Genomic DNA, 67,306 nt, shown 5'->3' with positions numbered 1-67,306 from the left:
ATGCGAGGCTGACATGTCCTGTCTGCGTTCTGTCTGTTCTCGCATCTGCTCGGGACGGAGATAAAAGGCAAACCTGTCCTGAGAGAAAGGTTTTACGATTCAACCGATAAAGTTGTTCGTTAAAAAATTCCCCTCAACAAGGCCAGACTGTATGGAGCAGTATGCCAGGCCAGTCCAGATGTGGCCAGATTACAGCTGCAGCACTGACTGCTTTTAATACTAATCCCCAAGCCTTGCTTGCTTTTAGTTCTCTCTATCTCTGCTCAAATGTAATCCCTTTCACAAAAAAAGATGGTATTTTTGGCCCAAATGCCTGCAGTGTATGTGTATTTTTAACCATGCCTTATTTTCTGCGTATTCTACTATTATTTATGTTATTTATTTCATATAAATCAGCTTATGTAATGACAAACTGGTCAGAATTCATGTTCTTAAAATAGATTACCACAGCAATTACATTTTTCAATCTTTCTCTGATCAATACTGGTCTTAGTATTCCATGCCTAAATGAATGTGCATGTCAAAGAAAGTACGGGTTGTACTGAACATCTGTGTAAGATTGGGAACTCATAATTTTAAACTTTTCTGATTGTATATATCTGAGGATATTGAATAATGATTGTGCACCATGTCTGCATGTTAATTTGACTTTACACTGTCCAAATCCTAAAGTACAATCGCAAAATTGCAATTTATGGCGAGAAAATGAGCAAGAAGATTACAAATTTCAAATAGGCTCTACGCTCACAGAAAACTCAAAATTGGGCCATTACTTGCAAGATGACTTTCCATTTGTCAAAGCTTAATACTTTATATATATATCTGTTAATATGTGAGAAGGTAATACAGATATTAGTTGGGAGCTTACATCATAATCAACCGAACAGAATTTTTGTCCTTGAAATGGATGTGAACTGACAAAATGGCCGCAAAACCTGCCTGCTCAGAATTACCCTTTGCTGGCAAAAGGCCAAGCAGGGACAGAGGTGTCAGAATAAAATCTATTTCGGACGTGGTATTGCAGCCGAGGGTTTCTCTGAGCATGCACAGTCTCTGGCCAGTCATGGGTGCAGGAGAGCTGAGTGATGTGTGAAGCTGATGTCACAAGACTGGTTGCATCACACCTAAAAACGGCAAGCTAGGACACTGGCATTTTGAAGACGTTAATTTAAACAGAGCTGGAGGCTCGGGGCAGGGCCGGTAAAACAGGGCTGAATGGGAGGATTCAGTACAAAAGTTCATGTGTGTGTTTGCCAGAAAGCACTTGAGTTTACGGCCTGTGTTTGTCTCTGAGGGGCGGGGACGCAGGGAGCTTCAGTGGAGGCAGGGTCAGATCCCGACGACCCATGCGTTTGCCTCGCCCTGACCCGCCTCTGTGAAGTGACAGCCAGGCAGAGGGACAGCAGGATCCACCTGCAGGTTTTCAGGGTCTCCGGTGGATGACAAGCTCACCACCTTTGTCTCCACAGACACTACAACCCCAAAGCCCAGGGGAGTAGTCTCACAAGTCGGGGAAAAGGTCCCCTGATATCTCTGGTTTCATGAGTAAGGAAGAGGAGCCAGAAGGCTTATATCTCACCAATCAAACAAGTACTTAGTGCCATTATGCTCTTAGGGACAAAGTAATGACACTGGAACTTCAGATATGGAGTGAGGCAGTGGGCACTGCTGCACTTTATTGCTCCTGCTATGTTCTATTGTCCGTGTGTGTGTGTGTGTGTTATATAAACAGTACGGTCAAGGTGCATGGTGCAAACTCAAGACCTGCAAGATTAAGTTTGATTGAGTGTGCATGCGTTTGTGAGCATGAGTGTGAATGTTTGTGTGCACATGTGTGTATGTGGTTGTATGTGTGACTGCATATGTTTTTGTGTATGTGTTTTTGTGTATATTTGTTTGTATGTGTGACTGTGTGTGTGTGTGTGTGTGTGTATGTGTTTGCGTATGTGCTCGTGTGGTTGTGTGACTGTGTGTGTTTGTGTGCGTGTGAGTGTGTGTGTGTGTGTTTGTGTGTGTGTGTTTGTGTGCGTGTGAGTGTGTGTGTACGTGTGTTTGTGTGTATGTGTTTGTGTGTGTGTGAGTGTGTGTGTATGTGTGTTTGTGTGCGTGTGAGTGTGTGTGTACGTGTGTTTGTGTGTATGTGTTTGTGTGTATGTGTGTTTGTGTGTGTGTGTTCGTGTGCGTGTGAGTGTGTGTGTATGTGTGTTTGTGTGTATGTGTTTGTGTATGTGCTCGTGTGGTTGTGTGACTGTGTGTGTTTGTGTGCGTGTGAGTGTGTGTGTGTGTGTGTACGTGTGTTTGTGTGTATGTGTTTTTGTGTATGTGTTTGTGTATGTGTTTGTGTGTATGTGTTTGTGTATATGTGTTTGTGTGTGTGTTTGTGTGTATGTGTTTGTGTGTGTACGTGTGTTTGTGTGTATGTGTGTATGTGTTTGTGTGTGTACGTGTGTTTGTGTGTGTGTGTGTGTGTGAGTGTGTGTGTATGTGTGTTTGTGTGTGTGTGTTTGTGTGTGTACGTGTGTGTGTGTGTGTATGTGTGTGTATGTGTTTGTGTGCGTGTGAGTGTGTGTATGTGTTTGTGTGTACGTGTGTTTGTGTGTGTGTGTGTGTGTGTGTGTGTAGGCTTGCGTCTCTATTCATGGAAGCATGCCCCACTTCACTGCAGCCCTGATAGGACTTGCATTTGTTGGGGAATGTGTGTGTGGATGTCTGTTCAATGCACAAATGTCAAACGCAGCAGGACGGCAGTCTGGGTTTTGTTGCAGCTAATCTCTGACGATTTAACTGGCCTAATTATTCAATTAGCCGAATACATTTAAGACCGATCTTGACCCTGATAACAAGCACTGGAGACATTCCATATGTTAAAGGCTCGTTTTATATAGCTATGTAAATGGGTTCACAAAAGAGAGAAATTCAAACCCAGGCAAAGCATTGTCATTAATCTCATAATCCACAGGACACTTTCTTTGGGCTTTGAATGTATTTTTACCCTTAAAACAGATATGGATACACACATTTCATGGAAAGGTCATCAGTGCCTTTGAAAAATCTATAATCTGCTTCAAATATATAAATATGTCCTATGGAATATATAAGGAGCAAGAAAGCCGAAGTGATCAAAAAATCTATTGACACAAGCAAAGTTTTGATATTCTGATTTTGTAGCACTGGGGTATCTGCATAGGGTGGATGTTATTGTCAGCTGGCTTGTTTTTTAGGATGAGCTTGATACAGCGTCCAATGTATGGCATGCCTGTCTCTGTTTGTATGAAGTAGTATAGGAGTGTGTTATCAGGGAGCCTCCGGCCATGTGTTTGTGTGTGTGTGCGCGCACACAATCGTGTGTATAAATATAACCCCCATCTGCTGGGTGCTGTACAGATGCAGCCACAGAAATAGCGGATTAGGGCTAAAGACGCTGTGTGGGGGCAGGGAGCGCAGGGCCAGAGGGAGCCTGAGGAGCTGGGTTCAATCAGCTGAAAACACACCATGGAAAGGGGATATATGCGGGAGCAAAACCGGAGCGAACGCCGGGAGAAAAGGATAGAGAGAATTACGGAATGTGATGGAATGGTGGTGTGAGGAAAAAATAAGAGCGATAGAGAGCCCAATAAAGACAGCGGGCACGATGGACAGAAATAGATGGGAAAAGACAAGCAGAGGGAGTGACGTTAGCGCCCTGAAATAAAGCATGTGGCGCTACATAAATATCCGACTCGTTCACCGTTTTTTAATTGGAGCTGGATGAGACCACCGTGGAGGTACTGGAGTGTGTTTTGACGGGCCAACATAGCACGGCGGAATGTTGCATTGAAGACCTAAGACCCAAAATATCTAGCTTAATCCTTAATTTATTAAGTATACAGTATTCTGAAATATTGTCATGTGTCGAATGAGTAAGTGAAATATAGGAATATAAATTAGAGAAGAAAGTTTTGTGAAGATTTAGCATCATGCTTCATGACTGGGAAACATGGGGGGCGGCCCCTGGTTTACAAGTGCTTACAACATTTTGCTGACTGAATAAATCACAACTTACATTTTGTTTTGGGTTTAATACCAATCTCCAATAGGTCTGTATGCTCATTTCAAGCCTTTAATATCTACCTCATCGTTGTATTGTGCCATTTTAACACCTTCTGGAAATGTGTTGTTTACAAAATATGTTGTCTGCAAATATGTCATGAATGGCCCTATGGAACAGAGAGGGAATCCACATGCCAAATCTTCATTCAATTTACTAGAGCTTTTGAAAAATACTGCTTTGAAAATGTCATAATTTCTTTTTTTCATAATAAAATTGTCCTTCTCAGATATATTGAGATGAATATGCAACAATGCATCATTATTTACAGTAAACGTTTGTCAATTCATCTCAATTCAAACACTGAAAATGGCAATTAACTTGAATAAATGCTAAACAAATGCCTTTTCAACAAGGCCATACATGTAGCATGAAAGCGCAACGAAAAAGTATACGTTTCTTACACAGACTATATCGTTATTTAACAGCTTAAATGACGATTTTTTTTAATCCTAAAAGGCACGTTCAGTAATTAGTATCCGACAATGGCAGCTGTGTGAGTATAACAGCTGTGTCGGTGCATCTGACAGTGACTGAACAGCGACATCAAATGGTAGGCAGAGAAAGTGCTGATGTGATAATCAGACGCCACATCGCCTTGACCTCTGTCCTATTTTCTAAGTAGGGACAGCATAACCACTTGACCCAATTTATACAATATCTTAACGCTTGGCCATTAAACTCAGTGTGTGTGTGTTTTGTTACGTTCGACAAGCTATTCCAGGTAAATTCACATCTGGAATAAACCGCCGTTCAAATTGCAGGAGCCTAGCCCAGAGGCTCCCATTCATCTCACTAATAACTCGGTGCTGACTTCTTTAATTTTCGTTTGGGATTATGTTATACGTTATCTTTCACGAATAAAGCACCGACCGCGAGCATGATGGTGATTTATGGAACCTATGCGATTTACTTCTAGTTTTAAAGGAGAAAGCAAAAAACTGCATGGTTGGGTTGCCTACTGTTCAAAAAAATCCTTAAAGAGAAGTTAATCTCGTGACCCAAATACAGCAAGCGTTTAGAAATTACTTTCCAGGAAATTCCTTATCTCCTGTAGAAAAAGCCATGTCTCGTCGTCGAGAGCGGAAATACAATAATAACAATTAGAGTTAAATTTCTTCGACTGACCAGGTTCGTCCCTTTCCATTCCCCTACTCTTAACCAGGAAAGGCATTGATGATATTGTCTATTTTAACGACATGTCTGTTTTTGAGCGGGTGAAGTCATCGTCTGCCTCTGCTGGTACTGCACCAGACGGCGGAGAGTGTCTGGGGATATCCATCGCAGCGATTGTTCGTGTCTGATCACAGACCGCTTAGTCACGGCTAATGACACAGCAAATGATAAATGTGCCGCAGGAGTAATTAACACGCAATTATGTCATCTCTTGTATCTGCATGTACTCTAAACTAAACGCCATTTCAAATGTTTCGGTGTTGCTACACAAAATTATTATTTCGCTGTTGTGAATAGAACGGCTCGCAACTCACAACCTTTCCCCGTGTATATAATCATTTAAATAAATTCCAGTGAGAGACTGTATCAGATGTCAATATGTTATCAGAATCATACCATTTTGCAATTATTAAAACATTTGTAAAACCCAATGCAAAATATCAGCTCAATCCATGGCAATTCCAGGAATTAATTTCAAACATTGTCGTTAGTCTACCGCTGATATAGGCCTAATTCATCTGAAAAATGAAACTTTTCAGAAACATTCGTTTGGGCAACGACCTTGCTAAACCAGTTACTGAATTTCACAAGTATCGCTCTATCTAAAGAAATTCTCGAAAAACACCCAAGAGAAATCAAACCCCATCATACATCTGATATGAAGTTGACAACATCTGATATGGGGTTCTCTCTCATCCCTATTCTTCTCCTGTGTCTTGAGCGTTGGCCTGAGAGATTATCGAGGAGTAGATAAAGCAGCCAAAAGCGACAGAGCGAGAGTCCAGGCACTGAACGATAGACTGACGAGGTGAGAGAGAGCAGGAGACGTGAGGAGACATGCATCGCTTGCAGGTGTTCTAGAAAGAGGCGGAGGGGCGGGTGTCTGCCTTCATATATTGTTATTATACTTTATGGCTACACTGCTTTTAATGTGGCTGATCTTAAATACAACAGATAAAAGACTATTTATTCTATGACGACTTTGTGCATTGTTTGCTGTCTCTCCATGAGTGTGAGACACTATTCTATTCGCCGTGTACTCTATACAAACAGCGGCAGCCGAGTCAGTGGTGACTAATGAAAATAACACGCAAGACATATTACAATGTGTGCTTGAAGAAAGCACTGCATTTAGCCTTGAGTTGAGCAAGAGACAAAACAGAATCCGAAAGAAACGCAAGGAGGACGGCTTGAATCTGAGTCGTGCGGTTTGTGTCCCTATTTTTGCTGATCCGCAAATGTTACACCTGTAATGGATGGCTCAGTATCAGTAGCTTTTTGACACAAAAAAAATACACACACCACTTTTGTTAAAAGTATGATTCTTAAGCTTATTATTGTTGTCATTAATAGTATTTAGTTATCATTATTATTATAACCTTTGTCATTGTTGGTTCATTTTACAGTTAATTTTTCAAGTTCATCTTTTTTATTCATTCCAGTCGAAGGTAAACATGATTGTAATTGTTGTTTCCAACACTAATAAATGCTTTAGTTGTTTTCCCATTCAATACATTCACTCTCTCTGGTACATACGCACATGCACAAACAAGCCTTTGGAAACACACACAAGCACACCCAAACAATACTCACACATACACAGCCACACCTCATGCACTCTGACACACACACACGCAAAAACAAATGCAGACACGAATATATGGCCAAACAGATGAGCTGAGCATCCAAACACACACACACACACACACACACAAACAAACACACGCAAAACAAAATCACAATGCGCACTCACACACAAGCACAAACCACACACACACACCCACACACACACACACACACACACACAGGACCTTGATAAATGTATATAAACATACACATATCAACTCTAACACACGGTCTCTCTTACACTCGTGTCTAAGTTTTTAAGTGCAACATTTGAAGAGTGATTCTTTTTTTTTTTTCTCCTGATCAACTCTTCTACAGTTCCTCACCCAGCCCCCCCCCCCCCCCCCCCCCGCCCTTCACACACCCATCCCCCCACCCAAAATACAGAACCATAAAATAATACAAAAACAACAACTAAATTCATATTCAAGTTTGTAAAAATGCTTAGATCATTTTCCTTCTGGAGCGTTCAAGTCTTCATAACTCCTTTCTTTGTCTCAATGTAAAAGTTGTACAACAGCCAAGACAAACTTCAATACACAGCTACGGTGGTTCCATATAGAAGGGTCAGTTATAACATGGAGAAATATATACCATTTTACTCAAACCACTACCATCATACACTAAATGCTATAGGAAAGCACTGTTAATGCGTAGATTTATCCATATTGTATACCATTACATCTTACGGGAAGGTCATATTACCTTGGTCAATAAGGTGCTAGTTGCTATGTGACAGTATTTGAAGAACCATGGTAAAATGTTAGTACTTTTACACCTTTTTTTTAACTCCCCAATTGAAAACATTTCTTTGTTCTCCAGACCAAAAAGCACGTTTTTGCATTCACTACTTATAACAATGCTTTATTTCACTATTGTATATGTGTATATATTTACATACACTTTTTGCAGTCATGTAAAAGTATGAAATTGAGTTTTTTCATCATACGCAAATATGCCTCTTCTCTTGTTTGCACTGTGAACTGGACCTGATGGCACACGTACACATATGACACACTTTCTAAACTTCATGAGAAAAAGAAACCAGCAAACAAAACAAAAATGGTTTGGCATAAGAGTCCCAGGCATCCTTAATCCCTGTCCCAGTTTAATCCAACAGAGAAGAATGAACCTTGGAGTACAATCCAAAATGTATATAAATATATACACACAGTAATATTTATATTTAAATACATCCTCAAAGTCTCTGAGCTTCTTTCTGGTGGATTCCAGAGGAGGCTCCGCTAAACAATAGTCTGGCCTGGCTGTTGAATTTCAGGGCAGGGTTTGGGGTTTGATGTGATGCTCCTATGTACAATTGTATCCCTTTGAAAAATGAAGGCAACGTTCAACCACCAATATCAGTATTGCTAAACTACTTGTGATCAATGTCATCTTCTCAACGATAGCGGAGCACAAATTTGGTACAGCAAAAGCAGGGATATCGCCAGCTGATGGGGGAGCACTCTCACTGGCTAGAGACAGCATCCATTCACCTAAACCTAAACCGGCTAGTCACCCCTGGTGGTACTTGAAAATATTTTGGGCCAAGGAAATACGTGATTCCTCAAATGTACTGAGTACAGCACCTTTATAAACAAACAGAAATGACCACAGAAGAGTACAGGAATGAAACGCAGTCCCGTAACGCACAAAAGCCTTTTGACTCGCACATGTACTAAAGCTGACAGGTTGCTATGGCAAACTGTGCTAGGCGACGTAAACCATGGCCACTCAGCGCTAACTGTATGAGTTGAACAGAGCGCACACCATGGCACAGAATGCACGGTACAGTAAACCACATTGAACTCAGCGGAACCTAAGCCAAGCACGCTCTGCGTAAAGACTTCTCGGCAACACCGCCCGTCCTGGCCCGTCTCACCGTCCCGTTCCCTCCGTCGTTCTGTGCCACGCCACCCACACGCACACACACACACAAACACACGCACACACCATTCTCTCCCAGCTCCGCCTCAGTGACAGCACTATTGAGTCATTTGCATTTTCACCCATGTTGCTTCCTGGTGTCAGTCTGACTTGCATCGTAAGTCCTGTGAACACGCCAGCGCAGTCAGAACTGGCAGGGCCCTCTACAGACAGCAACGACGCCATGGAGATTTTCACATTCACAATCAGCTCACATCAGATCCGGTCCAGAGAAAACAGAAGGCAATGATCCAGTCTTTTAGGCAGCACGGGGTGATGATGTCACTGAGGGAGGCAGCCAATCAGGTTCCAGGAGGAGCCTCGCGTGTGTCTAGTCCTATCTTTGCAGGCAGCTCCAGGGTTGATTGTGAGTGGCTATCAGGTCATGGCTGCGATACCGCCCCGCTCACATCTCAGCATATTATCCACCTTCCCCAACATACATGTCAGGCCTGGTATACACGAATCAACGGCAATAACATGTTGACACGTGAATACCCCTTTTGTATGTACAGCTACACATGCATGTCACATGTTGCACATGCATCTCAACATGCGCGTCGTACACAAATCTTGGCACTGGCGTAAGCAGCGACGCACACGTTTGGGCCGTCCCTGCAGCCTGTCCCAGCCCAGCACGGCTTGTCCTCCGCACCCTGCCCCAGCCCAGCACGGCTTGTCCTCCGCACCTCTCCAGAGCGTCCTGTTCTGAGCCGCTTCAGCGCATGTCCACAGTCAGACGCGAAAGGCTGCTACTCGCAGTGTTCCACCCTCCTGCCCCGTCCCGTCACTGGTCCCTGTCTCTGATCCTCTCCTCTGATTTGTCCTGCACGTGTCCTACGCCCCCCGCCCCCTGCTCCCCCCCCCCACCCCGCCCCCGCCTCTCTCTGCACCCGTGCCCCTGGTTCACCCCGTGCTCTGCCGGGGCTGGCTGGTGCCGCGCGGCCGTGGAGACGGGTGCTAGGAGACGGAGAGGGCGACGAGGAAGAGCGTTGCCACGGTGAGCAGCAGGCGGTCGCGGGAGGGGCTGCTGCCACTGATGCTCTTCTCCAGCTTTGGGATTTCAGGGTTAAACTCGTCTGAGAGGGAGAGAGGGAGAGGGAGAGGGGGGAGTGAGAGAGAGAGAGAGGGAGAGGGAGAGAGAGGGAGTGAGAGAGAGAGAGCGAGGGAGAGCGGGAGAGAGAGAGGGAGAGGGGGGAGAGAGAGAGGGAGAGGGAGAGAGAGGGGGGGGAGTGAGAGAGGGAGAGAGAGAGAGGGAGAGGGGGGAGAGAGAGATTGAGAGGGAGAGAGTAGGGCAGGGGGGAGAGAGAGGGAGAGAGAGGGAGGGGGAGAATCACATTAATATTACCGAATAAGAGGAACACGAGTTCATAAACTCCAATAACACAACAGCTGATTAACTGGAAGCTGTGCCACACAGTGAGTAGGATGGGGCGAGCAGTGTGTAAATACATGGTGCTCCAGCTCTGCACTGAGACAAGAGGTGAAGCTGATCTCGACAGACTCTGTGGCACGTTCACACAGCACTGACGCAAAACAGTGCAAACAGTGTCTCCACTGAGAGGCAGTTAACCCGTCAGGCACACACCTGGACACACACGCACACACATTTTTTTGACAGGAGGACAGCCCGGTGTCTGCTCAAGCCATCTCAGGAATTTTGTTTTGTCTCTGTGTCAAGACAAAAAATCCAACAGAACCAGTTTGATGGTGAGACTGAAGTCTACCGTGCCACGGCGGACAGCAGCGATGTCCTTCGCGTGTTTACTCTGGAGAACGAGCGGGACGAGGGCCCCGGCGTTCACACGTCAATCGTCAATCACCTGTCACGCGTGCTTCCCTGAGTGCAGAATGCTTTAAGATAATTATGACCCGGCGTTGTCATGTAATTGGTGTTGGGTTTCTGCATCACTTTACCTGTTATCCCAGGCTAGCCTGGAGTGTCCTAGCCCAGAGATGTCAGGTATTTAAAAACAAGACTGTCTTTTCCAAGCATAACACGCACTTGCATAGTATTCCAGTGGCTTTTGTTAAGTAATGATATTGTGTCATGACAATCTGACAGGTCTCCTCACACCCGTGACAAAAACAACAAAAGGGTTCACACATAATGTGAATTGCCGGTTGTGTTGTGTTTGCGATAGCATTGGGATTACAGTCAAAAGGGTAAGGCTATAGCCAGCGTGTCTTCAAGGTCATGTCGGCCCCGCTTGGGGGACAAACAGAAGATTTTCCCAGAACACGTCGAGACGAAACTGAATGCGGGTCTGTAATTGTACCGCACTAAAAACTGAACCGCACATTAAAACTCCTGCATCGCTGCTAATTGAGACACTGCACAGCCGTTTGTGGGGGGGGGGGGGGGGGGGGGGAAGAAAGAAAGTGCAGGAAGACCCGTGGGCCTGTAATTGTACCACGGTAAAAACTGCAGCATCACTGCTGAGTGAGCCGCTGCAGTCCGTTTGCGGCTGGAGAAAAGAGTCTGTAATCGTAGCGCGCTAACGCTCGGTCTGAGCGTAGCTGTGGGAAACCTGAACAGTCTTAATGGTGCCGTGGAGCAGCCGGGGCCCGGACAGTGATTTATCGGGCGCTGAGAGCGTTTAATGAAAGTGTTGTGTGCAGTCGCCGGCTTTAACAATGCAGCGCGCCGCGGATCTCGGCGGAATACCAGGCCCGGGCGGAGAGGGACGCTTCTGTTTTAACCGACTTTGTAATCATGTGGCACACGCGCGCTGAGCCGCTTCGCGCAGCGGTCGCCGGGGCCGTGAGTGAGAACGGGCCCCGGCGGGCCCCGGCGGGGCCCCGGCCTGAATACACCGGGGTCTTTCAGCCCGCTCGGTTTCCGTCCATTACCCGCTCCTGAAAAGGGCTGATGGCAGCCGTAAGTGACTCGCAGTAAAGCGGCTCTGTCACCTTTTATCCGCCGTCGCACGGCGAGCACATCGTCAACGAGGTACGAATTTCAGCTTCCATTAGAGCTTTTAGCTTCATCACCGCCAACGACCCACCTGTCTATTAGAGGGCCGCGAGGCGTCCAAGAAAGAGACAGATCGCCGCAGCCTAAGAGTGTGTGTGTGTGAGAGAGTGTGTGTGAGAGTGTGTGAATTTGTGCATGTGAGTGTGGGTGTGTGTGCACCAGCACACAGGTGAGTGCTTGTACAAACCAACGTACGTGTGTTTGTGTACCCATGTAAGAGTGTGTGTGCACGTGTGTTTACACGTGTGCTAGCAATTGTGTGTGTGCATTTGTATCTGTTAGTTTCTACTTGTATGTACATGTGTGTGTATGTGTGTTTATGCCTGTTCGTGTGCATTTGTGAATGTACGTGTGTGTACGTGTATGCTTGTGTGTGTGCATCCGTGTTCGCACGTGTGTGTTCATGTGCGTACGTATGTGCGTGTATGTACGTGTGCGTGTGTGAAAGTGCAAGTCTGCACGATGACTCATTTGCGTTTCCTCACTAATATGCGCTGTGCTGTCTCTCTAATGGCTTCCTCCGCTCTGCTGAGAGAGCTCTGTCAACATCGTTGCCCTCCTGTCATGCCATTAAAGCTGGGTGGAAATTGAATTTGAATTTGAGGGAGCGAGGAAGGTGGGGAGGGGTGTATGATTCGATACAGACGCTGATTCGATACAGCAGCACCCTGACATCGCCACCGCCAGAGAGGAACGGAGAGAGGGAGAGCAGGAGGGAGATAGCGAGAGTGGGGGAGAGGAAGAAGAAGAGGGGGGGGGGTGTACGGCGATATGCCTTGCTTAACCCCGTGTCATGCTAATCAAACAGATCTGAATAGAGCTGAGAGAGGGATGGAGGGCTCCACTGGCCTGTGTTAAAAAATCATTATGATAATGTGCCTTATTACCCATGTGCTCCGCGTAATGGAAGCACCTCGGCTTGTGCCAGGCGGTTAATGGCCTCCGACACTTACGCTGGGGGGGTCCCTCAGGAGAGGAGAGGAGAGGAGAGAGGGGGGTGGGGGGGGGGGAGAGAGCCACCCAGGCAGGTGGAAAGGCCCAGGACGGGCTGATTTATAGCGCCTGGTGACCGCTCGCAGATAAAGACGGGGCGCGATGACAGATGGGTTTCACCGCCAACATCCGGCAGGGCGAGGAGGCGGGGCCCGGTGATTCAGGGGAGAGCGGGGCGGACGCTACACGGCTGCCTCAGTGAGAGCTCAGCCCCGTGGCCTCCCCCGTGCGCATACACACGCGTGTGCGCCGTCTGGGAAAGCCACCGCTCATCTCCGGCTGGAAAGACAATAAGGAGGACTCTGCATCCAAATCCCGAAAGACGGCATGGAGCCCCATCCAGCCGGATACAGAGACCCGCTGCAGCGCCGCGGCGAGGGAGAGATAACGCGGCTGGCACCGCGCGGAGCATCTGGAACCTTCCGAAGCACGCCGTTTGTAGGCTTTTCAAACTACTTTTCATCCCCGTTTATCCGTTTTCCCCCGATTTGGAACGCCCGGCGGGGAACACGATGTGGGGTGTGTGCTTTGCATCAAAACTCTACAGAGAGCGCAGGAACATGAAGGCCCATTGTGGCTCCAGCTGGCTGTAGCTGGCTGTGCTGGGGCCCAGCGCACCAGCACACCAAGCACTGCTGGGGGACCGGTAGACTGGCCCAGCAGACCAGCACCAAGCACTGCTGGGGGACCAGTAGAATGGCCCAGTGCACCAGCACCAAGCACTGCTGGGGGACCGGTAGACTGGCCCAGTGCACCAGCACCAAGCACTGCTGGGGGACCGATAGACTGGCCCAGCACACCAGCACCAAGCACTGCTGGGGGACCAGTAGACGGAGGTAATGCGGAGAACATCCTGCCGACACTCACCGATGTCGTGGATTTTAATGTTGGGTCTGAGCGTGTAGTCTGCCTGGGTCGGCTGGGACTCGTCATCTGCGTCTGAGGCTGGGAACAAGCAGACAGGAAGAGGGACAGAGACACACATCCTGATATATTAATGTACTGGTACAGAGACAGGTGACAAAGCATCCTCACACACTGACAGGGCACTACACTGCTAATACAAGAAGAAGTACTGCATTACCCCTCTGGAGGGAGTTAATTACGCACATATATTTGAGTTATATATACAAACACTGATGGATTGACTGGACACTTCAATCTATTCCAAACGACAGCGAGTACAGGAAGGAAGCGAGGGTTAGAATAACACATACTGTCCTTGCTAAAGCCTGAGAGGACACTACAGTATATTTACACTGACAGAGAGAGAGGGGGTTAACATAACACAGCACAGCACACTGTACGCCAGCGGCCGCTGCAGTAGATTAAACCCGACATGGAGGGAGGGGGGTTAACACAACATATATACACAGGAATGGACTGGCTGGACACTGGAATAGATTAAAAGTGACAGAGGGAGAGGCAGAGGGAGCGAGGGGGGTTATGGGCTTTCATCTCTGGGCCGGATAAAGAGTGCTGTGGGGGGAAGAGGCGCAGTGGCAGTAAAAATAGCCGGGTGCGTTCGCGGCGCTGTGGCAGGACCACGGGCGCAGGGCTGGGCCCGGTGTCAGCGCTGTGCTAACCTCCACAGCGACCCCGCGCTCCCCCAGCCGCCTGGCCTGGCACAGAGGCAGAGCGCCCTGCCCACTGCAGCCAGGAGGGCTGGGACGGGTCAGGAGGGAGCTGGAGGCAGTGACAGCGCGCTGTGTGTGTGAGTGTGTGAGACTTGTGAGTGTGTGTGTGTGAGTGTGTGTGTGAGTGTGTGTGAGTGTGTGTGAGTGTGTGTGTGCGTGTGTGTGTGTGTGTGTGTTTGCGTGTGTGTGTGTGAGTGTGTGTGAGTGTGTGTGTGTGTGTGTGTTTGCGTGTGTGTGTGTGTGTGTGTTTGTGTGTGAGACTCGTGAGTCTGTGTGTGTGTGTGTGTGTGTGTGTGTGTGTGTGCGCGTGCATGTGTGTGTTTACGTAAGTGTGTGAGTGTGTGAGAGACTGCGTGTAGTGAGTGAGTGTGCGCGCTCATGTGTGTGTGTGTGTGTGTGTGTGTATCGGTATGTGTATGCACACATGTGTGTGTGAGTGTGCATGTGTGTGTGTGTACGTGAGTGTGTGTGTGTGTATGAGAGTGTGTGTATCGGTATGTGTATGCACACGTGTGTGAGTGTGCATGTGTGTGTGTGTGTGTATGTGAGTGTGTGTGTGTGTGTATGAGAGTGTGTGTATCGGTATGTGTATGCACACGTGTGTGTGAGTGTGCATGTGTGTGTGTACGTGTGTGTGTGTGTGTGTGTGTGTTTGAGCATGCGGAGGTGTAAAGCAGACATGGGGTAGTAATGCAGTGTAAGAAGGACAGCTGATGGAGGGGAAAGAATGAAGATGGAAGGGGGGGAATAAAATGGACAGAAGGAAAAATTAACAGAGAGCAAGAGACAGCAAAGGAGAGCAGAGAGAGTGAGAGAGAGAGAGAGAGAGGGAGAGAGACAGAGAGACTCACCAGTGGAGCAGCACACGTAGACCCTCAGTCTCAGGCAGCTGCGGCCGTGGTGGTGGGTGGGCGTGGCTGCAGAGACACATGCAAACGCGTCAGCTGACAGTCCAACCCACGTTAACATAGGAATGAATAACACTGTAGTGCACAAATGAAAGCCTCACATCTAATTCCGTAATACAGAGGAAAAAGTCAAATACAGATAATGCCGTTGACTAGATACCAGCACAGTAAAACTCACAGATATAGTAGTGCATGAGTAAGCTCAGTGTGACTCACAGTACTGTAGCAGTAAGCTCAGTGTAACTCACAGATGTAGTAATATCGGAGTAAACTCAGTGTAGCTCACAGATATAGTAGTGTATAACTCACAGATGTAGTAGTGTATAACTCACAGATGTAGTAGTGTCGGAGTAAGCTCAGTGTAGCTGACAGATATAGTAATGTATAACTCACAGATGTAGTAGTGTAGGAGTAAACTCAGTGTAGCTCACAGATATAGTAATATATAACTCACAGATGTAGTAGTTTATGAGTAATCTCAGCGTAGCTCACAGTTATAGTAATGTATAACTCACAGATGTAGTAGTTCATGAGTAATCTCAGTGTAGCTCAGATATAGTAATGTATAACTCACAGATGTAGTAGTGTAGGAGTAAACTCAGTGTAGCTCACAGATATAGTAATGTATTACTCACAGATGTAGTAGTTTATGAGTAAACTCAGTGTAGCTCACAGATATAGTAATGTATTACTCACAGATGTAGTAGTTTATGAGTAAACTCAGTGTAGCTCACAGATATAGTAATGTATAACTCACAGATGTAGTAGTTTATGAGTAATCTCAGTGTAGCTCACAGATATAGTAATGTATAACTCATAGATGTAGTAGTTTGAGTAATCTCAGTGTAGCTCACAGATATAGTAATGTATAACTCACAGATGTAGTAGTTTATGAGTAAACTCAGTGTAGCTCACAGATATAGTAGTGTATAACTCACAGATGTAGTAGTTTACAAGTAATCTCAGTGTAGCTCACAGATATAGTAGTGTATCTCACAGATGTAGTAGTTTATGAGTAAACTCAGGGTAGCTCACAGATATAGTAGTGTATAACTCACAGATGTAGTAGTTTATGAGTAATCTCAGTGTAGCTCAAAGATATAGTAATGTATAACTCACAAATGTAGTAGTTTATGAGTAATCTCAGTGTAGCTCACAGATATAGTAATGTATAACTCACAGATGTAGTAGTTTGAGTAATCTCAGTGTAGCTCACAGATATAGTAATGTATAACTCACAGATGTAGTAGTTTATGAGTAATCTCAGTGTAGCTCACAGATATAGTAATGTATAACTCACAGATGTAGTAGTTTATGAGTAATCTCAGTGTAGCTCACAGATATAGTAATGTATAACTCACAGATGTAGTAGTTTATGAGTAATCTCAGTGTAGCTCACAGATATAGTAATGTATAACTCACAGATGTAGTAGTTTATGAGTAAACTCAGTGTAGCTCACAGATATAATAGTGTATAACTCACAGATGTAGTAGTTTATTAGTAATCTCAGTGTAGCTCACAGATATAGTAGTGTATGACTCACAGATGTAGTAGTTTATGAGTAAACTCAGGGTAGCTCACGGATATAGTAATGTACAACTCACATATGGAGTAGTTTGAGTAATCTCAGTGTAGCTCACAGATATAGTAATGTATAACTCACAGATGTATTAGTTTATGAGTAAACTCAGTGTAGCTCACAGATATAGTAATGTATTACTCACAGATGTAGTAGTTTATGAGTGAACTCAGTGTAGCTCACAGATATAGTAATGTATAACTCACAGATGTAGTAGTTTATGAGTAATCTCAGTGTAGCGCACAGATATAGTAATGTATAACTCACAGATGTAGTAGTTTATGAGTAAACTCAGTGTAGCTCACAGATATAGTAGTGTATAACTCACAGATGTAGAAGTTTATGAGTAATCTCAGTGTAGCTCACAGATACAGTAATGTATAACTCACAGATGTAGTAGTGTAGGAGTAAACTCAGTGTAGCTCACAGATATAGTAATGTATTACTCACAGATGTAGTAGTTTATGAGTAAACTCAGTGTAGCTCAGATATAGTAGTGTATAACTCACAGATGTAGTAGTTTATGAGTAATCTCAGTGTAGCTCACAGATATAGTAGTGTATAACTCACAGATGTAGTAGTTTATGAGTAATCTCAGTGTAGCTCACAGATATAGTAATGTATAACTCACAGATGTAGTAGTACTCTTGGCCCACGTGGAACTCATAGCCCAGGGAGAAGGCGCTGTATCGCTGGAACTTCTCAGAGAACTTGATTGGCGCATGCGGGGCGTGTGGTCGATTGCACTCCCACCGCTTGAAGCCCAGCTGGGGGTCGCACGTGCGGTATCCCCGGTAACTGACCATGTAGAGGACATACTGCTCCCCGACGCCCCGCTGGCTGTCATTGTAGTGCGGGCAGTAGATGTCCAGGTAGTCGTTCACGTTCACCTGCACCTTGTAGCCCTCTCTGCGAAGACTGCAAGAGAGAAATACCACAGGCCTGTCAGTCAAACCACCGCAACACAGAGCCGCACACCGATGAAACACGCCAAGAAGCATCATTATTATCCACATTTCAATACAAGACCAACAGAGAAAAACTGCTGTGAAAACCCTTCAGTAAAAAAGAAAAATGTGGCAAAGGAATTTCATCTCACAGAACAATCAATACATAACAAAATAAAAATGAAAACCGTTACATTTTCTGTAAAAAAAAAAAAAGAAAAGCCTAAACAACCTGGGAGTCTGAAGATGAATGATGCTTCCTGTTATCCTACATGACCCATGACTACATGTCTACACGAATCTCCAAATATTCCGTGGCTGCCAGGCGTGGGCTGAATACAGTCACCGTTGTGTTGTCAGTTAGCCGCCTCCTCTACAGAGAGAGCAAGAACAGACAGCCGCCCTGGTCTGAGAGACAGGGAGCACACTCCTGTCAACAGCACGTCCCCCCGAGGAGCCAGGACAAATCTGCCACCTGCAGCCTTTGTGTAACTTCTGACTTCCTGCAAACCCCTGGCCCGGCCACCATTACCAGCTGCGATTAGCATTGCGGGAAGAAGCGCTAAGCTGTGTTCACACTCTATTCAGCAACAGCAGAAAAAACTGTTTTGTGTTTTTGTGTTTTTTCTCCTGTTTAACGCAGCCAGGAGGAAATGCGAGGCCCTGATAAAATCGCAGCGATTGTTTTTTTGCCATCCGATCCTCCCGGCCGGATCACCCTTCTCACGACAAGCAATGGTAATGCAATTTTAAAATCAAGATAGACCTGTCTATCGGAACCCGATCCCATATCATCGTTAGTGACCCACGGATGGCATGCAGGGCCTACCAGAGGAAGCGGATGAGGGGAAAGTCTTGATTCAGGTCATGTCGTGTCGTGTCGTGAAGTGGATCAGTATTGCCTCCCGGTTCTGTTGCCCACCGCACCGTTCTCACTCATTTTTTTGCGTTTGCAGAGGAGGCTAGCGACACTGCAGGCGCAGAGGTGAGAGGACACCAAGTTGGTTTGATTTAGCGGTAACGCAACTTGAAAGGCTCAGCTGTGAACAGAGCCCAAAGACTCTCAGCGGGGGGAACAGAAGCGCGCGCCCTGGAGCTTCGCACGCGCACCGAGAGCGTTAAAACAAATCGCACACCATTGTCCCCTCTCCCCACCACTCATAGATCACTGTCGTTCCAAAAAAGCCGCCTCTGACAGAGAGAGATGGAGTTCTCCCACCGTCGATAACTTTTTTTGTTTATCTGGCTCAAAAACGGGATCGAAAGTGTAAGAAAATACGGTGCAGCATATTCAGAAGGACAGATGAAATGCTTGAGTGGTTGTAATAGCATCCAGGATGCAGTAGGTGTCAGTAGTGCGATACTCCAGTCATCCGTGCGGCTCTCTCTCTCTCGCTCAGTTCTAGGTCACTTCTCCAGGGAGATTATTATTCAATTATTAAATGAAAATCGAAAATGCTGCTACATCCTTCTCCCTACCTGCTTCTCTTTCGCTCATTCTCTCTTCCCCTGCAAGTCTCTTATTCTCTCCCTCCGGTTACTCCCTCCCTTTAAACCTGGGCGCTTCTTTTCTGTTATCCACACATGGAGGACGTGATGGATGTGCACAGCGTTTCTCTCCCTGCGTTTGTCGCTCCATCCATCACTCCCCCACCCCCTCTCCTCATGAACCCGCCCGTCACAAATCTGATGGAACCCCCCCCCCCTCTGCCCCCCGCAGCATTGTGAAGAAAAAACTAGATTAATGCTTCAGGAAAAATATAGATACACACACACAGAGTGGGAGAGAGAGAGAGAGAGAGAGAGAGAGAGAGAGAGAGAGAGGGAGGGACAGAGAAATGCTAGGAGAGTGACAGATGCAAATGGGGGGAGAATATGGAGAGGAGAGAGAAGAATATTCGGGGGGCCTCTATAAGAGAGAGAGAAAGAGAGAGAAAGAGAGAGAGAGAGAACGGACTTGGGGTAGAGGATGAAAGAGACAGGAAGGTGTGGGCAAAACTGGTGTAATTGTGATGAGCACAAGAGTGTGTGCCGTATATGTAGCGCTGCGCCCTCACTATGCCAGCGTATTCCTTTCATGGAATTAGCATTTACATATTTTATTAATTGTATTAAAAGCTTTGACATTACCAGAGGACTTTTATCATGGAGATGCGACTGGCTGTGAATTAAAACGGGGCCTGCAGGGAGAAGATGGAAATATGTATTTTCATATTTTCAGAAGCATGGAAAGAGTGTCGGGTTTAGAGGGGGGGTGCGGGGTGGGGGCTGGGGGGTTTAGAGAGGGGAGTGAGATTTTAAAAAATCAAAGAGAGCAAGAGGGGAGATGGGGCTAGAGGATGAGAGGATGAGAGGGGAGGATATGTACACAGAGAATAAAGAGGAAAGAGAAAAAATGACAGAACAAGAGAGTGAGCAGGACTATTTTTAAACCCGACAAGGGAGAGAGAGAGAGAGAGAGAGAGAGAGAGAGAGAGGCACACTGATAAAGAAAAAGAGAAAGAGGCACACTGAGAAAGAGAAAGAGAGGAAGAGAGAGAGAGAACAGAGCAGTCTTCCCGAGGGTGTAATGAAGTGGAAAATAAATGAAGTGATGTGTTGCACTCTCCCTCTTCCACGCTCCCTCTCTCTCTCTCTCTTTTGTTGTCTCATCACCAATTTCCTTTTTAGTGAAGGATGCTGAGCTAGTTAGTAAAGACAGCAGGATCTGATGAAAGAGGGAAAAGGGAAGAGAGGGAGGGAGATAGAAAGCGGAAGAGAGGAGGGGTGCTGCAGAACGACTTTTCCGTCAACAGAGGTTTCTATAAATACAGAATCACAATACTGTACAAAAACTCCCCACTATCTGAGCCACTGGAAGGAGACAATGCAGTGACTGCCATTAGCAAGAGCGCATCCTGCTCCTCACTGCCTCTCCAAGAGCCCTTCCCCTGCCTTCTCTCTCTCTCTCTCTCTCTCTCCCACTCCATTCCCGTCTCTGTCGTTCCAGCCCACCTTCCTCATCTTGACCAGTTGTTTTTCTGTAAATAAGAACACGGTTCCTCTATTTATGCGTCTCTCTATTGTAGCTATACAGACATCATTTGCGGGGGTAATGAAGGATAGCGCACGCAGGGTCTGCTGATGTTTCCCCCGCAGAGGTGCTGAATCAGGACCTGAGAGAGAGAGGAGGGGTTTGGAAGCCTGGTGTCGCTGGTTAACACAATCTCCTCAATTACAGAGACACCAAAGCCAAGGAAGCGGCTTAATCAATCTACAAAGCTTCGAGTGGAGACCTCTTTCGACAAACACCCTTTTCCAGGCCTGACAAAGGAACGCGGCCAAACTCCAGGAAACAGCGCAGCCAAATAAATTCAAAGGCCTCCAGAAAAAGCCAGCCTTCACAATCAGCGTGGATATCTTATCCAGCAGAAGTGTGTCAATGAAACTGAGCTTTTAAAACCATTCTGATAACATTCAGCTGCGATTGAAAGCAGTTTTACATGAAAAAGGGCAAATGTTCTTCTCTCCTCACCTCCCCCCTTTCTCTCTCTCCTGCTCTTTAACAGAAATAGGCTTCCTCGGCGTAAGTAAGAAATGGCTTCACCAAATAGCTTTTTACAAAGCAATAACGGACAATTTCCGACAGCTAAAAAAATCATATAAAACAAAATGATAATTTCCATCTGCTGTTCTCTTCCTGTTTGTTCTCAGCGGAAACAAAAGCGTGCTCTGCGGTGAATAGAGAGAGTGTCCTTCATCCTTCTGAAGCTACGAGGATGCCCAGTCCTCCCACAGGAGGAGCTCCACTCACCCTACGACTCCCCTCAGCTCCTGCCCTTCTCCAGGCCCAGGACCCTCCACACCACCCTCTTCCTCTCCTACTCCCACTCTCCCTCCCTCCTCCTCGCTCAGCAGAGACAGTGGTGAATTATTGAAAGGTTATTAAATTCAGAAACATCATTCAGCCTCGGGCTTTTACACTGACTCAACATGTACTCGCAAACAGACACACAAACACACGCACACACACACATACGCGCGCAAAAAACTGTAACAATATACCACGACACACTGAACGCAACCCAAGGCTAAAGATCCAGCGTGTTTCTTTAGCATCACTTAAGGTATGTGCACACACTCACGCACGCACACACATGCCCACACACAAACTCTGCACTGCCTTAAATATAATTCAGCCAGATGTTAAAGATCACACTTTAGCTAATGCTCCTGTTTGTGAGGACACGTTTAATCTCAGACACTTGTATTGGTATTTGTCTCAGTACTGGAGTTCCTGAAGTTGTAGAAGTCTTGGTATGGTAGTTACAGACTTGGCCCATCTACCTTGTGTAATGGACTTAAGATCATGGCATTACAATAAATCGTATGTGAATTGTCTCTGACATGTTCGGTTGTTTGTTCTGTGACCTTGATATGCACTGTTTTGTACATGGTTTGGATAAAAGTGCCTGCTAAATAAAATACAATCTAATTTAGGTTTAGGTTACGGGGAGCATTTACAGCAGTCTGACATGATGATTGATAGCTGGCAGGAGGAAATGCAGCTCTCTGTGTCAGAAGGCACTCTTATTCATAACTACTCCACACGTCAGTTAAACCGCAAATACTAACCATCAACATCCACCGCACGCGTCAAATCATACATTTTACGCACGTTAAAATGTAGTCTTAAAATACACGTCCCTTCCCTCTTAACCCAAACAGAGCCAGGACCTGCACTATCGTACGAAGCAGTGTAACAGTATCATTCGCATTCCGCAGGAGAACAGAGAGTGTACAGATGAGCTAATGTGTGCTACGATTGCGCAGATAGAATGACACCCAATGAAAACAACTTGTTCAAGGATGGAAAATTATTGAATTAAAGGGAAAAAAAAGCAGGCCTCATTCATGCTCGCTCGGAGCCGCCATGTGTTTTCACTTAAATCATTTTCTGATCTCGCCCCATACTGCTTAATTGAATTCCAAGGACATTTTGCTTGGCTGACTGAATATCACAATCCCGCTAATTTTATAAATAATGTTTCTGAAATGAATACGACGTGACGGGAGACGGACCTGGAGCGGACCTTTTTGTTTTACTCCGCTCGAGAGCGCGGTGTGTTGCCGAAGCCCGGCTCAGCTGGTGGCGGATTGCGCACTCCGCCGCCGGAACCCTCCGGAACGTCTGTCTTTGTCTGTCACTCGCTGAACGGCGTGGCTTCTTGTCGTTCTCCGCACCTGAGTCTGCGGGGGCCGGGACACGCCTGGGTGACGCCGCTCCCCCTCGGAGCGAGAGAGCGAGGACCGCGTGACGTGGCCGGGCGACAGGTCAGCGACAGTCGTTCCGTGGGTGGAGTGTCACACGCGTGGTGGGCGGAGCGTTCCGGGGGGGGGGGAGGGGGGGGGGTACGGCGGAACGGCGTGGGCGCTGAAAAGCACTGCGGTGTGTGTGTGTGTGTGTGTGTGTGTGTGTGTGTGTGTGTGTGTGTGTGTGTGGAGGTTAACTCGAGTGACCACGCATCAACTGCAGTGCTTCAAACCCGCCCAGGGGATTTGGCTGAACCTGTTTCCGTGCAGATTCCACCAGCCACAGCTGCCTTAGACCACCAGGATTCTCTGTGTTCGGGGATGCTTTAACCTTGAGGGCAGCAGGTATTTACAATGGGACAGGACAGTAAGTAATCTGTTTCCTGTTACTGTGAACATGGTGCATCTATTAGCTTTGGCCTGGAGGAGGCTGAACACTGCCTTGGCCCAGAGACCACACTGTCAAGATTTCAGCTGGAGGAGATTAGATTTGACACAGAGCAAACTATAAAGGTAAATAAAATGGGTTTTTATGTGGAGTTGTAAAGCCTTCTCGCCCTATCATTAGAGTGTAACAGTAACACACAGGCACACACACTTTCTACAGCCAATGTCACACTGAGACGCGACACACGCTTTCACACTGACACAACGAGAAAGTGGAGGAAGGGAGAAATGAGAGATGGAGAGAAATCTGATTCCACTGACAGAACGGAAGAGAGACAGAGAAAGTGAGGGGCAAAAGGCATGAAAAGGGTCTGGAGACACACACACACACACACACAAAGACACAAAGACATACCGTGCTCACACACACAGACACACACACACACACAGATACACACTTAAACACACTCTCACACAATAACATAAACACACACCACACACACACACGACCAGAACCTCCCACACTTTCATTGGGGTAACACTGATGTTACCAAACTCGGCTTCCATCTTTAATTTCATCCAATATATGCAACAGTGTATTATGAAACTACTGCTCATGTCTCAAACAGCGTTTGTGGACCAAGAACATTTGAGAATATTTACAATAACAGAGAGAATCTTGATAACAACAGCGAAGCTTTTATCATTCCATCACTGCTTCATTCGTTATATCATTTCATCAACCGTTTTCAATGAAATGAAATCATCTCAATCCCAGAGACACTACCAAACAAGACACATTTTGAGGCCACAAAAAAACTAACTACAACCACCTTATTTGCTTCCTGTAAACAATCTGCACCGAGTGACACCACACAAAGGCCCGGGTCCACAAAGCCGGGTCTCACGCCCCGGGAAGGCGAGGACAGCGGATGATGAGCAGAACACTGATCCCCGTCAAGATTAAAGTGCTGCATAGACCCCTTTTGAAGAAGTGCACACACCAGCAGAACACAACACAGCTACGCTATTGCACGGTCATCACTACTAAAGAGGGGGCAGCGATAGCGTAGCTCCACAGAACCGGAGGAATGACACCGTTTCCACCCGACCTCTGACCCCCACTCCGCTGTCAAGCACTAAAAATAATGAGCGCATTAACGGGGAACGGACATGGGCTGGTTCGCGTGGGACAGGACTATTGTTCTATCTTGACCTGCTCCATCGGGGACAACTTTTATGTGCCGCAGTCGAGAATAAATACTAGGCCAAACGATGTGGATTACGGTACAGTAAAGTGTTTAATTACATAGCGGCTGCGTTCGGCCTACGGCAGCAGGCCTGATTGCGAGCCTTCCCGAATGACTGCACTGAAAGGCAGAGTGCTGCTTTAGCACTTCTCCCCAACATGGCCGCCGCTTCTTCGCCCTTCGCACGCGCTCGCTCCCGGCGTGGCTTCGCGGGCGGCCCAGGCCCGTCCCGGCTGCTCGCTCTCCCGCGCGACATTCCGCAAGGTCAGACGCGGACCGAGAGGAGGAAACGTGCGCTCCTCCCCATGTCCCGGAGCAAGCCATCGGAACGCCCGCTGTCTGGGAGACGCGTGACTCCGGCGAATACGCGCGGCGGCTAATGCAGACACTTTTTACCTTTGGCTATATTTCATGGCTGAAAATGAGAGCAACATTACAGAGCGGGAGGGGGGGGGGGGGGGGGGGGGGCAAATCTGAGAACTACTCCTGGTACTATTCCAAAACCGGTTCGTAATAAACGGCACCTCGCCAACCAACCATTGGACTCCTTAACTAGCCGCGGCACTGGTAAAAGGTGGCCGCGTGACGTAGCGGTTAGCGAGCTAGCCATGCGGCGCTAAGGTTGTAAGCTTCGCTCACAGGTGGGGCGGTGCCTCCGTACCCTTGAGCAAGGTGCTTAGCCTGAACTGCTTCATTCAATACCCAGCTGTATAGACAGATTGCGTGTAAAAAAAAAAAAAAAAGAAAAGAAAAAAGAAAGGAAGGCTAAAATGTAAAATATAGAGGCGCAGGTGCCAACTGAGGCAGCTATTTTACGGGCGTGGTGCTGCGGGGGCTGCAGTCGGTGTGCTGGCGTAGACAGATGGTGTGGCACTACGGTGTGGCAGCGCACATTCTGACACAGTCAGGGAAAACCTCATTCATTAAAGCATTAATGCACTTAATTACCAAACACTTAGACCCTTCGTTTCCAAAAATGAGGCGGTTTTAAGCACATTTAAAATGAACTCATTATTCTTTAACTACACTCCCGCTCCTAATATGTGCGATTTCACTGCTGCCAGCATACTCAGAATTAGGATACGGCTGCAGTGATCGATAAAGACGAAAGAACGGTCAAAGAGTACGCGACGTAACGCAGAGCAGTGGAAGCACAGCAAGCTAGCAGTCTAACGTCCACAACATGAGAGTCACATGAAAGATGAAAATACTTTAAGTCTGTAATAATCTGCCGGCACTTTTGACACGCTGTACAAACAGCTGGCATGCCCGGCGTGCAACAAGGGAGAGTCCACCTGTGATGCCCTGGAATGGGTCCACAGACAGGCAGACCTGCGGGTATTCAATGAAGACGCAAACAGTCGATTCTGGAGGCTCGGAGCCAACCGGGGAAAAGGGCAGCTAGAGAGAACAGGAGATAGCTAAACTAACTGTGATGACGGGTGCGATGGAGCCAACCGCTAACTCAGTGACAGAGAGAGAGACGGAGAGAGAGAGAGAAAGAGATGAGGAGGGTGACGAGAGATGGGGAGAGAGAGAAAGGGTAAGGGGTGGCGTAGAGAGAGAAAGGAGCTCGGGGCAGCCATCAGAATGTTGTGTGACCCCTAAATGTGGGCCGTCGTACCCCCACAGCTGTGCAGACCACTCTTCATTCCCCACACACGCCGAGAGAGAAAAACCTCGTTAAGGGAGCCATTTTAATTAGTGTTAATTACTGCAGACACTCGCCTGGCTGTCAGAATGTGTCCTGACTGTCGCTCTTTTAACGGATATCAGAGGGAAGAAGAGACGGTTGGGGGGGGGGGAGGGGGGGCGACTCCAAAAGATTGTAAAAATGCAATTATGTGTGGTGAAAAAAAAGGTATAAATGCAGATCCATATCTGATGACTTCCAGCTCCATGTACTTTATCTTGTTTTTACACATGGGTACATTATTTTCTGTTTTGTATCCCATAAGGCTCGGTGTTGGCAGGAGTTTAGGACACGCCACACCAAGACAGCTTATTTAGAATTTCATTTGGAATGGGAGTCGTGGGAGGGAGGGAGCGATATAATGAAGGGAGCAGGAGGAGGGCGAAGATGAGAAAGGGAGAGATAGAGGAAGAGGGTGAAAGGGGGAGGACGAACGGAGAGATGAATGGATCGATCTCGAGAGATAAAGAGAGAGGGAAATGAGAAATTCTCCACAGAGAGAGGGGAAAAGAACAGATTAAGATATTTTTGCATAGAGTTAGATAACTTGGAAGAAGAGATGGAGGGAGGGAGAGGGAAGGGAAGCAGGGGGCTGAGGCGAGGGATGAAGAAAAGGAGGAACGGCATGAGAAGAAAGAGAGAGGGAGGGAGGAGCAGACAGAGGAGGAAGACTGCCAGCGTGAAAAGGAGAAGGAGAGAGGGAGAGAGGACGCGAGAAGGAGGGTGAGAAAGGACGGTGTGAAACGGAAAAAGAGATAGAGCGAGATAGAGAAAGAGAGCTGGATCAGATCTGGTCTTGGCAGCGGCAGCGTTTGATCCTCTGCTCGCCGCTGTGTTGTTCCTGCCATCTCAGAGCTCTGCTAACACTGTGTCCCTGTCACACCTATAACAGGGCCCTGAATGAAAATCACTTTGACATTTTCCCTCTCCCGGAGCCACGTTTACGTCCTCCACCGCTCCTTCCCTCTTTCTTTCTCCCTCTCTCTCTCCCTCCCCCTCAATCTCTGTATTACGCCACCTCTGTCACACCTTCTGACACGTCTCCCTCACTCTTCTCCCCTCCTTCCATCTTTCCACGCCCCCCTTATCTGCTCCCCCCTCCATCCATCTCTTTAACATTTCCCCTGCAATCCATCCATCCTCCATCACCTCCCCTTCCTTTCCGCTCCTTTCCCTCCTTCCACACACATCCCCCGTTTTCATCCCTGCTTATTCCTCCTTTCCTCTGGCCGGTTTCCCGCTCGTCGATATCCGCCTTTCCCTCTTCCTCTCTTCTCTCCTCCTCCTCTTTTCTTCTTTCACCCCCATTTCTCTCGCTCTCTCTCCCTGATATTAAATTTTCATTCCGTGCAGCTCAGGGAGAAAGAGGCTGACAGCTGACAGAGGGAGGTAAGAAAAATAAACAGAGAGAGGGAGAGAGGGAGGGAGGGAGGAAGAGAGGAGGGAGCTGGTGTGTGTGAGCTGCATGAATGAAGTGTGTGTGGTACGTAACGTGGACGGTGTAGCAGCTATGTGCAGTGTGTGTGCGTGCACGTGCATGTGTGCGTGTCTGTGTGTACACACGTGTGTGTATGTGTGAGTGCGTGTGAGCGTGTTTGTATGTGTGAGTGCGTGTGTATGTGTGAGTGTGTGTGCGCACGCGTGTGTGTATGTGTGAGTGTGTGTGAGTGCGTGTGTGTATGTGTGAGTGTGTGTGAGTGCGTGTGTGTATGTGTGTATGTGTGAGTGCGTGCGCACGCGTGTGTATGTGTAAGTGTGTGTGAGTGTGTGTGAGTGCGTGTGTGTATGTGTGAGTGTGTGTGAGTGTGTGTGAGCGTGTGTGTGTATGTGTGAGTGCGTGTGTATGTGTAAGTGTGTGTGCGCATGCGTGTGTGTATGTGTGAGTGTGTGTGAGCGCGTGTGAGTGTGTGTGAGCGCGTGTGTGTATATATCAGAAGTTTTTGAATGGAGTTGGGAGGCAGGCAGCAGTGGAGGTGAGTGCATCTGTGCATTTTAATGCGCATCACGCCTCAGGTGCTTATTCATCTGCCCGGCTTGTGCATGTGGCTACGCTCATATTCCCCACGCACTGGACATAGGGAGCTTCACTGAGGAGTTCATGTCAGATCAGGGGCAGTAATGGACAAGGCATATGCCCCATGCCTATTCTGACCAAAGCTTATGCTCAATGCTCAATGAAAAGCTTTTATACAACAGCTGTGATTATGAGAACAAACCCAGCTATTTACAAATGAGTTCTCTGAGGAGCACTAAACTAGATTCGCCACTCAAACAGGGGAGCACTAAACCAGATTCACCACTCAAACAGGGGAGCACTAAACCAGATTCACCACTCAAACCGGGGAGCACTAAACCAGATTCACCACTCAGAGGAGCACTAAACCAGATTCACCACTCAAACAGGGGAGCACTAAACCAGATTCACCACTCAAACCGGGGAGCACTAAACCAGATTCACCACTCAGAGGAGCACTAAACCAGATTCACCACTCAAACAGGGGAGCACTAAACCAGATTCACCACTCAAACAGGGGAGCACTAAACCAGATTCACCAATCGAACAGAGGAGCACTAAACCAGATTCACCACTCAGAGGAGCACTAAACCAGATTCAGCACTCAAACAGAGGAGCACTAAACCAGATTCACCAAACAAACAGGGGAGCACTAAACCAGATTCACCACTCAAACAGAAGAACACTAAACCGGATAAACGGCACAGATACATTTTGCACATGTCCATTCATAGCTTCTTTCCCCCAATTTAACGCCCCCCCCAGCACCAATCCCCAGGAACACGCACAGATTTTCACAATCATACGCAGCAACACTGGCTAAGTGACTGACAGCTGTCACTGCCATCCAGGGAGTCATATTGACTTGGCGTGGCAACAGCAATCATGAGAGCGAGAGATGTAAAGAGAGAGCGAGAGAGAGAGAGTGACAGAGGGTGGAAGACAGGGAGAAAGATGTGTCAGTGGAAAAAGTGAACTTGAAATGAAAAACTGAAACAGAGACAGATGGAAGGACGCAGATAAGGAAAGAGAGAAAGATGAGGAAACTAAGGGCAGAGAGAGAGAAAGAGAGGGAGAGACAGATATCTGGAGAGAGATGGGAGGAGAGAGAGAAGGAGCGAGTGAAAGAGGAGAAGAGAGTGTTCCACTGACTGGCTGTCTGCTCTGACAAAGACTCCTCGTGTTTGTTGGGTGAGAGAGCCGACCACAAGATAAAATATTAACGTGGAGCTCCCCTGCCTCTCTCTGAGCTGGGGTAACAGGAGACGTCTGGGAACACTCACAGGACACAGGGTTAATGGACACATATACATACACTCTAACATGGACACACACACTGAACTGCTGCTTTGCACTGACAGCCATTACATCCTAATGCCCTGTTGCTGCCTTGGGATGTGCTATTTAGAGAGGGATGCTCAGGCCATAAAATTAGACACATACACACACACGAGCACATACACACGCGCCCACGCACACACAAACTACGCAGAACATGAGTGTGTGACACCCGCGGCAAACTTCAAAATGCACAAAATCGATTGCAGATTGCTCTTTTTCCCCAATCTGCTGAAATTTTAAAGGTACAAGCTTCTTGTCGTACTCTAACCACTGCACTGCCAAATTTGAAGAGTCCCCCTTGAAGGTTACCTTTAGACTAATCCAAATATGAAGAGCTCAACATGACTGACCTGTCCTCTCAGCTTCCACTGAACCGCCGAACAGAACGCTCTCCGGCCACGAGAGGCAAAGGCCTCTTAGCATGCATGTTTGATCCCGTGAGGAGATAGCCACGTCGAGAGAGAGAAAGAGCAAGCGAGAGAGAGAGAGAGAGGGGGAGAGAGAGGGGGAGAGGGAGAGAGGGAGAGAGAGAGGGAGAAAGAGGGAAAAAGAGAGGGAGAGAGGGAGAGAGAGAAAGAGCAAGCGAGAGAGAGAGAGAGAGGGAGAGGGAGAAAGAGGGAAAAAGAGAGGGACAGAGGGGGAGAGAGAAAGAGCAAGCGAGAGAGAGGGAGAGAGAGAGAGTGGGAGAGAGGGAGAGAGGGAGAGAGAGAGAGGGAGAGGGAGAAAGAGGGAAAAAGAGATGGAGAGAGGGAGAGAGAGAAAGAGAGGGAGAGGGAGAGAGAGAGAGAGGGAGAGAGAGAGCTGTGGCAGGACGACAGGGCAGGGAGCCAGACGGTGGATACGGGGGAAGTGTTCAGGGGAGAGTGCTCTGAGCGGAGGTCGTGGAGGTCGTGGCTGACTTAGGGCGGAGAGTGTGCGCTCTCTCTCTCTACGCGTGCGGAGTCTGTGTTCTACATGCGAGTGCTGTGTCGCTCCTGCCAGGAACGCCGAGTTCTGGCGTACGAAACCCCCGTTCCAAAGACAAAAGAGAGAGAGAAAGAGAGAGAGAGAGGATTCAGAGAAACGCAAAGGGAACTCCAGGGATATATCTGTCTATGTATATCCCTGTCTGTATGTATTTATAGACCGTGCAGGTTTTAAGCTGGTAGAGCAAGAGAGAGAGAGACGCAGAAAGAGAGAAAGTGAGTGGGAGAGAGAAACAGAGAGAGAGAGAGAGATGGAGAAAGAGAGAAAGTTCGAGTGGGAGAGAGAGAGAAACCAAGAGGGAGAGAAAGCGAGAGAGAGAGTGAGAGAGAGAGGAGAGAGAGCCAGTCAAGGATGAAGAAGCATTAACCCTCACCCGGGCACACAGCTGCCCCCCCTCGGGAACGAAGCATAAACGAGTAAAATGGAGGGCTGACAGACAGGAAGAGGCAGGGGCCCTTTCCCCAGGGAGAGCTGGAGCAATCATTCGCACTGATCCTAAAACAACAACATCCTTTCCGTCTCCCCCTCTCCCACCTCCCCCCCCCCCCTTCTGCCTCTCTGATTCCTACCAGCTCTTATTCGTGCTCCTCTTTCTCCCTCTCTCTCCCCGTCTCTATCCCTCCCTCCCTCTCTCCCTGTCTCTATCCCTCCCTCCCTCTCTCTCTCCAGGTTTTCTTTGTGGTTGGTCTTGTCTTTCCACCTTCCCATCTCCTACAAGTGTCTCCTCCTTTAATTATCTTCGCTCTCCTCTCCCCATCCATCTCTCCTTTCTCCTCTTCTCTCCGTCCACCCACCCTTCCCTCTTTCATCTCCCGTCCCTGTATCTTTTCTCGCACCCCCCCACCCCCCCTCCTACCTGTCCCCTCTTCCAATTCAAATTTAATTCATGACCTGGCTGCTCCAGGGCTGCTGAAAGCTTTTAAAGTATCACACCTTTGAAATGAAATAGCATATTCTCCCAAGCCACCTCTCCCCAATTCAAATTCCAATTGAAAACAGTCTTTACCGGCGTGACAGAAATGCATGTTGCTGCCGGATTTCGACAGACTTAGAACAACCATCCATTAGGACTACAAATCGCCACCTCCACGTATCCATAAAGCCCTCTCCGTTTAACAAACGAGGGGAAGAATACAAGGAACTGCAGCATGGCCATCGGTGCCAATACTATTAGCAAAGGAAACTCCACTCCATTTACATCACGCTGTATGCCTCCCTCCTTCCCCCTCTCTCTCTCTCCCTCCCTCCACTAGCCCCCCCACCCCCATGCACTCATTCTCTCTCCTCTCTCTCTCCCTCCCTCCTCTAGCCCCCCCCCCACCCCCCGTGCACTCCTTCTCTCTCCTCTCCCTGTTTCCGTTCCAGACGCACATTAACCCCCCCATTCACAGCCCAGCAGGGAGTCATGTTCTTTAGAGTTACTTCACTGAGCAGTTCTGACACAGAGAGAGAGAGACAGAGAGAGAAAGAGAGAGAGGGAGAGAGGGGGGCACTACATGAGAAAGAAAAGAAGGGATCTACATGCAATTTATAAATTAATTGCACATCATCCATTAGGCTCTCCTTTGAGTCACCTCTTATTTGAACAAGCTTTTGCACACTTATTGTCAATGTCTGCCATCTAAATGTCACGCTTTCCTAAGAGGAGGGGGGGAAGAGAAAGAGAGAGAGAACGGAGGAGAAAGAACCAGATGACAGGGAGCAAGAAGAGGGAGTGATGAGTATTTGAATAACAGGTGGAGGTTAAGGGCCACAGATACACAGGCTGTTGGCCCTGACTGTGTTATTAGCATTGATTGTCTCCTCACTCAACCGACTGGCTTTTTGGTTGTTTTGAAATAATGAAGACACAAATACACCCACGAGAGCTGAAATACTCCTCAGGCTCACAGTCAAATCACCACACACCCACACACACACACACACACACACACACACGCACACAAGAGTACTGCATGCTGCAGTAACACACCCACACACACACACACACACAGACATACACTCTCACACACACACACACACACACACACACACAGACAGACACACACTCACACACACACAAGAGTACTGCATGCTGCAGTAACACACACACACACACACACACACAGACAGACACACTCTCACCCATACACAAGAGTACTGCATGCTGCAGTAACACATGCACATGTACGCACACACACACACACACACAGACACACACACACACAGACATACACTCACACATGCACGCACACACACACATGCACACACACACACACAAACACCCACACACAAGGGCAAGTTGATAAAGCCAGAGTATGGTTTCCTGCTCCGTATCAAAGTATCATCGTGTGTTTATTAGTCAGATTGGTGCAGTTCAAGAGGCTAATGCACACTAATAGATCTATGGCATTTTAACACTGCCTGACATTACAGTCAATAGACGGCCAAGCAGAGGACAGGAGAGGAGAGGAGAGAAGTGGGGAGGAGAGGAGAGGACAAGAGAGAAGGGGAGAGGAGGGGAGAGGAAAGGAGAGAAGGAGAGAGAAGAAGAGAGGAGAGGAGACCCATTGAGGCGGGTGGAATTTGAGAGAGCGAAACACAGAGCACGTGAGAGAGAGAGGGAGAGTTAGGTGCAGCGGTTTTATTTTAAAACAGTATGCGCACATCCTGTGACATCATGCAACACGGGCTGGTTACTGCCACTGAGTGATATTGTTAAAGCTAATGCTGTGATCAATTAGCAATCATGTCTCTACAGAGTGCGCCGGGCGCTGCCGCGGCCTTCAGGAGGCTGTAACGATCTCAGCCGCTCGGACAGCGCTCGGACAGCTATCGATTTCTCCGCAAATTTAAAGTCAGCCGGCCCCAAGGTTCAATCATGCACTATCTTGACAGTTTTCTCTCGACCCGAGTCAGGGTTTTACAATGTCTGGGAGGATAACATCAGGAAGTAAGAGCGGATCTGTAATATTCCTGTAAAAGAGAAAATGCTACATTTCTTATTATGAGGCTTAGTGGGTACTGATGTCAACTGTTATGCATGTGTGGGAAAGCCCCCATCTCTCGCTCCTGTTCCTCTGCCCCTTTCTCTCTCTCTCTCTCTTTCTCTCTCTTTCCCTCTCCCTGAGTGGTGCATTCCATCGCATTGTCCAGGAGGCCCCTATACACCCCTCTATTATGGAAGCTGAGGACCCCAAACAGGAGAGGAGGGGTGGGGGATGGGGGGGATGGCAAGAGAAAAACAGAGAAGAAAGAAGCAACAGAGTCAGTGAGAGGAGCAACTCTAGGGCAGGCTTGGGGCGGAGAGGTAAAAACGGGGGGAAAGTGATCGAGTCAGTGATTGAGAGATGGCACGAATAAGCAGAAGAGATAGATATGAGGAGCCAGAGAAGGAAAGGAGGGAGAGATGGAGAGATAGAAGTAGCATTAGTCATTGTGAGTGTGTTATTAGAGCTTGTTGTCTCTGAGCGTTTTGACAAAGTGAGATGGTTTGAGACCGGCTCTCCCTCCATCTTCCACCCCGGCTCTCTCGCTGCGCTATATCAAATTCTCATTTCAAATGGCCTTTATTGGCATGACAGCAGTGCCCTCAGGTCGCCAGAGCTTTTTCAAAAACCATAGCTGTGATAATTCAATTCAGCTCTAATCACTCCCACCGTTGGAAGAGAAAGCCACTGAGGCGTATAATCACAGCGAGAACATAAAGTGCACCTCAATCTCACACTGCCATCTCCACCCTCATCTGCCTCCAGATCACCCTTCCTCCTCACACTGCCATCTCCGCCCTCAGCTGCCTCCAGATCACCCTTCCTCACACTGCCATCCCCACCCTCACCTGCCTCCAGATCACCCTTCCTCCTCATACTGCCATCTTCACCCTCATCTGCCTCCAGATCACCCTTCCTCCTAAGACTGCCATCCCCACTCTCACCTGCCTCCAGATCACCCTTCCTCACACTGCCATCTCCACCCTCACCTGCCTCCAGATCACCCTTCCTCCTCACACTCAATTAGCATTCTCTGTTCACCCAACAGGTTGTGACATGGACGGCCTACAGTTAATTCCGTCTTTCGCCGTAGCCCCTCCATACATCTGGGCGTTAACTGGAGCCGCTGACGTTGTTGGGGCCTGCCTGCCTGGCGGGACAGCTTCCACCACAGATCTGGAGAAATGGCCCCGTTCCAGGGCTGGCAGCTAGAGCTCTATCCGATACAGCCACCGAATTTACAGCATGGCTGAGCTATGATAACTCCTTCTCTCTCTCTCTCTCTCTCTCTCTGTCAGCCTGCCTCGCCCAACCTCTCTTACTTACCACTACACCTTTCTCCCTTCTTCCCTACACTCTCTCAATTTCCTCCCTTCTACACCAGTTTTAGCATCCGCTCTCAGTCCATCTCGCGTGGAACAGCGATGGCACGCGGGCGTTTCGAAAGGATTTGCCACCGTAGCCGGGGAAAAAAAAAATCTGCCTCGCCGTTAAATGAACGAAAGAGATTATTGCAAAATGGGGTTTCGATTTTGCATCGCACAAAGTTAGATTTCGCTGCCAGGAGCACGGAAAATAGGATTTTGATTTCGACCGCCCCCGGACGCTCGCCACTAACGGCGAGCAAACGAGGTGAAGCTAACGAGGTGAAGCTAACGTAGAGACAACGGCGAAAAAGGTCCCCGCACCTCTCCCCCCTCCCTGCCCCCACTCGGGGATCAGAGAGACGGCTGCAGTCCATTACAGCACTGTCACATGTAATTGATATTACTGATTGCGCTCCTATATTGCTTGTTAACGTCATGCTTAATATTTCACAATTTGATGAGTGTGCAATCCGCTGGAGGACTGCCGTGATGGACGACAGTGACAATTACGACACTGGTGTTCATATCGCCCTGCTGATTACACTTTAATGTAATTGGCTGCGAATTGCTCTGCGGAGCATTATTGGGGCATTGTGAAGCATGGCGTCCAGGCCAGACTTAATCAACTGAAATTGTGTTTTCTTTCATTTTGATACTTTTAAATTGCGAAGCAAAGATCATTTAAAAAGCAATCTTTCCTTATATATTCAATTTATTTGTCTTATATTTTCATTACCCGACATTGCGCTGGCATAGGCGGACAGACAGTGGTGAAATGGCTATGAAGTCATAATGGCGCTCCAACGTCACGTAAAGTGGAAGGCAGATGCACGTTGATGGGGTCAGCAGAAACACGAGGCAGACAGTGCTTTGGCCAAACGGCCATTCACGAGGCTCATTCCGCAGTAGGAGCACAGCCGAAGATCAATGGCTGCCACATTAATAACAGCACCACGTCATAAATACATTTAAGCAAATTTACATTTTAATATTAAGCATTTAAAATGTTTGCGTTCAGTTTTAACAGCTCTCCGAGACATTGGTATTCTGTTCCAATAGCGGCAGTCGCAATATTAACATCCCAATTCAGTTGAGGATGCAGAAGAGAAAAGATGAAGCAGCTAGCAGGGCATACAAGGTGTACTACATCTCCATATGTTCTCACGAGCTCATGTGGGTGACCTATCATAGTCAGGGGAACACAGGCAGGTTGACTAAGAATGTATTCATCTTTGTCCAATACACCCTGTTCTGCAATACCCAGGATGCACCCTCCTCACCGGCAGAAATGCAAGGCCATAACTATGAGGCTATGAATCTAACCAATGAGGCTCAGCTTCATAAAATAATAAAATACAAAATATGTATTATTTAGTTAAAATATAATAAATATAAAATGTATTGTTTACATGTTATTTTTCAGAGCTTTCACATTTAAAATGTGTGTGTATGTGTGTGTGTGTGTGTGTGTGTGTGCTAGAAACAGACAATGGGCTGTAACAGAGTGATAGAGTGTAAGGACGTTAATGCTTCTCACAAAGCTTATATATACAGGCATCTGTAGCTTAAATCAAATAAAAAGGTTGCATGTGAGAAGTATGAGAAAAACACAGCGAGTGAGGCTATTCATATTTTTTCTCCAAGCTTATATTTATATAAGTAAAAGCTATATATGGTATTGAAAATAAAACGGTATTTAACAGTGAATTATACAAATTAAATATATAGGCACATTTTGCTTAAAACAGATAAAAGCATGATTGAAATGACAATGGAAAACAACATTATGTAATGTGAATAATAATGTAATATTATCATTACCCCCCCCGAGTTCCACCACAGTTTAGTATCTTTGCTTCATATTAGTATGTCTTCTGCACAGTTCTGAAATGCGGAGAATGGTGACAATATCCTGTCTAAGAATGAAAGCACTCCCATGTTATCAATGCAAGATGGAACATTTAAGCCTGGTGAATGACATACTGTATTCTAACAAATGAACTGAAAAAAATTGAAAGCAATTTTGAGTTGGGTACATCATGGCACATTCCCTGGCACTCAAGTCAATAACCGTCCAACCACACATGATCAGCCAGGCCCAGCAGAATTAGGTGCCTTTGTCGTTGACCACAGCCCTGTCTACATGAACCACCATAACCACCATAACTACAGCCATGGATGGACACAACCGATTTACTCTAGTCACTTGATTTCCACAAGAATCCCTGCTGTTTCCTCCGAGTTGCATGGAGCACTGATTACAAATTAAGCTGCATTAATTTGTTCTCACACAAATGAATCCTTTTGCAATATTCACTGAACATTGACTGCTGTCTTGTGATGAGGCAGCGCTGAAATATAAAAAGCCTAAGTCCAACTTCAGGGAGGTGATTTTGTTTTGCACACTGTATGTTAACATGCTAAAATGAACAGTTTGAGTTTTACATCCCAGTTGGGCTCCAAATCGTAATTGAAAAACAAAAAGTAAAAGCAATCACAAGACACTGTGAAACACCCTGTCAGCCAACACACAATTTAGCAAAGCTTGATTAAAAAAAAAAACTGCCAATCTATTTTCTTGATTGTAACTGCACTATCACAAGGCCACCAAGCAAAATGTTTAGTGCGACATTAACTTTAATATGGCGCTATAATACATACTAGAGGACATCCAAGCCCTCTTAAGAGTGGATTTAACTCTGAAAATGGCACTGCATGTGCAGAGGGTCCTGGCTGTGCACACGCCAAAGCCTCACCTCAGAGGCAGTCCCAGCTGGGCGGGTGTACATACTGAAGCCTCACCTCAGAGGCAGTCCCAGCCGGGCAGGTGTACACACTGAAGCCTCACCTCAGAGGCAGTCCCAGCCGGGCAGGTGTACATACTGAAGCCTCACCTCAGAGGCAGTCCCAGCCGGGCAGGTGTACACACTGAAGCCCCACCTCAGAGGCAGTCCCAGCCGGGCAGGTGTACACGCTGAAGCCCCACCTCAGAGGCAGTCCCAGCCGGGCAGGTGTACACACTGAAGCCCCACCTCAGAGGCAGTCCCAGCCGGGCAGGTGTACACACTGAAGCCCCACCTCAGAGGCAGTCCCAGCCGGGCAGGTGTACACACTGAAGCCCCACCTCAGAGGCAGTCCCAGCTGGGCGGGTGTACACACTGAAGCCCCACCTCAGAGGCAGTCCCAGCCGGGCAGGTGTACACACTGAAGCCCCACCTCAGAGGCAGTCCCAGCCGGGCAGGTGTACACGCTGAAGCCTCACCTCAGAGGCAGTCCCAGCCGGGCAGGTGTACACACTGAAGCCCCACCTCAGAGGCAGTCCCAGCCGGACGGGCGTACACACTGAAGCCCCACCTCAGAGGCAGTCCCAGCCGGGCGGGCGTACACACTGAAGCCCCACCTCAGAGGCAGTCCCAGCTGGGCGGGCGTACACACTGAAGCCCCACCTCAGAGGCAGTCCCAGCCGGGCAGGTGTACACGCTGAAGCCTCACCTCAGAGGCAGTCCCAGCCGGGCAGGTGTATACACCAAAGCCCCACCTCAGAGGCAGTCCCAGCTGGGCGGGCGTACACACTGAAGCCCCACCTCAGAGGCAGTCCCAGCTGGGCGGGCGTCCCGCTGCCTCCCCGGAGTCTGCCGCTCGTTCATCCTGCGCAGACCCCCCCGTCCCCCGACGGCCGTCCTGCACACACACCTTCTCTCCCAGGACAGGGTTTACTTAAGGGAATCCGCTCCTGGCGGAGAGACGCTCTTCCCCCTAATGCCCGCCGACAGACTGAGGCACAGGAAGCTTTTCCCTCCCATTACACGGATCAGCTTGCTCGCCGCTCCACATAAGTCAAAATTTACAAAGTTAGCCCGCCCGTTTCTCACAATATGTGAGCAATTTATCTCGCGTTCGTTCACATTTCTCATAATGCGGGCATTTAATGAAAACGGACGTGTGCTTTTTTATGTAGGCAGAGCACAGAATGGCAATTTCTTCCAGGGATATACTATAGAAACAGGCATAGCCTCAGTGGAAAGACTTCCTCTCATCTTATCCTCTGACGGATCCAAAAGGAAAAAAGACAAAGTCTCTGTTCTTATTGGCCAGCACCAGGTGGTTGAAACGCTTCCCCGTTCAGTCGGGCTGTCCTGTGTTCCCTTAAACGCAGAACGCGTAGGCCTGCTGCATTCCTTCACATCTGCCGCTGAGCATCTCTTCCATCCCTAAACAGGTCTGCCCGCCGTATCTAATGCGCTAACTGTGCGGATTCAGGACGATCGGAGCGCACAAACACACGGCCCGTCACCACCCGAGGGGAAGGGGCCTCGCAGCCAAAAAAAACCCGCGCCCGGTCACAGATGGCCCGATCGCAGCTCCCTAAACGGCCAGGCTCCCTCCGTGGAGGCAGCGGGCGCCCCTGCCAAGCGCCACGGTCCACACAGGCCCCACTTCCTAATGTGCGATTAGTGGGTAGGGAGCAGTTATAATTTAACCCCCGGCCTGGGAGACAGATGCTTCTACATACAAACGAACACAATTTCCCCTTGTTCCTGATGCAAAGGCCCATGAAAAGTGTTCTCGCCAAAGCTAGATAAATGAATTCGCACATTTGACCAATCTCTTCCAACAGAGACACATAAATACCAAAGCTCTAAGGATGAGAAATGTTATTTTTTTTCTCCGGCGAGCAGCTGGTTATTAAAGCGCCGTTACGCAGCATGCATGGATTGGCTTGCCTTTGCGATTTCTGTATCTGAGCAGTTGAATATGTTATCGTTTGAAAATCCAATACTGCCCCACAGGTTCTGGAAATAGTGCGACCAACAACCGAGCAATCCCCTCAATCAGTCCTGAGCATGTTCCTGTGAGGATATCAAAGGACACGGTATCTCAAGTACATACTGATGCAAACCACGGCAACAGAAAAAAAAGCAATTTCGCAGACACGATCACCCGACTACCATCATCCCAAACTTTACAACCACGGATCATTTTTACTCGGGTTATGCATTCTTTAGAAACAAGACATGGGCTTTTGATTGGAAATGAAAGGTGGACGATCCTTTATTTATGGAAATCCAACCCTTCACAAGTGCAAAATAATGTTCAAAAATGTGTGCAACACACCACCGTATTATCATTTTAAAAAGCCCAACACTCTTCCCTTCAGAGGAATTCTGGACTGACTTCAGTGCTGCCAGCTTATAAAGACTTGGGAAGATTTCAGACAAAGGAGATAATTAGAATACAACTGTTCGGCTGACCTTGCAGTGCCATTTACAGGCCTCACGCGTTATTATAATGGAAACAAACATCAGCGAATCGGAGAGTATCGCCGTCTCCTTGAATGCCAGTGCTCTGCGAATGCCTGTAATAAATATTAACTCACCATTAATAATAAACACACCTTTAAAGGTCCATAAAACAAAATATTAATCTGCATATATGGCTACTCATAGGAAACAGAATGTGTGAAAAGCCTTTGTGCTGCTGTCCCTTTAACCGCCAGCAGTATGAAAGGGCCGTGCCCAATTAATTTTATTACCGCTCGCCATTCCATAAAACACAAATATGCTTTGTGTCTGTGTACTTACCACTAATAAACAACCTGGCAGCCGAAGGCAAGGATGCAGCGCGGACCACTCCAAGCATTAATCCTACACAAATCTTAATATGCCTGTTTTTACTCTAGTACTGCAATGAAAAGGTAATATTCAGTATATAGGCATATAAAGCCCATACACTTGTATGTTTAATTAAAGAATTAGAATGAATTTATAGGACACAGGGATTTTTAATAGTTTCATGAAGTAGAATACAGTAGTACAGATCATGTACTGTTTATATAAAGCTTTCCTGGAGGATTTGCTACCTAAAATATGAAAAATATCCCCAATCAGTACCAGGTCTGTAACATATGATTAGCAATTTTGATTTAATTCCAACACTCATTTGTTACATTTCTGCCCCAGTGCACTAGCAGAAAATCAAATTAAATCAAGATGTTGACCCTCCAGCTAATCAAGAATGCCACTCACAGAATGACAATGCTGCCAAGACCGCGAGGCCTATGATTTGCGATTAAATGAGGGACAAATGTATTTTATATTCAGTCTATAGACCGGACTAAATGAAAATGTAAATGAACCTAACACAACCCCTCCTGAGCGTTCCCTCTTGCACTGACTCAACAGCCTTCTGGCAAGTTACCACTGGAAGCAAACCTGAACTCTGCCCCCTGACTGTGAATGGCTGACCTGACACAAAGCTTCAAGTTTTAGCCTTTCTGGGGGACATCCAATCCCACACATGGAGCGCTGAGGGCAGTGGGCTCTCCAGCTTCTGACACCAAGGCTGAAGTTTCCCTTTAATTATTTCACAATTCCAACTGATGAAAACGAGAGCAGCCCCGGAGAGTGAGGAGAGTACAGCCAGCTTATTTCAGTGAGGAGAGTACAGCCACCTCATTTCAGTGAGGAGAGTACAGCCACCTCATTTCAGTGAGGAGAGTACAGCCAGCTTATTTCAGTGAGGAGAGTACAGCCACCTCATTTCAGTGAGGAGAGTACAGCCACCTCATTTCAGTGAGTGAGGAGAGTACAGCCAGCTTATTTCAGTGAGTGAGGAGAGTACAGCCTCTTCATTTCAGTGAAGAGAGTACAGCCACCTTATTTCAGTGAGTACAGTCTCCTCATTTCAGTGAGGAGTAGTCTCCTTATTTCAGTAAGGAGAGTACAGCCACCTTATTCCAGTGAGGAAAGTACAGCCACCTTATTTCAGTGAGGAGAGTACAGCAGCTTATTTCAGTAAGGAGAGTACAGCCACCTCATTTCAGTAAGGAGAGTACAGCCACCTTATTTCAGTGAGAAGAGTACTGCCAGCTTATTTCAGTGAGTGAGGAGAGTACAGCCACCTCATTTCAGTGAGGAGAGTACAGCCACCTCATTTCAGTGAGGAGAGTACAGCCACCTCATTTCAGTGAGTGAGGAGAGTACAGCCACCTCATTTCAGTGAGGAGAGTACAGCCACCTCATTTCAGTGAGGAGAGTACAGCCACCTCATTTCAGTGAGTGAGGAGAGTACAGCCAGCTTATTTCAGTGAGTGAGGAGAGTACAGCCTCTTCATTTCAGTGAGGAGAGTACAGCCACCTTATTTCAGTGAGTACAGTCTCCTCATTTCAGTGAGGAGTACAGTCTCCTTATTTCAGTAAGGAGAGTACAGCCACCTTATTTCAGTGAGGAGAGTACAGCCACCTTATTTCAGTGAGGAAAGTACAGCCACCTTATTTCAGTGAGGAGAGTACAGCCAGCTTATTTCAGTAAGGAGAGTACAGCCACCTCATTTCAGTAAGGAGAGTACAGCCACCTTATTTCAGTGAGGAAAGTACAGCCACCTTATTTCAGTGAGGAGAGTACAGCCACCTCATTTCAGTGAGGAGAGTACAGCCACCTTATTTCAGTGAGTGAGGAGAGTACAGCCAGCTTATTTCAGTGAGTGAGGAGAGTACAGCCTCTTCATTTCAGTGAGGAGAGTACAGCCACCTTATTTCAGTGAGTGAGGAGAGTACAGCCACCTCATTTCAGTGAGTGAGGAGAGTACAGCCACCTCATTTCAGTGAGGAGAGTACAGCCACCTTATTTCAGTGAGTGAGGAGAGTACTGCCAGCTTATTTCAGTGAGTGAGGAGAGTACAGCCACCTCATTTCAGTGAGGAGAGTACAGCCACCTCATTTCAGTGAGTGAGGAGACTACAGCCACCTCATTTCAGTGAGTGAGCTCGAGAGGGTCTCGCCACCTGACAGAAGGGGAATGGATGGCTGGGATTTCGCAGGGGTGTGTGCCGTTATTAAAACCCACTCCTTTATTATGACATCTGCAGCTCTCATGATTGTGATAGAGCTCAGTAATTAGTGGAGCCAAGGTGCGATTAGGATATGTATCCTTGAGGTTGACTAAAATAATCCCAGTAAATTATTGAACAGAAATGGTTCTGAATAAAAATATAATGTTAATTCAGATGAAAATGCCTATGTATACTCTGCATTTAAATGCAAATGTATTTAAATCTGATCCCAAACCTCCACAGCACTTAGCAAAAATGATTTTCATTACCTAAAAGGACCTACAGCCACCTCATTTCAGTGAGGAGAGTACAGCCACCTCATTTCAGTGAGGAGAGTACAGCCACCTCATTTCAGTGAGTGAGGAGAGTACAGCCAGCTTATTTCAGTGAGTGAGGAGAGTACAGCCTCTTCATTTCAGTGAGGAGAGTACAGCCACCTTATTTCAGTGAGTACAGTCTCCTCATTTCAGTGAGGAGTACAGTCTCCTTATTTCAGTAAGGAGAGTACAGCCACCTTATTTCAGTGAGGAGAGTACAGCCACCTTATTTCAGTGAGGAAAGTACAGCCACCTTATTTCAGTGAGGAGAGTACAGCCAGCTTATTTAAGTAAGGAGAGTACAGCCACCTCATTTCAGTAAGGAGAGTACAGCCACCTTATTTCAGTAAGGAGAGTACAGCCACCTTATTTCAGTGAGGAGAGTACTGCCAGCTTATTTCAGTAAGGAGAGTACAGCCACCTCATTTCAGTAAGGAGAGTACAGCCACCTTATTTCAGTGAGGAAAGTACAGCCACCTTATTTCAGTGAGTGAGGAGAGTACAGCCACCTCATTTCAGTGAGGAGAGTACAGCCACCTCATTTCAGTGAGGAGAGTACAGCCACCTTATTTCAGTGAGTGAGGAGAGTACAGCCAGCTTATTTCAGTGAGTGAGGAGAGTACAGCCTCTTCATTTCAGTGAGGAGAGTACAGCCACCTTATTTCAGTGAGTGAGGAGAGTACAGCCACCTCATTTCAGTGAGTGAGGAGAGTACAGCCACCTCATTTCAGTGAGGAGAGTACAGCCACCTTATTTCAGTGAGTGAGGAGAGTACAGCCACCTCATTTCAGTGAGGAGAGTACAGCCACCTTATTTCAGTGAGTGAGGAGAGTACAGCCACCTTATTTCAGTGAGTGAGGAGAGTACTGCCAGCTTATTTCAGTGAGTGAGGAGAGTACAGCCACCTCATTTCAGTGAGGAGAGTACAGCCACCTCATTTCAGTGAGTGAGGAGACTACAGCCACCTAATTTCAGTGAGTGAGCTCGAGAGGGTCTCGCCACCTGACAGAAGGGGAATGGATGGCTGGGATTTCGCAGGGGTGTGTGCCGTTATTAAAACCCACTCCTTTATTATGACATCTGCAGCTCTCATGATTGTGATAGAGCTCAGTAATTAGTGGAGCCAAGGTGCGATTAGGATATGTATCCTTGAGGTTGACTAAAATAATCCCAGTAAATTATTGAACAGAAATGGTTCTGAATAAAAATATAATGTTAATTCAGATGAAAATGCCTATGTATACTCTGCATTTAAATGCAAATGTATTTAAATCTGATCCCAAACCTCCACAGCACTTAGCAAAAATGATTTTCATTACCTAAAAGGACCTAATCTCTTTGGCATTTCACATGCACATTTGTAGAATATTTAAAGGCAGCCAACCATTGTCCTGGGCTTTCAAATCAGCAACTGAAAAAAGACCTCTACAACAGCTGTGCGCAAGCCATTTCATCTCAGAATCAAATGCAGAAGTACATTTTAATTACAATTGACAACTATTTTAATTACAATTGATTGGCAGAATGTTTCCGTCTCTCTTTTTCTTTTTCTCTCTCCCTCCCTCCCTTTTCTTTCACCCTCTCTTTTACATTCCTATTCAAATTCAAATGGGCCTTATTGGCATGACAGAGGAGTCTCAGCGTTGTCGAGGCTTCTGGAAAACACAGCCACGGCCCTCTTTTACAACGTCCAAACATCTGTATCCCAGGGCACTTGTAGCACTGCGGTTCAGAAACAGCCCTGTCTTTACACTGACAGCCAGGGAGATCCCGACATGCGTAGCGCTATTCCTGTGCCTCCACAATCCGCACACACACCTCTTCACCATTATTATTAGCCGTGTTTTTCCAGCCTGGGAAAAGACGCGCTTCGTCAGTGATACCTGTCTCTGATGTTAACTGTATTTAATTTGGCACTACACTAAGGCTGATTCATCCAGTAGTGCATTACTAAATCATCATTGTGTTTTGGCTCCACCCCATATCTATAAGTATGCAGCTGTCAAAAAAGCAGCTAAACAGCTTAATACTGTTTTGCTGTCAGACAGCGCAGGACTGTGTGCCGCGCTGTAATCCTGAATGATTAGCAGCGAATTCATGTTTATCGGACGCGGGGCTGCATTTCTTTTCCGACCGGCTGGAATTTTAGCGGCAGAGGAGAAAGCTGGAAGCAGAAGGATGAAAACTAAAAGCAATGGGCGTCTTATCCTTCTCCCAACCGCAGCAGATATGGCATCAAACTATCCGCAGAATCCACTCAAACACGGGCCAATTCACCAAGCATCCGCTGCATTCATAATTCCTCCAGAATGACGGGGAAGAGTAGAATTTCCTTCCTGCTGAGTTGTGCCTCTGACAGCAGATAAATCCTGCCAATGCTTATTTGTAGTTTACATTAATTGCGTGATTTCATCTCAATGCAATTTCCACAGGGCAGGGCCTTTTTATAAAGTATCCCTGGGCATTTTCAGCAGGGGTTTGCATTATGCAGTGCTGAAGATTACACAGCACCCAGTCCGGTGCTGGTGGTGTTACACAGGATGAGAACTGCTCGAAACACTGGATTTACTCCATATGAAAGATTATCATTAATTCTAAATCTTAACAAGGCATCCGTGAGCATTAATCATCTAACATGCATTATCCATCAACAGCCTGGAATAAGCTCGCAAAGTCAGCCATCCAAAAGATTCTTTCTGATTCATCAACCATTTTGCTACTTTTGCCTGCTCATGTATTCATGTAAAAACGGCGCACCCTAGCTGTACAGCTAATGAACCTTGACATTTTCAGTCAGATAGCAGTTTCGATATTAAGGGAGTTGGCATGCATGGTTACATGGTGTCTGGTTGAATGTCTACATCGCATTTCAATATTTAAAATGCTGTCTGCTGCAGTGGTGAGAGCTTGTTAAGACTGCAGTGAAAAACACGGCAATCTCTGGCCCAGTGACCTGTGCCACCCAGCGCTGTGAAACTGCCAGGAAGAGAGCACCTCCGGGCCGGACCACCCCGTCTCCAGTGTCTCTGAGGCGCGGGGTGAATCTGTCAAACGCCGCGGCCGGAGGGGGCGGCTGGGTGCGGAGGGAACTGAAGGTGAGCCATTAGAGCCGGGCGGCGTGAAAAGGCCGCTTCAGAGCGGCGCGGTTGAAGTGACGGCGCGGAGGGCCAGGACGCATGGCGGGGCTCGCGCCGTTACGGGGAGAGGCCGCTGCGAGGAACGCGGTCGCCACGGCCGCCGCGGCACGCCGCGCGTCCCGCTTTTAGCAGGAGCACTCAAGGCTGGCGCGTGCTAACGAAAGCAGCGCCGCCATTAATCAAAACTACGGACCCAGAGCCACTCAGCCGCTCTGCCTCACATTACCGTGTTCCCTCAGCCCTCTGCAGCTCTCAGTTACATTATGCAGACCGGTAAAGTACAATACAAACACTAACACCCCCACACACAGGCTGCAGTACTGAATACATGAGGTCTACCTGCTTTCTCCCCACCCCCTCTCTCTCACACACTCTCATTCTCTCTCTCTCCCTCACACACACTCTCTCTCCCTCATTCTCTCTCACTCTCCCTCACTCTCTCTCTCATTCTCTCTCTCACACACACTCTCTCTCCCTCATTCTCTCTCTCTCCCTCTCTCTCTCACAGACATACTCTCTCTCCCTCACTCTCTCTCTCTCTCTCCCTCACACACACATACTCTCTCCCTCTCTCTCCCTCACCAATTCTCTTTCACACACACACACACATACTCTCTCTCCCTCACTCTCTATCTCCCTCACTCTCTCTCACTCACACACACACACACACTCTCTCTCTCACACACACACATACTCTCTCTCTCACACACACACATACTCTCTCTCCCTCACTCATTCTCTCTCACACACTCTCCCTCATTCTCTCTCTCCCTCACTCTCTCACACACACATACTCTCTCTCCCTCACTCTCTCTCTCTCACACACACACTCTATCTCCCTCACTCTCTCTCTCTCTCACTCACACACACATCCTCTCTCTCTCTCACTCACACACACACATACTCTCTCTCCCTCACTCTCTCTCTCTCACACACACACATACTCTCTCTCCCTCACTCTCTCTCTCACACACACACATACTCTCTCTCCATCACTCTCTCTCTCCCTCACACACACATACTCTCTCTCCCTCACTCTCTCTCTCTCTCTCTCTCTCTCTCTCTCTCTCACACACACATACTCTCTCTCCCTCTCTCTCCCTCACTCTCTCTCTCTCACACACACACATACTCTCTCTCCCTCACTCTCTCTCTCTCACACACACACATACTCTCTCTCCCTCACTCTCTCTCAGTGACAGCAGCGTGGAGTGTTGTCAGTCGGCTGTCGTCACGAGGCCCAGATAAGACCCAATCTGGGAACAGCACTCCGGCAAACAGCACGGCATTCCTCTCCCTCCCTCTCCTCTCTCCATCCCTCTGTATATTTTTCCCTCCCTCTCTCCTTTTCTAATGAACACAATCTCAAGCTCTCTCCTGTGTCTATCCCACTTTCGCTCAATTATATTTAATTCATGACAGGTGCTGGCAATATTTCTGAAAGCAGAGGCAAGGCGATACACCTCACAGCGTGTTAGCGGCAATGTCGCAGAGTGGGCTGTTGTGCACGGTGTGTGTGTGTGTGTATGGTGCCACTGTGTGCGGGCTTATGCCATGCCTTTTCCAGTGTACATACGATTATTACAATAAACATGGAATAAATGCCAGGCATAATGTCACCTCAAAGATATTTTTCCAGAATCCACTATTTAGGAATAAATGGTGACCTACTGCAAAAACCCACCTTTTTTAATCCAGTGTGTGTGTGCGTGTGTGTGTGTGTGTGTGTGCGTGTGAGGGGGAGAAAGGTCCTGTCATGTTTGCGTGAGTGTGTTTGTGTGTGTGTGTGTGCGTGTGAGTGTGTGTGTTTGTGTGTGTGGGGGGAGAAGAAAGGTCCTGTCATGTCAGGAAATGCAAGCCTTTTCCACAACTTAACATTAATATTCCCCTCCCTCTCTCCCTCTCTCCCTCCTCTCTACTTCTATATCCTCTTTTCTATCTCTCGCTTTATTAATATCCCCCTCCGTCTTTCCCAGTCTCTCCTTCTTTTTGCTTGCCTTCCCTCTTTCTCCCCCTCTCTCGGGAAGTGACACAGAATTCTTTAAACTGCTGTAAAAATACATTTATTACCATAACCCTGCAACATAGCTTCCCATTTGCAGACTGCACTGCACACACATGCACACACACACACACACACACGCTCACAGTGCCACACCTTATTCGCACTCACACACACACACACACACATATAAACACACGCGGCGCAGGTACACGCTAACGAAAAGGAAGCCAGTTGCGACAGAGACAGTCACGGAGAGCATGAAAGGGAGATGGTAGTACAGCATGGTCTCCACACTCCCACACACAGTTCAGCAGCTCCGCACGTCACTGGCTGTCTTCGGGGGGACTTCCCATTGACTCCACACGGGGCGGAAACAGACGAGGAAGAAGGGGAAAATAAACATGAGACAAGGCGTCACTCAGAGAGGGCAAGTTCCCTTTAAAGTGGGAACAGCCTTGCCTCTCCTCAAGCCCCCTCATGCAGAGCCAAAGCCGCACATTAGCAGGTAGGGAGGAGGGGGCTGGAGGAAATTGATATTAAGCACACCCACACACATCTCCCGCTCACACACAGGCAGAATTAGGCGGGAGAGCCAGAAGAGCATTGATATTCAGCACACCCACACACAGACTGGTGAGAATCTGGAGCTGTGCGCTACCTTCCATATGCTTCCCCTGTCACACGTTACACTGCACCAGCACACCGAGCCGACCACAAACTCACGCACGCATCACACACAAACACACGCAGACACGCACAGCCCCGCCATTCACAAACGGAACAGCCTTCAGCAACTTAACTGTGCTACAGATCTACACGGTGTGTGTACTACGAGCTGCAGTGTTTCACTGTGTACCGTTGTTAAATAAGCCCAATGGGCAACAAACGCCAATGGCCGAGGAGATGGGAAATGCACACTCCCACCAGTTTGAGATGTAAAGTGATTCTGAATCATGGATGGAGGGAGAAGCAGATAGGGTGAGAATGGGGGATGAGGAATCAATACACTGCAGACATAAATAGACAGAGAGAGAGAAAGAGAGAGAGAGATAAAAGACAAGTGAGCAGATGGAAAGAGGAGCCAGGCACACTGATTGAGGGTCGGATACATTGACAGAAACTCACAGTTCCCACAATGGACACAGGTCAACCCAGACCACACAGAGAGCAATTAATGATAGTGATTATATTTTGTGAGTATAGCACATCAATGTTGTTTGGACATTATCTACCGTGCCTCTGTTAATATATACTGTGTAAGAAAATGGGATTATTCCATTTAATAATGTAGGTAATGGAGGATTGAGCAGCAATGAATGCACTGCTTATTACCATGATCACTGACATGCAAAGAGGCAGATTTTGGTTCAAGCCTGTGTTTAGCTGATAAAACTGCAGTGAAAACAAGCCCAGAATTGATTCTGTTGTTCTACGCTTGTTACAGTCAAGCACCATGGAGAATCCACATTTCCCTGTTTTCTTTTCATTTTCTAATTACAGAGATGATTACTGCTAAAGACTTCCCGATTTGATTTTCAAATGACTTTTAGTATATTCTTGAAGAGAGAATATTGTTTGAGCTGCAGGGACGTACACAAACGGACCATGGTCCAGAGGAAGACTATGTAGGAATGTATCCACCGGTGCCATTTTAGGTGTGCTGTGGAATCCTGACTGTGACGGTGTCATTGGGTCACCCCAGGAGGGACACTTCCTGTACAAGAGAAGTGATGAGATGGCCAAATACACCCGAGCTTACAAATCCAAAGGTCAGGTAAAAATGGGGGACATAAATGTGTTAAATACATAAATAAATGAATAAATATGGTCCTTTCAAGGTGAACTGGCTCAGTTCAGTGGTGAATGTCATTAGTGGTGTGGTGAAAAAAATCACTTCACTTCAATTTGTGTTCACACCATTCTCTTGGATGAAGTCTCAGGCCTTCGTAATTTGTAACCATTTTAAGAAACTGTACCATTTTCAATGTCGATATTATCAGAGTGGACATTCGTCAAACCACAGGAAAATTGTTAAATGGTTATACAAAGGACAGTTAGACCGCATAAATGCATGTTGGTTTCTATTTACGTTCTGCAATAATTCACTATGTCCAGTCATATGATGCCACCTGCTATGTTAGCCCTGAAGACCGCGTTCAAAGCGAGAAAAACGGATGTGACCATTCACATTTCCATATGTAGTTCATTGGAAGATATTATACACGTATCTACTGTATATTCATATCCACTGTAAGCTCCCATGGCTCTTTCATCCCATCTGCATTCTGTACAACAGTTGGTGTCACTCAAGGGAAGAAAGCCCTGATGAATGAAAGAGCAGTATATCAAACGTTTCCTTCCAGACATCGATGCGCTCAATTCCAACATCTGCCAAATTTTCCGGATGCTGACAGCGAACGTAACATGGATAGAATCACGACGTAAACCGATCTTTAAAACAAAAGCAAACAGAATCGTGACATAAAACCGTTCGTTAAATAAATAAAAACACAGTCACGTGATAAACCGATCCTTAAATAAAAAACATGAAATCCTCCGAAGGGGAGTAAAACACGACGAAAAAGAGCCTTCCCAGTGCACAGAAAAACATAAAAGCACTGGACTCCATACCCATATACAGCTAGCTGCCTTTAGTGGTTTCCTCTGCTCAACTAGAGACAATGTGCCACAATTCTAAGGGGAAAACAAAAAGAACTTCACAAAATAGTACTGCTTTAAAACAGAATGGAGGGATTCCAGGGCCACTTTATAGGAATATCTATATAAAATGGCCTAAAGCGTATGATATACAAAGTGAAAGTAAAACATAGCAGACAAATTTGCCTAAGTACTATGCAAATCAACCATTATTCTCTTTTGTGAACAGACGAAAAAGGTAGAAAGCAGGTATAAATTTGAGTCAGTGTGAATGTACAATAGCTTCCTTTTTCCCCTGGGTTATAACGGGAATCTCAAATCTCAAATAAAGATCTATTATGTCTCCAAGGTCGGGTTCTTAAATAAAGAGAGAAAACCCACGTCGGTGACTTGGCCGCTTTGAGAACATTTGTTTTACAGCAACCACATTGTTTCCCTGGGCCAAAATGATGTGTGATACTTATCCGTATTTCTGTGTGTACATAAGGAGAAATCTTTTCGCTTGGCCTGCTTTTCAGCTTTGTATTTGCATTTCAATCTTTGTGTCTGAAATTGGTTCTACCTGTCTGCTGGAAGCCTTGGGTAAAGAGAGGCGCAGGAGAATATGCTCCACATTTAAGTTAAGTGCAGATGCAATAACCGTGCAATGGGCAGAATAGCAATGGCTTAGAGTAAATTGTCCAAAGCCTTTATCTGCTTGTTTTCTCATTAATATGAAGTTGTTTTCTTAACTGTTGAACAGCTCATAAACAGACATTTGCAGTCAGCTTGAAGCTCCGGGAAGCAATTCTTTGCTGCAGTTACACACGCTGAGGGATCAGACAAAAACCTGTTACCTCCTAATTCTCTAGGCTTTTACATTTCCACAGTGGAGCAATGAAGGAAAAGAAGGAACTCGGATGCCACTTTGCTGAACTATCAAAGCACATGAAATGGAAAACAGCAGTAACTGCACGGAATAAATCTTTGTGTAAAAACCCGTAACTTATTTATAAGTGTTGTGGCCTTTATTTGTGTGACGAAACCCTGACAGAGGCTGTGCGTTGGTGAAAGAACTTTTCTCCCTCCTCTCGACTTCACCGTGGAGCAACGCTCAGGAACAGCGGCCATTTAATTTGCACAGCAAAACTATTTTTTCTGGCAAAGAAACAAAGGAACCCAGAAAGAAAGAAATGTGCTCTTGTGAAATCTCCAGAGCAGCTGACTGACGTGACGCAGGTAGAGCTCGGCGAGACGCTTCTGAACAACAGTGCGCCGGATAGGCTGAGAAACTTCCCCGATATTTCAGACTACAGTTTGGCAGCAGGGTGATGCAACTGTTGTAACTGCAACGGATATGTACTGGATTTGAATAAAATGTACGCAACGCTAAAAAATGAAAGAATTCTCCTTTCGGTGTCATGTCTGTTTGAGTAGACGAGATCCTGAGGTTTCCTCCATTTTTAGGAAAATAACATATACTTTTTTTAACAACCAGGTTGCAGGTTATAACAGAGGATCTGATTTCAAATCCATTTGCAGTGAAATGTACGTGACAACACAAAAAACACGGAAAATGGTATCCATTTGGCTGAGTAGTACCAATTGCACTTATTTTCTTATTTGGTGATCACAGTAACCAAAAAATCCCTTTCCTTGGGCCTGCTTTCACATTATTTTGGCAGTTATTTCTCTTGAATTCTGCTTTCATTACAGTGTCTCACTGTAGAGGGCTTTCCAACTGGACACATCCAATTTCAATTATTATTATTATTTTTCTTTTTTTAGGTGAAATACTAACCAGAAACTTAATTTTCCTATTAATGAAAAACTTCTACAAGCTAATAGTTTGCAGCTGACTAAATTGATGGTCCAAAGGCACTGAACTAGAAATGTCTATAAATATTTCACATGAGAAAGGAAATATTTTATGAAGGCACAAGCCTGTCACCCTTAAATAAACAAGAGAGCTGTTTAGCATTGTCTACATGTTTAATGGTACATAGCCAAAAATGAATGAGCTCACAGCACGCATATAAATAAACTCTCTCAGCACATACAAAATGCATAACTGAATCCTGCTTGAGTCCATATATGTGACCCCAGAATAGAACTTAAAAAAAAGGATTTTTCCCTAAAAAACGGTAGTCTCCCCATATATTATTTTTACAACACGGTAAACAGTAAAATGTAAGAAATTAACAAATAAAAATTCACCCCTTCAATGAGTGTCAACTTAAGAGTCGCCCCTTTATGCAAAAACTGACCAAAAACGAATTCATTATAATTAAAATCGTGTCCACATTCATCACAACGTTGTTGTGAAAATAATCATATGATAAAGTACATTAATCTAATTTTGTTGATAAGAGATCTCATTATAAAGAAAGTCCTTTATCAGATGAAGCCATGTTTTCCAGTAGGCCGTTATCAATTCTAGTACTCCCAAGCCAGCACAAAAAACTATGCAAATAAGAAATTTGCCATCCAATATTGCCTGATGCAAGCAATTTTCTGATGGAAATGCTCACAAATTCACTGAGAGATTGTTTTAAGGTCTTCATAAAAGCGACAGGAATTTGCATTAATGGTGCTCAAGCAGAAGTGGGTGATAGACTTGAATGTAATCAGCCACTGAATCTGTTGCTCTTTTTATGCGCCAGCATGACCATCCCTATGATTTGGTCCGTGTGAATAAGCTGTTTTCTAAATCACCCCTGGTCACCGGTCACGAATATTACCATTCGAGGAACAACAGCTGGAGACCCCCCCACCCCCCGCGAAACACTCCAAGCAATGTAAAGCTTTTCATTTCCACAACTGCTCTCATCCCTTAATTTATTACTTTTGGTGTGCATCTAGCCCAGTATCATGTAAGGTTCTTTACATCTAAATTATATTTTTTCCCCAGGTCCACAATCCACACAGCCTCTAAGCGACTAATGAGCTGGCTGAATAAAACATGTTTTTTCCCTGCATTGATCAGGGGAGCCATGCTTGTCATTTTAAGGGAGATTTTGTGCAAACGTGATCATTTGTTTTGTTAACAGCTGCGTCGGGGTGCTGCGGCTCCAGACCTCTCTATGTATTTATTCACTCAGGTTTCTTAATTATGCGTCTGACAAGCTCAGAAACTCTGCTTTAAAAATTGATGGATCGGGCATGCCAGAACATCTCCCATTCACAGTAATTGAGCGCGTGGAGTCTGCCATGCAGGCGAGCCGCGAAACAATTTTCTGAATGTCTGAATTGCTTGTAAACTTTTCCTAAGGCGCAAAAGGCCTACATGCATTCAAACGCCTCCCTTAATTGTCAGGTGGCTCCCGATAAGTGGCGATTTAATGGGCTGATGGCTTTGTTTTGTTTCAGTCAGCCATCAATGAGCAGGAACATCTGAATTACAGAGACTGTGGTTACTGCCCTGAGCTGGAGGCGAGAGCAGCGCTTTCTCCTGGTTCTGCCTCTGTTCCCACCCCTCCTCGGTGTGTAGCAGCACAGTAAACAGTGTCTCTCTGTGTGTCGAACGGTCTCGAACAAATTGTGATGCCACAGCCTGATTCCTTTGTGTGAACACAAAGGAATCAGTTTACATCTAAACTGCAACGCAAAGCGAGTACCCTCGCAGTGGAAAACTCACATCGCCTTGTTAAAGTATCGGCTATAGTTTCTATAGCTGGGCTATTTTGATACGATATGTATCAGGTGCCTAATGAGTGCCTTTCTTTTTTTAGCAGTAGATGTGCCTGAGCATCAGCGGTCACCAAACAATTAACAAAGTTAAAGTGTTCTGGGAGCGCTCCACGATTAAGGTCATTGCCTCGACACTGTACTCCAAACAAAAGGCCCGGGTAAAGCCAACGTTCGGCCTCCGGACTATCCGACAGCGAGGAAAACCGGAGCAAGGACGGAAACAAACAAAAACAAACTGCACCCCCCCACCCCACCCCCCACCCCCCCAAACTCGGACCCATTGACCCGCACGACCGAAACGGCGCAGAAACTTTTGACCGCTGCTGCGGAGCCGAACGACACACGAGTCCCTTTTTCTCCAGGCGCTCTTCCACTGCTCAAACTAGGCCAACAGTCTGAGGTACCAGGATGTCTTCAAAGTGCTCCAAAACTGTAAGTGAGGAACAGGCAAACGAAGTCCGGAGAGAGACGTGCTGTTTTAATTAATGACACCATTTGAACAAAGGGAGGCCGGCTCTGTTTCACCAGGCTGTCTCTCACTTCTGAAGGCTGTGATTTAACGGGGGTTACTTCACAATTCGTCAAATTTATGAGAGTCAGGTCCGACTTTTGACAGCTGCAACTTCAGTGAGATGTCGGAAATATATTTTTTTAATCTGCAATCCAAACACTGAAATCCTTTTTGATCAGCTTCCTGTTACAGTATCTGTATTAATTTAAATAACCATTGAATTTCAGACAGTCAGTTCTGCAGAAAAACACACGTTACAGCAACAAGCATTGACTGAGAACCAAAACTGACAGTTTTTGTTTAGAAAACTGTATTGAGGCTTGGGGGAAAGATATGAATTTGAGCGTAACTAGTAGTGATCTTTTTTATTGTTCTCGATAAAATTTGAATTATTACAATCTTTGTTGCACCATGCTACACTATATCCACTGTTTAAACTGTATTATAAGTTTAAACTGTATTATCTGTTTAAACTGTATTATAAGTTTAAACGATATCCCATTTCAGGGCTGTGCATGAGCCTACCTCATGATAGGATCATGATACATGGATCACAGTATGAGACATATCACGATTTGACGCACTTAACAATGCGCATGGTGATAATCAAATTCAGTGTACAAAAAAGCAAATGTACTCATGCATGCAAATTCCATTCCAGACTGTGATCGGGCCGGTAACCTGATCTTTTTCTAAATCTGCACAGAGTTACATAAATTGACATGGATTGATAAAAGGGTCACTCATGCAGCATTAATAATATATTTTAAGAAAGTGCACCACAACACTCAGCTGCATGGTACATTTCCATGGACTTGTCCAATTGCGTTTTTACCAACTTTAATTAAGCGTAGTATTTTATTTATAATGGTGTGTTCAGGCCGTGTGGAGAGTGACTAAAGTGTGTTTGTGTGTTTGTGTAGGGCAGCGGAGTGTACAGGTTTTTAACTGCAATACAGCATGAGAAATGCTAAAGGGACAACAATGATGAGTGTCATGTGAATGCTGTTGAACAATACACTCAGCTGTCTAGCACGGGCAGTGTGGCGTGTGGTGTGATGAGGCAAGTTCCGCTATACTGTCATTAAAACAGCATTCAAGTCATAGCTTCTGAATTGACAATATGAAATAGTGTGCAACGTGCAAACTAGGTCGATCTCTATATTATTTCATAGATTTCAGATTTTATCTATTAAGAATGAGAGAGATTATATGCAAGGATAAAAACGCACAAGGACAAACATGGATATTAAAATAATTAAAATACATACATATTGCAAATGGTCCTAAAGGCTAGCTCGTGCATCCATTCAGCACTCAACAGACACGCCTACAAGCCCACAAGCCCACACTAAAGCCTTACGCTGCTGCCATATAACTGTGTACGTGTGTTACTTTCACTACTGTATGTATGTTTCCGTGCATACGTGTGTGCTCATTCAAGGTCTGCATCAATTACATCCACACCTGTAAAAATGACAGGCTAAATGTGACTTTAATCAAGGTTCCTGGTCTGGAGTAAATTGAGGCACAGGACTGAGATGAACAGATTGGGGTCAGGGACAGAGAGAGATGGAGACACTGAGAAAGGAGAGAGAGATGTGAGATGGAGGGAACCAGAGATAAATGGACACGGAGGTAAAAAGAGAAGGCAGAAGACAAGCCTAGAAAAATAAAGTAATTCAGTGAGAGGCATGGGTTAAGGTTGTGAAATGAGAAATGAAAGAGGGACGAGAACAATAAAGGGGCTGAAACAGAGTCGGCGAAGAGGGAGAGAGATAAGAAAGGAGGGAGAAAAGGGCAGGAAGGGGGACTAAACACCGACACACAACAAACAGAGCGGGTCAGAAATAAAAACAGTCCTTACTACAAGCTGATGAAAGCCGGCGGAAGGTAACAGATATGCTAATGGAGGACACGGGGGGGGGGGGGGGCGCAGAAGGGGATGAAGAGAATAAGGACATGGAGGTTGCGGAAGAGAAGAATCATAGGTGTTCTGAGAAGGAGTAAAGAAGGATAAATGGAGATGGCATGAGGGTGAGTGAAAGAGTGGTGACATGGTGACATGAGGCAAAACAAAGTTAAAGTAGTTATAATAGGCAGATAGGCATTGTGTGAGAGAGATTCATTTTGTTACCACTGCTCACAATACCAGTCTGACTTATGTAGTAGGCTACCACGTACACAACGGACAACTGATTTGTTAAAAGTTTTCCTTAAGGTGCAACTAAACGAACTTTCCACACTTTTCACTCCCGCATAACCGTAAGCAACAAAAAAAAAAGAGATGAAATTCACAACATATTGTTTAGCAGGTGCTGGATAGACTAATGCACGACAAGAGCCAAACAGGGAAATTAATTAAATTATACAAAAAATATGTAAATAATGTCATGCATATTATCCTGGGGCCTCATATTCTCGTGGTTGCACATCGGGTACATATAAATGTGAATTCTGTGAATTTTCCTATATTTAGGCACGCGCCCAACAGCCATTAACCGCGCAAGTGCCGTATAGCGTACACATACCCACAGGAATGCAACGTTGACTGAACTGCTGGACTGAATTGTTAATTATCTGGCGCAAAAACCACCATGAAAGCAAACATCACTCCATAGTGCTTTATGCATAAAATGTTCTTTGCAATGATTAGGTGAATTCAAACGTTTGAAATTTTACCAAAACACGATGCCACTGAATAACCCCTCAAAATAAAAACAATATGCAAGCATCATTATAAAATTCAAATGCAATATCCTTTTGAGTGGACTTAAAAATGTGTCCACATAAAAGCATGACACAGCAGGCTAAAGACAAAGAGAACTACAGCCTTAGCCAGCATATTTAAATTGTCTTGCTGTTTTTCTGTCGTATTTAAAGCCACTTAAGTTTCTTTCATTGGATTAGGCTATTCCAAAACCAGCTTCCCTGAACAAAGTAGCTATGGGAAAGCATGGTACTATGCTATATGGATTTTGAGTTGGGTACTCGCACTAAACATGTAGGCGCGGGCACCTACAGGACATACGTAACCACACACATTCAATTTCGATAGGTGTAGTAGTGTGAATGGGTAAGATAGTGTGTAGGCTACATGTGCCAGTGTAGTTTTTACAATACTAGCCTCGAGAATAGATATTTACTTGTCAAACCATACCCGTTAAAAGTTCAGTAACAAGTTATCAATGAAAAGTAGCCTACTGTACGTTGCCAAACACGGCGATGGGGACAGATGTTCTCTTGCCGTTGGGTGTGTAGGTGGCTTGTGTGTCCCTATTTATTATGATGAGTGAGTCCATCCAGTGTAAACTGAGAACCTCACAATGAAAATAATTAAACCACTTATAGTGTTGTCAGGCAGTGCAGTGAATGTAGTAGACTTACTGTATATTTGAGCTGTTCCAGTGGACTGCATGTCGGTTGGCATACACCAGGTAGAAGTTCGTACAGGTGAGCGTTATGAGACAGAGAGATAACGCCACGAGAGCCATAATCCTCCGATATCTCTCTTTCCCCTTCCCGTGCACTCTCCTTAGTCTCTATTCCTCTATCCCACGCAGTTGTATGTTGAAGACATTCCAGTAAGAAAAATAAAAACACATAGCCGTTTAATGTTCGCAGATACTGTTCTGGTAAAATATTTTGCTAGCTAAGTGTTGTAGAACTCCAGTTCCATCGCGAAAACCCCCCTCCCCCCAGGCCCGCCACCTCTCACCCCCTGCAAACCCCTATTTGAACGCTGCAGAATTTTAATGCCACACTAGTAGCAGTCCGTGAAAATAATATGCTTCTGTTCCTCCTATGCCCCAAAGTTTCCCCTTAAAAACAAAAATGGGACACTGAGAGAAGGGGAATGGTTTGGGGGTAAAAGCCCCCAAATTAAAGAGAAAAATGTTTGCTTGCTATATTTGAGTAGCTGCGTGGAGCTGTTAAAGGAATCCTTGCAGCGCTGGATAAAACGAGGGTAACAATAGAAGGACAGGGGGCAAGCTTCATCCACTTCCTCACATGTATTCTTCAAATTATTATCATTATGTTCCTGGTATTTTAAAAAAAGAAAAAGAAATAAAGCGCTTAATTATCCTCGCGTGGTCATTTCCTCGCCACGCATAGGAAATCCGTTACAGTTCAATGTTTGAGCATCTAAAACTGTTACAAACATTCCATTCGCGAGTTTTGAAGTCTTTTTCTTCTTTTTCCTTTCCATCCAGCAACCCTCGCATCCACGCACGCACTCACTCCCTCTCGCTCTGTCGTTTTCTCCCCCTCTTTCTCTCTCCTGTTTGGTAGGCAGCGCGCATTCAATCGCTGACTCCACCCCCGGCTGGTGACAAAAGCGCGCATCCTGTAAACTCGCATTCTTCCCAGCGCGCTCAAGTCACCCCCACTTGTGTTTGGGGGATAAGCGAGTGGGGTATCGTTAACCCTTAATTTGCCGAGCGGTTTGGAGAACCTCACATGGCCACATATTTACGGCACGCTAATCAAACTTATCCCACGCGCCCCTCCCTTTATTTCCCCGGCCTTCTTTTATCATTAATTGTTTTTTTTTTTCGTATCTCTCTGAATTCCAGAACCTATATTATGCCTCCCCCTTCCTTCCTCATTTCAGAGTCCAGACACTGTAAGCCAGCCAGTCTTCACTAATACAGTATTATTATCTAAAATCCTCTTAGCTGGACAAATTGATGTGCTCCTTATTTTCATCCCCCCCCCCCCCCTCCCCCCCCCCCCCCCTCTCTCTCTCTCTGTAAGTAAACGTATCAGTACCTCATTGCTCATTGTTCAGCAACTTAGTATGTATATGTGTGCACTCTGGCTGTTTTCTCTTTGATTCTGTCTCTAGAGCATGTTATATGATCATACATACATACACATGATATTATGCAGTCATCCATGTGTAATGTTAATATTGTATCGTTACACACACACACAAACAGATCCCCCGTTGTTTTTTCTTTCTTTTTGTCAGCAATGCCGTCTCACTTGCGTCCCCTCCAGGCGTGTTGCCGTGGTGATCAAGAAAGGGTGAGAGGGAAATGGGGAGAAAGAGAGATTGTTACGGTTTCTTCTCGTCTGCTGGGAATGAGTTGGTTAAGGAGAAGTCAAAAATGATTTATTAGGAGAGAGAGGGAGAGAGAGAGAGAGGAAGGGAGGGAGAAAGAGAGAGAGAGGGAGAGAAGGAGACAGAGGGAGAAAGAGAGAGCACAAGGGAAGCATCACCCTGCTCTCTCTCTCACTCTCTCTCTCTCTCTCTCTGTTGCTGCAATGTCTTGTTAAGTGTCGGTTTCCTTCTCTCCCTGGCCCTCTGACTTCAACAGTCTCATAGCTCCCCCCTCAAACTTTCCCTAATATTCTCTCTCCATGTCCCTGTTTTCGCCTGTACGCATTATGTCAAACTACCTTCACTCCCATTTTCTAGGTCTATCTACCATCCCTTTGTTATCTCTTTCTCCCATGACATATCTGTCATCTCATTCTGTCTCTTTTTCATGTCTGCTTTTTCCTCCCCTGCAAGGGTGGACTGTCACTGAACCAGAGAGAGAGAGAGCTCTTTTTACTCATCTCCGTTTGCCCATCTATCTGGAGCAAAGTTTTACATGTGAGTGCAAAAACTTACGTCATCTGGAATTCAGTTGTTTCAACTTTTTGCGGCAATTAATTTTCTTCTCTGTATTTTAAAAGGAGAAAATGTTTTTCTTTCTACCCAAATTGCACCGAGGCCCACTGAAGCTCTGGGATGCGCATGTTTTCCAGTTTCACCCCCTGCAGTTCATTGAAATGAAACCCAAGAACAAATTCTGTTTCTCAAATAATTTTAATAGGCTTGAGACCTGAGAAATAGACAACACATGTCTGGAAGTAATTCAAGGCAAATAATCCACTTTTCTACAAGAATATCAGTGTGTTTTCAGTGGTATGGAAGGCAAGGCCAAGTATTAAAAATGGGAGCTGACAATAAAATACAAAAACAAGGCCCACACTTCATTTCAAGGGGCTGGCGGTGTTACAATTAAAACTGAAAATTGTAAATAAATAATTATTTTTTGCATCAAGTATGACTAATTACTATTTAATGGTTATTGAAAAAAGGTCTAAACAACTAATAAGGCTTCTGTTCTTATTGCTTCTGTGCTACATTCAGAATTAATGCTTAAACTGTACTGTAAAGCAAAAGGTCCTAGCAGTATTGGTCCAACTGTGCATGTGTTATATGGGCTTGTTTTGACCCTCTGTAATTGTATAAAATGTCAGATACAAATGTCAATACAACCATTTTTATTTTTATCTGAGATTTCTTTGTGGATGGCACTTTCATATACAGGTGCCAAACTTTCACTTCCTGTACCTCTAAAATCAGCTGTTTCTCCCAGATGTTTCATATTTATGGATAAAAGGCTAGTAATTTGGGAAACAATAAGAAGGCGACAGACAAAGTGTCAAAAAACAAAAATGGCAATAATTTTGCATTTATTTATAGCTGTTGGGGTCAATTTGACCCCAAACATAAAAGTGTCATAAACTCTTAACATAATAGGGGGGTTAATGTCTGTGGTGCTAATAACCCAGTCTGTCTTGTAAAAGTTACTGGTGAAGTAAACAAATTTAGGATGTATGTAAATAATTTAGTCCAATTTGCATGTTGAGAAAGCATTTGACTTTGTTCTGGTCCAACGCAGTTCATGAAATGATATATTTATATTATTTTGATTATATAAATATATCTCCTTACCTGTTATATTAAAACGTACTGTACAAAAATATGTTGAAATCTGAGGAGTACATCTTTCAAGCCATTAATAATTGAATTCATAATATGTTCATTTGGAAGTTTATTACCTTTTTAGTACAGTCTCGTGCTTACACGCCACTTCGAAAGATGTTATGTTTAAAAAGTACAATGGAAGATGTTTGTTATTCTTAGTTTTAGTATAAAAAGTGTGTCAAATTAAAGTGTACCAGCAAATTACAATTATAGCAATATTCAAAGCTAACCAGAAATACATTTCCAGCTTCATAAAAAATCCATTCATAAAATTTACTTTGGAAACCAGACACTCAATCACTACATGGAAGATATTTTTCACAGTGACTGCATTTTCAAATGACCTTATTGCTGTTTTCAGGAAAGACCGTAAAATAGAATAATACTTGTACAGTCGCCATTTGTGAAAATAAGAGACTTTTAATTTGAATGAAAATGTTTCATTAGCCTCTTTCTCTGTCGTTCCCTCTTTCGCCTATTGCCAGGTGCTCACTGTTGTGTTAGTAAACTGTACTGACACTACCCCCTCCCCTTCTCTCCCTTTCTGTCTCTCTTTCTCTCTCTCATTCCCTCTCTCTCTCACCCCAATGACTGACATGAATTTTCAATTTCTCTGTTTACCTTCCACTGCTGTGCCTAAACCAACACAGGCAAAGATAGAGAGCTAGAAAGAGAGAGGGAGAGACAGGGTGGAAGGCGAGGGAGAAGGGAGAGAGATGGGGACATACAACAGGGTAGAATGACGGTTTAACGAGACCAGCTTGGGTAAAGACTGAGGGAGACGGTGAAAGGGAGAGAGAGAGAGAGAGAGAGAATTAGCAAGAAAGAAGAAAAAGCAGAGATATCTATTCATATCAGGGACCGGAAAAAATGTGTTTCAAAAGGAAGAGTGGTAAAAATGAAGAAACAAGATGATAGAGAGAAGGGACTAGAGCAGACACATCAGCATAGGACATGGGAGCTCTGGACAGGGCAAGGCTCACGGACTGAGGAGGTAGAAAGCGGAAGACAGTATGATGGGGCACATAACATTAAGAGTGCAACGGGAGGGAGCAAAAGAAAGAGGCAGATTTATAGAGATGGAGGGAGAAGATGAGACAGAAAGAGTGATGCAGAGAGAAAAAAAAGATTTTTTTAAAAGAGGGGGGGTGGATGGAGAGCAGGCCTAGAATAGCTACGCTCTCAACAGCATGAAATATTGAACGGGGGAGCCTGAAAACAAGAGAGGGAAGAAGAAAATGGAAAGGCTGATAAAGATAAATACAATGGTTTCTTGTGTGTGCACTGTAGAGGAGGGGTGAGGAGAGGGGGAGACAGAGGTGAGGGGAAGGGGTAAGTGTTGGGGTGTGGGGTATGTGCCATACAGAGAGGCAGTGTTTGAGTAAGCTCATAATTATTGACTGTGGACAAATCCATGAAGTGGTTTTATCAGCAGATTCTCCTCTACCCCCTCTAACCCCTTTTTCACAGACTTCTTTCTGGCTTTCCTTTACATAAATTTGCTTGCTTGTTTTTTTATTTATTTTTACATTTACTTCACTTTGGTATGGTACCTGTGTGTCAGTGTGTCCGAGGTGTGTCGGACATAACTGCACAGACTTGACGTAAGTTGGTAATGTGCAATGTTTTACAGCGGCCTGCCTTATTAACAGGCCCCTGCCTTGGAGCTGTTTTTAACCACAAAGAAAGGCTGGTCAATGTTTCACCAAAATCACCAATATCTACCCATCTGGTGTGCAAGGATGTCAGCTATCGATCACTCTCTCATCGAGTGAATGGACAAGTCTTATTTTTGTTCCTCTCTCACCGTATGAGAAAGGAACATCCCTCAGATGCCAGCAACGCCGTCCCACACGAGATTGCATTGTTCACCCCAGCCTTGATTTTGGAAGTGATGAAACAACATGCCGGTGAATTCTGTTTGACTCATCAGGGTTTCTGCTGGGAATGTGCACAACACCAGCTGAGTTATTCATCTCACTGACAAAGCAGTGATCGCTGATCAATTGAGGATTCCTGGTCCGCATCGACTGAAGCCCCGTTCACTTACATCGCCCTTTTCACCAGCAGTCTGACATAAATCAGGCAGACAGAGAGCTAGGCCGTGTTGGAGGGGCTCCTGGAATAGCCTTACCACAGTAGTTTTAAGGCAGAATAAATATAATAACATGGAATGGGCGCAATTCATCAAATGGAACTTGTCATGCTCTCAACCAACAGGCTTTCGGATCTTGAATTTGAACCAATCAGGCGAGGGCATTTCTCATGTCAGGTTTCCATCAGCAAACAGTGTTAAGCCTGGAGTCCTGAGGCCCCGACTCTCCACAATCCACATTATAGATCTCCTTAAATGTCTTCCATAAGCCTTGGGTCAAAAGTTCACTGTAATAAAGTGGTGTGTGTGAAGTATGAGCAGAGAGGCAGTCGTGCTCCAGCAGAGCTGCAGATGTTTTGGAGAAGTGGAGGCTCCGCGGCCTTGGGGAAGAGCGTAAATGTCACATCAGGCAGCAGAGTGATGCTCCTCACGGGGCGTTAACCTGTTCAGGCTCTGCTTAAAACAGAACAACACCATTAAGTTATCTCATATTAAAAACCACAGAGCAGGAGGGCTCACTTCCAAGAGCCGATTCCCCCTCAGCACTGCAGGGTTTATTGGTCTCTGCATCACTCTGGGTTCTATTTCAAACAGCAGATTGGCCAAATGAAATAATGAAGACTTTTTGTCGTCAGGGTTGGAGGAAGTATGGAGCTCCAGGACTAAACGCTGCACGGCCCTGTAAACACGGCCTAATGTGTTTTGGAGACGGGGAGACCTGTGAGACTACCTGGCACTCGCATCTCAGGATTTGCTCAGTGACACATTTGTGTGCCCGTCTACAGAAACCTGTGGGAAGCAACTGGGACTAATTCCTGGCTCCAGGCAAAAATGAACTGAAAGTCTGGTCAGGAAGGAGATTATTGACATTATTGATCGTCAACGGCAAATAGGTTTTTTTTGCTGAAGTATATTTGTTTTTTTTTTGGGGGGGGGGGGTGGGCATCAATTTTTAAGCTGCACTTCATTTCATGTTTATGCTGATTAACTAAAGTGTGACTTTAATAAGATAATATTGGAAAATGTGTTACTTTGTTGTGCACAAACATACAGACTTAAAATACATTAATGCACGGACTGTGAAGGTCCTATAGCCTAATTACCACTCCACATGCACCAAAAAAAAACCTATACAGTACACTGAAGGAATGAACATAGTCCTGACACAATGAAATCTTCGGTGGTAATTCCGTTCTCATTGAATTGTTTATATGAGCCAAACCGGATAAAAGGCCTTCAGTTTATAAATGGTATTCAGTGCACTAAAAATCCATTCTATCAGAGTCCATTTTACACTAACCATTTTTCTATAGAGGATTGCTGTTCCTTTGCAGAGAGGATTGCTTAAAATGCAATCATTTACTGCGCAAGTGTATTAAAAGTGCTTTAAACGGGTAACACCGCATGCCTTTCTGTATTACAAGCGTTGCCAAGGAACTAGTAAACAATTATAACATTGTCTATCCCGCTGTCAGGGACAGTGAACAGATTAACGGTGAGAACAGAAATGACAAAAGCAATGGTGATGATCAAAGCCTGCTCCTCGTGTTAAAAAACAGTTCTGCGGTAGCGAAAAATATCTAGTTCTTACTTTTTTTTTTTTTACCCGCACTTACAGAAGTCTAATTTTATCGTGCGAGGCGCTCTCCCCAGACTGCCACACATCCCGGCGTTATGGCCGCCAGGTGAGGCGCGGCCCGGCCTATGCTTCTCCGGGCTTTTTGTGTCACCGGATTGTAATTGGGCCACAAAGGAAACGTCCGACTTTTAATGCGTGTGATTGCGCCGCTTCCTGCTCCCCTGCGTTTCGGCAGGGAGGGCCGCCGTTACGACCCCATTGGTCATTTCATTTAATTGGGCGACGCCTGGAGTCGCAAGACTGATGGACGGAACAACATGAAACGGAGGCCGCTTCCCTTTCCGTCCGTCAGCCGATCAATCCCTTCACTGCCCCGGCGGACAGCGGGCCCCCGCACTCCGGGCGCCCGCGTTAGCGACAGTCGTGTTCGACTAGCCCCACCATTCTGAACGCGCAAGGCTTTCTCTTCTCAGGTGTGCGTTCCTGGAAGCATTTCATTTTTCACAAGTCGAGACTAAAATCTTCCGCTTAGTCGAGAACTCCATTCCTATTATTCGTGGTAGGTGAACAACATAACAGCCTATCAGTTGCGAGCAGACAAAAAAAAAAAAGGTATAATTATAGCAAGTCTCAGCTCAACAAGCAAGGCACTTGTAAACAAAGAATACTGATGGTAAAAATTTGGTTTCAATTCCAGACTTTCTGTGTTATCCGCTGGGTATGATCGGACTCTCTTGTATCTAAAATTGGTAGTTCATTGGTAGGAGTTAGTAGGACATGTTGTCATCTCATTCGGTACACTCAGACACTATCTGCTGATTGCTTTTTAGTCCTCCATTGAGATGGTGAATGCTGCAGTACAGGGAATATTCAAAACTGTAATATTTTGTGGATTATACGTGGGCTGTGTTCTAATACACTGGCTCTCAACAGGGGGCCAGGGCCCAAAAGAGGGCCTCAGGGACCCATCAGGGGGGTGTGAGATGATAGGAAATTATTGAAAGCTTCAATCACCCAAAGCAAGCAATTCATTACTAGTATATGAAATATAATAACCATTTCACTTACTGTAGAGGTCACACATTTTCATGTTTGCTATGAATAGGAATAGTATTTTTGCTTTGTAAATATTTGAGCATTGTCACAATGGCAAATTAGTTTAATGCTTTTATGTTAGCTTCACTAACTGCTTTAGTGTGCACAGATGGAGTCTGATTATCTTGTCTCTTGTTGGGGGGGTGGGGGGGGGGGGGAAATGTTCACAACCCCTGTTTTAATGCATCAGATTGGTGGTCAAGGAGAGAACTGTGCTTACATCAGAGTGCCAAATTTTAATCGCAAAGAAGTGGGGAATGTTGAGTTTAGACGGTGCAGTTATTTCCAAAGGGAGGCGTGTTTGTGGAAATGTGAAATGTGATTAAGCTCATTCACCTCACCGTGGATGAGCAGCAGCCGCAAGCTTCTGAATCCCTGAACAGGCAATTAAACAGGTATTTAATTCTAATTTCCCGATCAAAGACACAACTGAGCAAAAGGCTCACTAAATATTTTCAGAGGTAGGCTGTAGGACTGCCTGTAGGCTGAAACCCTTTTACGGCT

At 45.9% G+C, this 67,306-nt stretch overlaps 1 protein-coding gene across 1 annotated transcript; it reads right to left on the bottom strand.

The window, feature by feature from the left end:
- Window positions 1-9,775: 9,775 nt before the first annotated feature.
- efna3b (ephrin-A3b) lies at window positions 9,776-58,931 on the bottom strand. Its single transcript, XM_061216402.1, has 5 exons — window positions 58,652-58,931; window positions 17,542-17,828; window positions 15,274-15,339; window positions 13,653-13,730; window positions 9,776-9,894 (listed from the first exon to the last, which is right to left on the bottom strand). The coding sequence occupies exons 1-5, from the start codon at window positions 58,756-58,758 to the stop codon at window positions 9,776-9,778; spliced, it is 657 nt and encodes a 218-aa protein (XP_061072386.1). The 5' UTR covers window positions 58,759-58,931.
- Between the last annotated feature and the right edge of the window lie 8,375 nt (window positions 58,932-67,306).

The sequence above is a fragment of the Conger conger genome, chromosome 1, assembly GCF_963514075.1.
Source record: "Conger conger chromosome 1, fConCon1.1, whole genome shotgun sequence".
Taxonomy (NCBI): domain Eukaryota; kingdom Metazoa; phylum Chordata; class Actinopteri; order Anguilliformes; family Congridae; genus Conger; species Conger conger.
The sequence above is the reverse complement of the archived record's forward strand: the minus strand, read 5'-3'. Positions and strand labels throughout refer to the sequence as shown.

Coding starts and splice junctions, on each gene's coding strand:
- efna3b (XM_061216402.1), bottom strand. CDS start 58,758: ATGGCTCTCGTGGCGTTATCTCTCTGTCTCATAACGCTCACCTGTACG. Junction 15,340..17,541: donor CCAAGAGTACTACTACATCT/GTGAGTTATACA, acceptor GTGTCTCTGCAG/CCACGCCCACCCACCACCAC. Junction 9,895..13,652: donor CATTAAAATCCACGACATCG/GTGAGTGTCGGC, acceptor TCTCCCTCTCAG/ACGAGTTTAACCCTGAAATC.